Here is a 71,983-nt window from a genome sequence, read left to right as displayed (position 1 = left end):
TGGTCATCCTAGAAAGGTGTTTATTGCCTTGCTTGTTCCTTGAGGAGGAGGGGTCAGCCTTAGACCCCAAGGCACTCACAGCAGGCAGATTTTGGGGCCATGAAGCTGCTTCCTAGCCAAGAAAATTCATTTCTGAACTCATCAGAACAACCCCAAGAAGCACAGGATTGGACCTTAGTTCCACCAACTACACAGTACTGACTCCAGAAATGGGAGTTCAAACCCTGCCTACAGGAATTTTTGGGCCCTTGCCTCCAGAGACCTGGGGATTACTTTTAGGCTGAAGCAGCATTATTATAAAAGTATTACAGATCTATTCAGGTGTTATAGATGATGATTATGTGGGAGAAATTAAAACTATGGCTGCTTCCCCCCATGGCATTATAACTGTACCTGCTAACAAAAGAATTGCTCAACTTGTTTTAGTTGCCTTGCATCTGCTACCTTCCAAGTTTGTTAAGAGTAAGAGAGGACAAGGTGGCTTTGGTTCCTCTGATGTGTACTGGGTTTAAATCTATTACTAATAAGAGATCTAACCTTAAATTACTAATTGAAGAAAAAAGGCTTTGAAGGATTAATAGACACTGGAGCTGATGTACTCACTCATCTCCAAGGGATTGGTTATTCCATTAATCCAAAACAAACTTCCAAACTTAAGATTTATGAAAGGTCAATGAAAGTAGGAACTTGGGGGGGGGGTGGGCATTACATCCTGGCTTGCCTACTCCAGCTGCCATTCCAAGAAATGCATATAGAATTATTATGGATTTGGAGGATTGTTTTTATACTATTCCTTTGCATCTTGATGGTTGTAAAATGTTTACATTTAGTGTGTTTGCTTGTAGTTTTGAAGAGCTCATGATATCATGGTACCTTCTCCAAAATTGACCACATAATTGGTCACAAAACAGGCCTCAACAGATACAAAAATATTGAAATTGTCCCATGCATCCTATCAGATCACCATGGACTAAGGCTGATCTTCAATAACAAAATAAATAATAGAAAGCCAACCTTCACGTGGAAACTGAACAACACTCTTCTCAATGATACCTTGGTCAAGGAAGGAATAAAGAAAGAAATTAAGGACTTTTTAGAGTTCAATGAAAATGAAGCCACAACATACCCAAACTTATGGGACGCAATGAAAGCATTTCTAAGAGGAAAACTCATAGCTCTGAGTGCCTCCAAAAGGAAACTAGAGAGAGCACACATTAGCAGCTTGACAACACACCTAAAAGCACTAGAACAAAAGGAAGCAAATTCACCCAAGAGGAGTAGATGGCAGGAAATAATCAAACTCAGGGGTGAAATCAACCAAGTGGAAACAAGAAAAACTATTCAAAGAATCAACCAATCAAGGAGCTGGTTCTTTGAGAAAATCAACAAGATAGATAAACCCTTAGCCAGACTCACTAGAGGGCACAGGGAAAGCATCCTAATTAACAAAATCAGAAATGAAAAAGGAGACATAACAACAGATCCTGAAGACATCCAAAACACCATCAGATCCTTCTACCAAAGGCTATACTCAACAAAACTGGAGAACCTGGATGAAATGGAGAAGTTCCTAGACAGATACCAGGTACCAAAGTTGAATCAAGATCAGGTTAATGATCTAAACAGCCCTATATCCCCCAAAGAAATAGAAGCAGTCATTAATAGTCTCCCAACTAAAAAAAGCCCAGGACCAGATGGGTTTAGTGCAGAGTTCTATCAGACCTTCAAAGAAGATCTAATCCCAGTTCTTCACAAACTATTCCACAAAATAGAAACAGAAGGTACTCTACCCAACTCATTCTATGAAGCCACAATTACTCTGATACCTAAACCACAAAAAGACCCAACAAAGATAGAAAACTTCAGACCAATATCCCTTATGAATATTGATGCAAAAATCCTCAATAAAGTTCTTGCTAACCGAATCCAAGAACACATCAAAACAATCATCCATCCTGACCAAGTAGGTTTCATCCCAGGGATGCAGGGATGGTTCAATATACGGAAATCCATCAACGTAATCCAGTATATAAACAAACTCAAAGACAAAAACCACATGGTCATCTCCTTAGATGCGGAAAAAGCATTTGACAAGATCCAACACCCATTCATGATAAAAGTCTTGGAAAGATCAGGAATTCAAGGCCCATACCTGAACATGATAAAAGCAATCTACAGCAAACCAGTAGCCAACGTCAAAGTAAATGGTGAGAAGCTTGAAGCAATCCCTCTAAAATCAGGGACTAGACAAGGCTGTCCACTTTCTCCATACCTATTCAACATTGTACTTGAAGTCCTAGCCAGAGCAATTCGACAACAAAAGGAGATCAAAGGGATACAAATTGGAAAAGATGAAGTCAAAATATCACTCTTTGCAGATGATATGATAGTATATATAAGTGACCCTAAAAATTCCACCAGAGAACTCCTAAGCCTGATAAACAGCTTCGGTGAAGTAGCTGGATATAAAATTAACTCAAACAAATCAATGGCCTTTCTCTACACAAAGAATAAACAGGCTGAGAAAGAAATTAGGGAAACAACACCCTTCTCAATAGTCACAAATAATATAAAATATCTTGGCGTGACTCTAACTAAGGAAGTGAAAGATCTGTATAATAAAAACTTCAATTCTCTGAAGAAAGAAATTATAGAAGATCTCAGAAGATGGAAAGATCTCCCATGCTCATGGATTGGCAGGATCAACATTGTAAAAATGGCTATCTTGCCAAAAGCAATCTACAGATTCAATGCAATCCCCATCAAAATTCCAAATCAATTCTTCAACGAATTAGAAAGTGCAATCTGCAAATTCATCTGGAATAACAAAAAACCTAGGATAGCAAAAACTCTTCTCAAGGATAAAAGAACCTCTGGTGGAATCACCATGCCGGACCTAAAGCTCTACTACAGAGCAATTGTGATAAAAACTGCATGGTACTGGTATAGTGACAGACAAATAGACCAATGGAATAGAATTGAAGACCCAGAAATGAACCCACACACCTATGGTCACTTGATCTTCGACAAGGGAGCTAAAAACATCCAGTGGAAGAAAGACAGCATTTTCAACAAATGGTGCTGGCACAACTGGTTGTTAACATGTAGAAGAATGCGAATCGATCCATTCCTATCTCCTTGTACTAAGGTCAAGTCTAAGTGGATCAAGGAACTTCACATAAAACCAGAGACACTGAAACTTATAGAGGAGAAAGTGGGGAAAAGCCTTGAAGATATGGGCACAGGGGAAAAATTCCTGAATAGAACAGTAATGGCTTGTGCTGTAAGATCGAGAATTGACAAGTGGGACCTCATGAAACTACAAAGCTTCTGCAAGGCTAAAGACACCATCAATAAGACAAAAAAACCACCAACAGATTGGGAAAGGATCTTCACCTATCCTAAATCAGATAAGGGACTAATATCCAATATATATAAAGAACTCAAGAAGGTGGACTCCAGAAAGTCAAATAACCCCATTAAAAAATGGGCCTCAGAACTGAACAAAGAATTCTCACCTGAGGAATACCGAATGGCAGAGAAGCATCTGAAAAAATGTTCAACATCCTTAATCATCAGGGAAATGCAAATCAAAACAACCCTGAGATTCCACCTCACACCAGTCAGAATGGCTAAGATCAAAAATTCAGGTGACAGCAGATGCTGGCGAGGATGTGGAGAAAGAGGAACACTCCTCCATTGTTGGTGGGATTGCAAGCTTGTACAACCACTCTGGAAATCAGTCTGGCGGTTCCTCAGAAAATTGGACATAGTACTACCGGAGGATCCAGCAATACCTCTCCTGGGCATATATCCAGAAGATGTCCCAACCGGTAAAAAGGACACATGCTCCACTATGTTCATAGCAGCCCTATTTATAATAGCCAGAAGCTGGAAAGAACCCAGATGTCCCTCAACAGAGGAATGGATACAGAAAATGTGGTACATTTACACAATGGAGTACTACTCAGCTATTAAAAAGAATGAATTTATGAAATTCCTAGCCAAATGGATGGACCTGGAGGGCATCATCTTGAGTGAAGTAACACAATCACAAAAGAACTCACACAATATGTATTCATTGATAAGTGGATATTAGCCCAAAACTTAGGATACCCAAGATATAAGATACAATTTGATAAACGCATGAAACTCAAGAAGAATGAAGACCAAAGTGTGGACACTGTGCACCTTCTTAGAATTGGGAACAAAACACCCAGGGAAGGAGTTACAGAGACAAAGTTTGTAGCTGTGATGAAAGGATGGACCATTTAGAGACTGCTGTATCCAGGGATCCGTCCCATAATCAGCTTCTAAACGCTGACACCATTGCATGCACTAGCAAGATTTTGCTGAAAGGACCCAAATATAGCTGTCTCTTGTGAGACGATGCTGGGGCCTAGCAAACACAGGAGTGGATGTTCACAGTCAGCTATTGGATGTATCACAGGGCTCCCAATGGAGAAGCTAGAGAAAGTACCCAAGGAGCTAAAGGGATCTGCAACCCTATTGTTGGAACAACATGATGTACTAACCAGAACCCTGGAGCTCTTGTCTCTAGCTGCATATGTATCGAAAGATGGCCTAGTCGGCCATCAATGGAAAGAGAGGCCCATTGAAGTCCAAACTTTATATGCAAACTTTATATGCCCCAATATAGGGGAATGCCAGGGCCAAAAGAATGGGAATGGGTGGGTAGGGAAGTGGGGGGCGCTATGGGGGACTTTTGGGATAGTATTGGAAATGTAATTGAGGAAAATATGTAATAAAAATAATAAAAAAAAATAATATACACTGAAAGATTCAAAGTCCTAACTTCTTGTATTGAAGCAAAAACAAATTTTTGACATAATTTACAGCTATTGGCCACTCCTTGAGACAAAACTTTCCAATCCGGCCGGATGAGGCCTGTGGCCCTACTCAGGCCGGTTTCTGCTTCCCTAACTAATGCAGTCTCAGGTCCCGCGCAATTGGATTGGAGCAGAAGCTGTGTTCCACTCACCAGCAGTCCCAAAATCCTGCGGCGGGGGTCGTGGGTAGCTGGCGGGTGTCAGGCAACCCTGCGCTCCTGCTACCCCGGCGCTGATCCAGCTGGATGAGGCCTGTGGTCCAGTGTATATTATTCATTATATGAACGGTATTTTATTAGCTGATTCCAGGATGGCTTTTTTTTTTTTTTTCAAGCCTTAGCTCTTCTTACAGAAGCTTTAAAATTTTGGAGTAGTTGAATCAGACAAGATTCAAAGGCAATTTATCTTTTTCAATATTTGGGACATCAGTTATATCCTAAACAAAGTGTGGCACAGAAAATTCAAGTAAGAAAAGATAATTTACTTACTTTAAATGATTTTCAAAAGTTGTTAGGAGAAATTAATTGGCTAAAACCTCATGTTAAGGTTACCACAGGAAAACTTAAATCTCTGTTTTATATTCTAAAGGGGGATGCAAATCCTACCTCCTCTGGACAATTAGCTGATTAGCGATGAATAACTTTGCAGAAAATAGAAGAAGCTATTGGCCAACAACAGGTACATTATATAGACTATGATCAATTGTTGGCTGTTCCACAGCACTCCTTTCATCTTTCTTCATCTCCTAGTAAAGTTTGAACACCCTATTATGAAGCTGTTGTTGTGTTAATACAGAATTGTAGGAGAGAATCATGAAAGTATTCCGGGAAGAATAACTTAAGAACCTGATGAAATGTTTATTTCTTATTCCAAAAAGCAATTAAGTTGGTTATTGCAGAATACTGATATTTGGCCTATTTCATGGCAAACATTTTAGGCAAATTTGATAATCATTATCCAAAAGACAAGTTGTTAGAACTTGCCTCTATACATACTTAATATTTCCTGTAAATTTATACATGCAACCCATAGAAAATGTTCTTACTGTATTTATGGATGACTCATCTAATGGGAAGGCAATATATGCAATTGGAGCACATATTCATTCTCTTGAGTTTCCCCCTACTTCAGCACAAATAATTAAATTATCTGTTGTAGCCACTGTTTTTGATATGTTGAAAAATAAAGCTTTTAATTTGTATACGGATAGCCAATGGTTTACAATTAATTTGTATACAGATAGCCAATGGTTTACAATTGCTTGAAATTGTTTCTTTTTTAAATATTGCTAATTCTCAAATTTTACAGTTATATAGAAATGCATTTTAATTTAAAAAACATGAACTGTTCTTTACTTTATAGGACATTTAAGAGCTCATATGGGATTAGCTGGACCCCTGGGCAATGCTACAGCAGATTTGTATACCAGAAAGATTATAGGCCTTACAGGAACAATTAGCCAAACAATCTCATTCTTTACTTCATCATAATAGTAATAGTTTGAGACAACAATTTGGTATTTCTAGAAAATATGCACACAAAATTGTAAAGACTTGTTCTCAGTGTACTCAATTTCTTCATGTACCACATAATAGTGTTAGTCCTCAAGGATTCGTACCTAATCAATTATGGCAAATAGATGCTACTCATATTTCCTTACTATCCTAAAGGGCAAGGTATTGTGGAGCAGGCCCATGGAACTTTAAAACAATATCTTCATAAAAACCAAAAAAGTGGGAATTATATCCCCGTACACCACATTATTTAAATCATGCTTTTTATTTTAAATTTAAAATTTTGATGCCAAGGAAGTCTCTGAGTGTGGGAGGAGCAGCTACTGGTGCTTCTGCCATGGTTTTGCATGGAAAAAACTTATGAGCTCCTTAGAATGGCAATAGAAACAGATATAGAAAATATAGAAACCTCTTTTTCCCATTTACAAAAATCTTTAACATCCTTGTCTGAGGTAGTCCTTTAAAACAGGAGAGGACTTGATCTTTTATTTCTTCAACAGGGAGGACTACGTACAGCCCTCCATGAAGAATGTTACTTTTACATTGATCATTCAGGAATAGTAAAGGACTCTATCGCTAAAGTTCGAGAAGACTAGTCAAAAGGAAAAGAGAAAAAGGACAGAATCAGGGATGGTTTGAATCCTGGTTCTCAACTTCCCTATGGCTTACAAGTTTAATTTCTACACTGCTTGAACCATTAATTATAATCTTGTTGCTTTTAACTTTTGGACCTTGTATCTTAAACAGATCGGTTGCCTTCACATAGGATCGCTTCAGCAAGCTCAGCTATTCACCATGGCAGTTATCCATCACTATGAAGAAATTCATTGAGTGCATATTCATATGCCCTTTGTAGCTTTGGTCTGAATGGGAAAGGGTATGCTATAGAAAGCTTGTAGTCAGAGACAGGTAAGAGTACTCTTGAGCTTCTATTGACCTAAGACAGAGACATACCTCAATGCTATGTTTGTCCTCCCTGACAGGTAAGAAGGAACAATAGAGATACCAACCTAAGACAGGCACAACTATCTGGTGACTCTATTCCCTAGACATGATTATGGAAAACAAGTAAATCTTGTGCCCCCATCCAGCTACTGGTACTGCTCATCTTTAAAAAGCAAAAAAGGAGGAATTGTGCCCCTTTCCAGCTTTGAACAGGCTGAACAGACCTTGAGTGCTTGCCACCATGGACTTAACTACCTAGGTGAAGTCATCTGTCTTGGTTACATTTGCAACTTCCTATAGGGACTTAGAAGAATAGACTGCCCACTGAGCTTGCTTTGCAAAAGAATCCAACTGGAACAAAGGATGGGTCTGTGGGATTGCAGTGCTGAATATTAAATTTGGAGTCTTGATCAAGACATTGACTTGGCTTCATCGGTCTCTTGCACCCTCTCCTTTTCATTTCCAGTCTACCTTTCAGGTAAACCCAGTTCACCCATGGCTGCTGGATGGCTACACAAACTATCAGACCAGAAGTGTGCTACCAGTTATGATGTCTAGTATATGTTTACAACCAATTCTTCTAGTTCCTCCCTGTGGATCAATATTGATTTCTTCTCTACTCACTTGGCTTATTAGTAGTTCCCTTCATTATTATTCCTTATTGCAGGATAGAAACAAGAAGACATACAATAAATGTCAATATACTGTTAAAATTTCCCATTGCTCCTCTTAAGATGAGCAATATATTCATTGTTTTCTCTTTGTTAGCCCATCCTCTCCACTCCTACCCTGTGCACCTATATATTTTAATTCATTTTTATCTCCATGATGAGTTTGTTTAGAATGTATTTTTTTGTGTGTGTAAAACATGCCAGTGCTATAAATTTTCTGCTCATTTATATTTAATTCAGAAATATTCTATTTTAGCTACTTGCTTGGATTCTGTTCTTAAGAATGAGCAATACTGCTATATGGAGCTTGGTGTTTCCAACTTAGAAAAGGGATCAATGGGAGATCATGATTTATCTACTTGTTCTCCGAAGACTATACTATAGATCATTCCTAACTTCCTTATAACACACAATGAGACTCTCTTATTGCACAATAAGAGAATGATTGCTCAAGAAACAGGATATGAGGGTATTGTTAGATTATTTAGTTTAACATTCTTTCAAAGTGTAATTCTATCAGGGTTCTCAAATTATCCAGAACTCATTAGCCTTTGCTATTATTTGGCAAAAGGATAATTTAATATTTTAGCATACAATTTTTCTGATTTCTTGAAGCACATTGCACATGTGCTGTAGTTCCTAGTCTATGCTAGGTATGTTTTGGGTTTTTTGTCACAAAAAAAATTTCTCTCAATATAACAACTGTTATAGTGTCCTTTGTTAAACAAAAACCTTGAACTTAAGTCAGGTGGAGGCAGAAGCAGGAATCAGGAAGGCACAAGATGAGAGGTTGATGTTAGCCATGAACAGCTAGAGCTTTCATAGGGTGGAAGAATTGGTTTGATGTATTTTGAAAATCCCTTTCTACCTACTGGGATATAGTTGTTCATTTTGCAGTGTCTTTCATTAACTTTATGGATCTGCAGAAGGTATTTTGCATGTGCTGTTGAGTAAGAGCCTGGTTATATTTTTATCTAACCATAAATCCCTTCTCTCAAACACATCTCTCAAGGATTTCTTCTTTTCTTCATGGTGTCTGTATCAGGCAAGATCCTCCAGAGGGTCGGAACCAACAGAATGCATCCATATTACAAAAGAAGAAAATGTAGCTAGATTGTTTTACATGATAGAGGCTGGACAGTGGTTTGTCTGCCTGCCTGAGATGCCCTGGAGCCTATCATTGGCTAGGCTATAAGACTGGATGCTTCAATTTGCCTAATCTGACATTAGAGGAGGAGGGCAGCTGCAGTAATGAAGGACAGGTGCCCTCACCTTGGAGAAGCAAAGGCACCTGCACTGCCCCCACCCCATCCAAGGTGCTTGTCATCTGGGGGTGGACCTTTATGAAATTATGGAATTTCTCTCAAGTGACTTCAGGATTAATCAGTGTAGTATCAGCTGACACCTTTATTTATTTTTAAAAGATACTAAGGCTCCCTTGTATATATTCCAATTCATGACACTAATTTTGAAAAGTAAGCTTTACAAAAATATATGAAACATTAGAAAGCTAGTAGTTTATTTAACAGAAATGCAAAACTGTATTCATCGCATTACAAAAGAATTCATTTTTTAAAATGACAAACTAGTGCAAATTTTCTAAAAGTGCACAAATCTTATATAGCCTCATTTTAGTTTTATAGTTGCCAAAGGATGTTTTCCCTTGCTGTCGAGACAGGGCTAAAGATTTGAAGTGGTGAGTGAGTTAGTGCTTTGACTGGTCAAAGTGCCTCCTTCAGATGCATACTAGAAAGGCAGGGAAGAGTCACAAGAATGAGATGCGGCCTGGATGTAAGTGATAGGGCAGAGATGGGGCAGGAACGGTGTGGAGAAGAAGGATGCCCATCATAGCAGACACAGAAGGAAGTGAGGAACATTTAAAGCATTTACTCAGAGGACATGGTGCACCGTACCATGTGATCCCTGTGACAACTCTAGGCAGTGGATAGTTGTGTTGTAGTTACCATCAGGTTTGCTGCCTACTTCTGCCTCTGACAGACCTAAGCAGTGCACTTCAATCTTGTTCTGTCTTCCTCCTTAGATTTGTGTCACACTAGCTCCACTGTCATTCTGCATCAGGGACACACCTTCATAGGTTGAGTCCTCCTGAAAGCCACATTCATCCACCAGTTTTTCTTTCCTAGACTCTGGCAATCACCAGGGTTAGAGGTGTGGATCTACAGATGACTCTGTGTGTATCTGTGTAAGTGGGGGTTTTCTTTGTTTGCTTGTTTACCTCAGCATGTTTAGTTTCTGGCTTCTGAAACTATAAGAATGTGAAGCTATTGGGTAGATTTGGCTCCAAGAGTTCAAGGTCAACATTGTTCCTGTCTTTATGGAGCTTTGGTTTTGATTCTCTATGATATCTATGTAACTGACTTCTGCCTCAGCTGTTTCTTAGTAAGTCTTTCAGGATCAGTATAGCAGTTTAGATTTAGATGAAGGAGGTACCATAGGCAGCAGCCAGTGGTCTGGATTACTTATCAGTTGTGAGTCCAGATGCCTGAGGAGTTCTCAAAGCAAGGCAGGATGCACAGGAAGCTGATCTTTACTTTTGGTGTTAGAGTAATAAAGAGCTAGCTTCTGTCTCAGAGTTCTGTTCACAGACAAATGATAGTCTCTAAGGAGCCACATCGATCGATCTACACTTGTCATACTTTCATGGTAGGATGTTTCAAAACTGGTTCAAGGAGAAACTTACAGTGGCCAGCTAGTCTAATCCTTTAAGGCAGAACATGTACTTAGAATATGTAACTTTTATCTAAACCCTTGAGCAAATTTTCACAAAGAAACAAATATAAGTTGTCATTTGAAAGCTTCATTTATCTGAGATGAATTGGCATATCGCTTTCTTTTCCTTAATGAGGAAGAGCGTGAGCCATTCTGAAGGTATTGGAAGCAAGAGTTTGGCAATGCCCTGTTGTCATGAGGTGTGATGCTGAAACCAGCTGGCTTCTGTATTCTCTGGAAAGCTTGGAGCTGGACAGTGTGTTGTCATCACCAATGAGTTGATAGACATTTACGAAATCATCACTGGGCAAACATGAATGAGTATTAGGAAGTAAGAAAACAAAAACATGACAGTCAGACTCATGACCCAGGCTTATTTTACTAGCAAAGGATGCTAATTTTATGGCCGTGGAGACAATAGAACACCTACATTAATAGAAACCATCAGGTCAGGCATTTAGCATTAAGAACATGTGGTTGCTATTACCACCATTCTCGGTCTATTCAGAGGGGAAAACATTTTGATAATTGAAATGGTATTGAGTGCTGTGGTCAGCTCTTCAAACTTGTTTTCTGCAACTATCTTTAAACCAGGCCACAGGGAAGATTGTCTTTCTGGTGAAACTTCTATGGTGTCTTTGAAAAGAGGTGCAGGAGGTGAGTCAGAAGGCACAGTGAGTGCTTTCTGAAGAGTGTGAAGCTCTCAGCCTTAATCTTCCTGGTTAAGTGCTGCAATAACTCATGAGCTTTAGTGCTGTCAAGTCAGAGTGTGATTCTCCTGTTCTTTTTCACTTTTCACCATGAATTCTAGTCCTGATAACAGCACAGAGAAAACTAGTTGGTACCAGGATATCCAGGGCTCTATGTGGGATATGCTCAGAGAAAAATCAAAAAGATAACATAGTGGAAACCAGAGGGCCCACATTTAGTCAATCGGAGGCCTCAGTTGATTTTTTTTTTTTTTGTAGTAACTTTGGTTTATTCTTTCCTTCCTTTCTTCCCTCCTTCCCCTTCGCTCCCTCAGTCCCTCCCTAGATCTCTCTCCTTCCCTGTCTTTCTCTCCTTTCTTTCCTTTTCTCCCTAAATTATAGAACCAGTGTCACTGTCAATCTATTTTCTGAACCTTGAGACCTTTTAGGATGGACCTCCTGTTAGAACCTTATTTACATGTCTGTGGGACTTTGATTTACACAATAGCATGTCCCTTTAGTCCACTTCTTATCAGGCTAGCTTCAGGCAGCTGTAACTCAGCCAGGGCAGTTGTGGGTTTGGGAGTTAACCCCCAGGTAACTCCACCGGCAGTGGGCAGTGCTCTGGGCGGGGCCAGGGCCAGAGCTCCCGGTGAATCTTAGTACAGTCAGGGCTTCTGCTGGGCAGGGCCAGCTGTTAATCCTGCTAGACCGCCATCTGGGGCGGGGTGAGGGGGGTTGGGGGGTGACAAGGGACATATAGGTGGCGGCTGCTGGTGAGAAATACCTAGTATAGGTGAAAGGGTGGCGGCCAGAGGGAGTTCCCGCCGGTTGAATTCTTAAAGTCATGAAGACTCAAGAAAAATAACAAGGAGTGGCCGATTCGAGTCTTTTGGACTTGCCCAGAGCTCCACCCTCGGCCAGAGGAAAAGCCCCTGGGGACCCAGGCGGGAGCATCAGACAAGCGCGAGAAAAGCGTCTGTGCGCGCGCTCCACCTCTGCGCAGCGGGTGCGGGGCGGTGACCTGTCCCTTGAGCTGGCCATGGCGGCTGTGGGATCTACGCGCTCCGGGAGCCCTGCCTTTGGCTTGGGACACCTGTTGACCCTTACGGTGAGCTCCGGGGACCATCTCAGGGACGGGGAGAGGAACATGTGGCCGGGGCGGCTGGCCCAGGTGGGGTCAACGGGCCTCAGGACACCTTAAACTGAGCAGTTGTTGGCGGTGAGGGAGGGCGGCAGGAAGCCGAGCGACCGGGACTCCAAAGTCCCGCAGGGGAGGGAGTGTGGCTGAGAGCTGTAATAGGCGCGCGATCGGATGGAGACGGGGGCGGATCGCGGACGCCCAGCCAAAACCCTGGCCTCGGGGTTCTCTGGGTAGAGCGGGGTGCGCCAGGGTTGTGCCCGGGCCTGGAGCATGGTCACCGGAGCCCTGGGTGCAGGCCACCTCTAGTTGAAGCTGCCTGGCAGAGGACACCAAAGGCCAGTGTGGTGTCCTTGGTGGAAAAAAAAAAAAAAAAAAAAAGACTTCTTGTTGCTTTTGAGGATTCCTTGCTTGGGGATGGGATGAGATTCTAGAAGTGCATTGGAATGAAGGAGAGAGTCTGGACTTTCTTCCAGAGTTAGATGAATGGACACGAGGTGGCCACCGAGCCCCTAAATCTCTGGGAAATGAACATTCTAGCCTGAGATCTTGTCCTAGAAGGAGCTTGGATTTTTCTTCTCAACTCCTGCTCAGATTCTTTCTTGCTTTAAGAAGTACAACAGCCAGGACCTTCAGCCCTCTCAGAGGTGTGAGTCAAAATTTATGGTTTTATTGAGGACAGGACTGGATCTCCCTAGGGAACCAGAACTCAAGAATTCACCCCTGGGAGTGACTATGCCATTGAGGAGTGCGGAAAAAGAATGCCCCACGTTAGTTTTATCAGGGTCCCTTGTACAAGGAAAACGTTCACTATTCTAGTGGCAAAATAGCAACCACTTAGGTACTGCCCTTCCGCTTTTAGCCTGCAGCAGTGGCTCAAGATGGCTTTGAAGGAAGCCTGGAGGAACCCAGGGGACCAAAGTGTGTGGAGGTGAGGGCTTCCAAAGGTCACAGCATCTCCTCAAGGAATTCCTGCGTTTTTAATTACTGAAAGTGTGATTGGTTACTGGAAGTTCTGGGGAATGGATGGTCTAAACTTTAGATCAGAATTCCCAGAGGCTATTCATAAACACTGGTTGGGACCAGTGCCTTGCAGTCAGGATTTTATAGCTAAAGAAACTGAGCCTAGGGCAAATAATCGCCATAAAATATTCTGCTGATGATAAAGAGTGGACTTTGGTTGATACCGAATGAGGAACAAAGCTACTTCCTTTTATATCATAGGCCTTATTCTTTGAAAGAAAAGGCATGCTTAGTCTTCCTGATATAGCACTGCCCTGTGCAAACCCATACTCCAAGATCTTTTAATAGAAACACATGCTGCGGGTGAGTAAGTAGAGACCTCGTTTCTTGAGTCTAGGAATGGAGGTGGAGGTGTTCTGGCTACTCCCCTTATTCTGCTTTCAAGCAGGAAAGTGTAATGTGAGTCCCCTCAGTTTGCTGTAAACTCCAAGGACCATGTGAACAAAGCTTTTCAACCTCAGATGGGTGTGAGAAAAGCAGAGAGAAAGTATGCACAATGTCTACTGATGTCTTCTTAGGGGGTGCGGCTCCCTCTGTGTCTCCTCTTTCTCATACACTCAGTTAATCCCTTGACTTTCCACCAGTCAGCTTCTCTCCATTTCCTAGTACTGCCCCACCCCACAGTGTCTTAAGCACCTGAGCTGTCTTCCTGAAAGCCGAAAGGTGCTTTGTTCTCTACAGCCTTATAACATCTCTTGACAAGTTCAAGAGATGTGTTCTACTCTACCTAGAACTCTACCCCATGATTCATTCTTTATTCTGGAAATGAACACCTTAGAAAAACTTTCTGGCCCTCAGAATCTGACTCCTTACCATGTTTCTTTATCCACCCCCTTTTTTCTGTGTAAGATTTAAAGATGTAACATGAGATCTTCCCTTTTGACAGGTTCTTAAATGTACAGTAATAAAATTAACTACAAGCAGATACCTTGCAACAACTATCTGAATGAGTGTGTCTTACACACCTGTTCTTGTTAGGCAGCCTACCATCTTCCTATGCCCCACGCCCTGGTCACTGCCTTCTGTTATCACTTCTGTCTGCTTGACCACTGTTTTTCTTACTTGTAAATGCTAATTTTCTGTGGAGCCTTGTTCTAAGTCTTGTTTCTTAGAATGTATATTCTACCCTCAGTGAATTTTTTCTACTTTATTCTTTAAAACATCTCATCATACTAAATTAATATCTCTCTTTCAGACATCACCTTTAAACAAGCCTGTATATGTCTACATAGTAAACTATAGCATACCATTTATTATCTTTCCAAATACTGTTTTCCTTTTGGTCTCAGAGATTTCAATATATAGAACTTCTATATTCCTCGATCCTCATGGAAAAGTCTAGACTTTTTTCTCCTTATTACTCCCCTTAATCCTTTTTTGTTTCAATAAGTTCATCTTCAGAGATTTTGCATGGGCCTGTTCACTGGTATCTATCTCTTTTGTTACTGGCTTTTGCTCTCACTAGTAATGTCATAGTGTATAAACTTGGCTGTATGTTATTCATATGTGTATGAACAGGCATAGATGGTTGGGAGAACCTGAATTGGAGATAACGGATGCAAAGCCAATGACTATGATTTTGGGGATGTTATTCTCTCCAAACAGATTGCATATGGCTAGACAGGAAGCTGTTTTATGTTTGATGTCATGTTACAGCAGTGGTTTTCAACCTGTGGGTCGAGACCATTTTAGGGTTGAATGACCCTTTTCACAAGTGTTGCCTAAGACAATTAGAAAACACAGGTATTTATATTTTGATTATATTATGATTATATTAAATTATGATAAATAGCAGCAAGATTACAGCTATGAAGTAGCGACTAATATAATTTTGTGGTTTGGGGTCACTATGATGTGACAAACTAGATTAATGGGTCGCAACATTAGGAAGGAACTATTTCACATCTTTAAGGATTGCATCAGTATAAGAATTATCGAGATTGACTTTGAGGTTACTTGAACAAGTCAGAAGTTTAGGAAAAGATAAAATTGAACCCAAACTTTTTGCAGAACTCAATAGAAAACTCCAAGTAGATGAACTATTAAAGTGCATGATGGGTTATAGGAAAAACGTGATGAATTCCTATGGATTTTCAGTTAAGCCTATCTAGGACCTGAATTTCAACTTCTTCTAGTATGAACAAAGACAATATATATTCTAGAAATAGAAAAATCTTTAGAATACAAAAATAAAAAGTGAATTAAAAGCAATATTTCATAATTAACTGTTTTTAACAACATGCTGTGTAGGCAAGAGTGTGACAAATAGAAAACTCTCACAAATTGTTAGTGACAAAAGTTGTGTATGTCCTCTGTGGGGTGCAGACAGGCATGGCATTTGTCTTTATAAATCATATAACTAATATGTTCTACCCACATACTGATACATAGCCTTGCTTTTATTTAGCAGAACTTCATATGCTCTTTTAACGTCTACATATCCCTTTGATGCTCTTCTTTTTCATAATTTTTCTATAATCCTTGAATCGGCTTGTTTATCTCCAGGAAATACTCTGTTGAGATTTTTATAGGGATCATCAAGTTGTAATTTAACTTAAGATTAATGTATGTATGTTGCCCACTTTCCTTACTGCAGCTTGGATCTGCCTTTCTCTCTGTGTACATCCACCTATGTGTTTTGTGTTTGGGCTTTTCTCAAGTAGCCACGTCTTTAGTGGGAACATCATGGGAGGACAGCAAGGTGTTTGGTGCCGACAGTCAGGAAGCAGATGGCCTGGTACTGGCATGTAGCCTTCCAGGGTTCTACTACATTTACTCCCTGGCATTCCCACACATGTCATTGCTTTAGAAAACGACTTCTTTTATAGTATGGTACTGGTTTTATTTATGGGCACAGAGTAGTGATAACTGTATTTAGCAGTTGCTTCTCTCATGGTATTTATTGTTTGGTTTGCTTGAATTTTGTAGGTAAAGACAAAGCAAATTCAAATAGAGAAAATTTCCCCTCTTTGCAAGCCCTCACTCCCGTCCAAGATTTCTTCAATGTGACATGAAACAGCAATTGTGACTTCGGTGACCTTGGAAAACCTATTATACTCCCAGGTTTAGTGATGAGATCATCTGTTTTTCTTGTTGCTCTGAACAAATACGGGAGAAGAAATGAGGGTTTATTTTGGCTACAGTTTGAGGCTAAGGACACTCTTGCTGGGACCTCACAACTGGTGTGGCATCTGGTTCCATTGTATCCACAGGCAGGAGGCAGAGAGCATGGATCACTCAGTCCTACATCCCTGCCCACATTCAGGGTGGGTCTTCTCTCTTCATTTAAACCTTTCAGAAATATCCTCATAGTCACACAGAGGTGTGTTTCCATTAAATCAACTGAAGAGTAAACCATGACCATGGGGTTGTTTCTAATGCTTTCCCTGTGGTGCTTTTCTTATGATACCTAAGAGACTTCAGACCCAAACCATGGATTTGAATGTGGATCCTAAACCCATGCAAAGGCCAAATCGGCTGTGGCTCTCCCTCATATTGAACATGTAATGGAAAGCAGCTGCCTGTACACAGCAGGACACACAGTGTCCCATGTTTTCACTTCACTCGATCTCTGTTGAGTCCAAGAAACCAGAGACAAGCTTGGCAGGTCAGAAGGTATCTCTGGATTCTTTCCTACTTTCTATGTTTCAGTTTCACATGCAGACCCAGCCCATCAATTCTTTGTTCTTTTTCTTAGTTCTTCAATGCTGTAGGATGTTTCGAAATCATGTTATTCATAATAACTTGTTACTTTTCTCACAACGTGCCCCAAGTTTTCTTACATGTCTTCATTAAAATGAAAGTTTTTCTCCCGATCTATTTTTCCACAGTGTTCAGACTTACCACTCTGCAATATAAACCTGCTTAGGTAATTTATTTTCTTGAGACAAATCTTTGCTTTCTGTATTGGTCAGTTTTCTTCACTGTTCTGAGATAGACCCAAGAAAAAGATGTGAAAGGAGAGAAGTTATATTCTGGCTGTCTCACAGTTTTAAAAGTTTTCATTCATGGTTAACTGACACCACTGCTTTCAGGCTCTTGCAAGATAAGCAGAAACATCATGGATGAAAGTCACAGTCGGGGAAAACTATTTATCTCATGGAAGACCTTAACCAAAAGGGAGGAACAGAAAGGAGGCAGGATAGGACTCACCTCCAGTGACCTCCTTGTGTAGTTCAGGAGCCAACACAAACTTTCCACCGCCTCCTAACAATGCCTTCAAATGAAGCATTCATATATAGCCATTCATTAAGTTAAATTCACACAACACAGTTACCTCCCAGTGAAGCATCCCTTTGGGTCCCACCTTATTTGTAAACCACAGTAGCTCCTTATCAAGTGTAAGAGGAAGAATCCTCGGGGGTTGTTGACACTATTTGGAAGTTGCTCCACACTTACACTTCTGAATCACTTTAGCTTTTCTTTTTCTCCTTAGATTGTATACATCAGCCACTAGAGCAGTGGTTGTCAATCTTCCTAGTGTTGTCTAGAGATCCTTTAGAACTGTTCCTCATGTTATAGTGAGCCCCAACCTTTGCTACTTTATAACGAATTTTACTTCTGTGTTTCGGATGGCCTTAGGCTACCCCCATGAAAGGGTTGTTTGATCCCCAAATGGGTTATGACCCACAGGTTGAGAACCACCACACTACAGATTTTTATTTAGTTCTCTGTCATCTGTCATTCTGTACTTTTGCAGTTTCAAACCTGCTTTCTCCTATCATGATTGACTCATGGCCACTCCTTAGTTGATCTCATCTAGTTCCTAGGTGAGGCTGGCTTCCCCTGCTCTCCTATACCAGTCTGAACTTCCCTGCCGTGACATTTCCATACTTTACTGAGTCTACAACTATGTCTTATGCTGGGGTTGAGGTCTCATTATGTTTGCTATTAGGATCTACTAAAAAAGTATATATTTAATTAAATTCATTTAATATATGAATAAATGGGTGTCAGGAACACTGTTTCCAAAAGCAATTGTCTTAACTGGGCCATTCACTTATACCACTAAGACTTCCATGTACGTCCCATGTCCCTTCCTTAGAATAGTGCTATGCCCTTGCAGTTGTTATCCTGACTTCCATTTGTATGTGTCTGTAATCTTGTTGCCATGCAACCAGATGACTGACTGCTGGTGAATGCCAGATAAAACCATTCTGCAGCCTTATGTCTCTCATTGCTGCTTTCCTTTGCACTCTGAACAAAGCAGTCCATGTTCTAGACTATTCCTTAGTGGAGCTGGTTTGCTCCCTCAGTTCACAGCAGCTCCAGACTTCTCTACCATATTCCTCTGCTCTTTTCCTCCAGGAACTGTTATCTGTCTTAGCCAGTCCTTGTTGGGATGTGACATTGTGCACTTGTCTATCTTCTTTGGTGCCATGCAATGTGATTCACTCAGGGCAAGGTCCTTGCTTTGCTCACGGCTGGAGCTGATGACCGAGCTTAGCACCTCCTTATCCCTGAGTGTTGGTTGAATGAGTAAGTGTTGGTTGAGTGAATGAGTAGATGTTCTTTGTCAGTCACCCTGAGCCACAGTCTTCAAAACATCTGTCTGTACTCCTGCACTCTCGGCTAGGAATCCTGTGAAAGTCCCCCGCCCCACCACCCTTTTTTTTTTTTTTTTAACTTTCAATTTGAAAGTCTTTGTGGGAGGGGCAGTGATCTATTTCTATTTTGCAAATAAAATATCATCTCTACCTTTTTGAATCCCTTCTATATAATTTAAATTGGATAATTATAAGTGCTTTAAGACAGATTGGAAATGAAATTTTCATCCAAATCTAGCTGATTTTAGCAGCATAGCTGATGGTTGGATTCCTTGCTTTTGGCTAAGAACTTTGGTAATCTGAAGAAAATAGAGTGTGTATCTTTCAGAAACATTCACAGAAAAAGCTCACAACAGAATTAAATTTGAGTCGTCAAATGCACAATCAATTGGAATTGGCTCATTGTAGATCACTAAATTGTTTAAAACATTTTAAGTAAAATGTTTTCTAAAATGGCCTTAACCATCAATGAGGAGAAAGTGTGTCCTCAGAATAAGGTCCCATGTTGTGTGGACTCAGATCTAGATTGTGCCAACCTTCCCATAGCAGTCACAGTGCCCCTCAGCAAGGGCACCATGGTTTGGTTTAGCAGGCTATTGCTTTGGCTCTGTAGCTCCTGGGATGTTCAACATTTATGGAAACTGTTTAATGGTTCTGTGAACTTATTTATTTCTCTTTCCTGTGTGTGTTTGGTACTGTCTCACACATGTTGCTGTTGGATCTTCACGTGGCCATCCCAGTCAGTGAAGTTACTAGTAAATTCACTTTACAGAATAACATAAAAACAGTCCTAAGAAAGAATGTGGTTCCCTGAGTAGGAAGTGTGTGCATTGGAAAGAAAGAGTCTTGGGAGTGCTTGGCCTTTTCTCATCTCCTTCCTCTACTCCAGATTTCTTACTCTAGTACACATTTCTCATTTTATTTTGTTAATTTAAACTAAATAAATTGTGTGTGTAGGCATACACTTAAGTAATTAATGCTTCTTTTATGCAATTAAATGGATGTTACTATGTAACTGAGACTCAGATAAACTCTATAATCATTAGAGAGATCTTGTGAGTGTCTGACACTTACCTGTTTGTTTTAGATCCTTGCACTTGCCTCTGATGCCTGTAAAGAAGTCGTCCTCCAGGTCCCCTCTGAACTACCTGCCGAGAAATTTGTTGGCAGAGGTAAAGAGCGGCTACAGTGTGTGGTAAACCCTGATGCGGTATGCTCTCTACAAGTCCCTGTGACCTGTAGGACCAGGAGGATCTTGTGATTAATAGCTAAAAGCAAACAGTGTGATCATTTTAATACATGTTATATCATAGCATGAAATAATTATTTATTGAAAAATATGATTATCCAAAGAAGATAAAAAGATGAAGTTCAAATAATAACATAATTTTTGATATTTATATTCCATGGATATATTATGTATGCTAAATATGCTTCTAAGCATTTGAAAAATAATATTCAAATTATTTCTTGAGTTTGAAGGTGTTCTTGGATTTTCATCACTAAACATTTTGATATTTTACTGAATTTTACTTCCACTTCTTTTTTTAGGTGTCCATTGTTTTAAAGTGTGCTGGGTATCAAAGCCAGGGCACTGCATTGCTGAGCAATATACCCTGAGATATGTCTTAAGCTCTGTATATTTTTTTTATATATAAATCAATTCTTTATTTTGCTTAACTACTAAAATAAGTGTGTGCTTCCTCCCAACTCCCTTATATACATATCACTGGCCGATCAATTCCTTATGTGATTTAGTTGTAGAAGGAAAAAAAATTAACTAAATATGAAAATATGTTAATTATTTTACATTTGGTGTAGACTTCAGTAGTATTTTGATCTAGTAACTCTTTACTTTAATTCAAGTAGTGTGTCGTCTCTAATAGCTGATTTTGGATAAGAAATAAAATCCATTGTGTCAAATATTCAAATACTGAAGTTCACATATTTATTTCAGGACACATATCTCTTTAAACACATGTAAAACCAAGTGTTAGAAGAAATAATAGTGTATTTTGGGAGGACTTTAACCATATAATCTCCCACATGATTGAAAAATACTTTGGTCTCTTGAACATGCATACTATAAATAACTTTTGAACTCTATGTTGCTAAATTGACTGCTATGTGTATTTTCTGCAGTGAACCTGATGGACTGCCTTAAATCAGCAGACATAGTTCATCTGAGTGATCCTGACTTCCAAGTCTTAGAAGATGGTTCTGTGTACACAACCAATTCTGTTGTTTTGTCCTCGGGGCAAAGAAGCTTTACTATATGGCTTTTCAGCACAGACAGCCAAGAAGAAAGGGAGATATCTGTCCATTTAGAGGGCCCCTTAGAGGTAAGGGAGATGTTATGCATGGAGTGTAATTGGTGTTTCTTTAGGGCTAACTGACACTGACAAGGAAGATGTGGACCCAGAGAAGACTTGGGATGGTTTGGTTAGGAGGGGAGTGAGAGCCAGGGTCAACGGTGCTTTAGAGAAGGAGGCTTGGTTGGGAAACCTGTCATTACAAGTTGTCATCCCTTTCCTTTGGGATAAGCTTCATATGAGACCAGGAGACAGGACACAAAGAAACACTTTGATTTGGGGGATGCACTGCCAAAAACAAGTTTGGAAACTCTACCTCTTGAAAAGCCCACAAAAGGAGTTGGGGCCAAAGACATAGATAGTTTAAACAGGTGTTTACTTAGCCAAGTCAAGCCAAGAAAAAAAAAAAAAAAACACTCTAGAGATTCAATTGTGTTGCTTCAGGGCAGTGATCAGCCAGTGAATTCTGTGTTGTGGATCTTATAAAAAAGTTTTATGAATATTCATGAGGTGTGTACTATATTCTTGGGAAAAGGTGATCCTTTTTTGGTATCAAGTTATGATGGAACACATCTCACTTTTTAAAATTTTAAACAATTTTTATTAGATATTTTCTTCATTTACATTTCAAATGCTATCTCGAAAGTCCCCTATACCCTCCCCCTTCCCCCCCCTCCCGGGCCCTGTTCCTCAATCCACCCACTCCTGCTTCACTTCTAACTTTTACAGACTTTTTCCCCCATGGTCCTCTAGAAAAGCCCACAAAATAAGTAGGGGTATGGTAGGGGTGGCATATAGGGACACAAAGCCACAGTGCAAGTGATAAAATGATGACATCAGGCCTTGGGGGATGCAGAACCTTTGTTAGGGGACGTGTGAGGGAGAATGCCCTGTTTCCTTAGTTTCCAATGTATTGGGAACAGGCTAACTGCGGTTCACTATGCTCACCCTCACAGGGGTTCCGAGTGTCTGGAAACTCTGCTACCTGGACACAGCTGCAACTTCCTTCTTTACCTCACATTTAACTCCTTGCATACCCTCTGTCTTTAGCATGGCTAATAGTCTTAGAAGACAGATAACAATGTCAAGGTTTCGACTACTGTGTGTGCCTATTGATTCTGACACCAAAGGTCAAGAGATCCTCTAGTAGTCCCTGGCTGTCCTTCACTGAGTCGGTCTGAGTGCTGTCACCGTATTTCTCTCTTCATTCTGACAGATCTCTCTTGGTCCCTGGGCTCTGGCTAGTTGCTGGTGAGTGGAATGTGCTTCTGGTAAATCTGGAAGTGAAGCCATCCAAGTCATTCTCATTCCATCTCCTTCTCCTGGGCTCTTGCATGGCAACGTGGCAACAAACATTTGATTTTCAGCATGACAGCTACTCTTCTGGTCCATCTGTCTCTCTCTTCTGTATTTCACCAACTTATTTTCTCAAGAGAATGGCTGGCATCACAATAACCAGTCTTATTCTTCATCAGTAGTGTTATTATTTCTGCAGTATTGGTTTAGTTTGGTTTGGAAGTACTACCATGGGTTTACATGTCCCTAGCCAATCCTTATGAGAGGAGACAAATGTATCAGTTTGAATGTCTGGGGATGAAGTACTTATCAACTTTAACTTTTTTTGCCTTCTAAATCAAGGTACTAAATAAAAGACCACATACAGAGAAGGTTCTCAGCCGTGCCAAGAGAAGATGGGCTCCTATCCCTTGTTCCATGCTAGAGAATTCATTGGGTCCCTTCCCACTTTTCCTTCAACAGGTATAGTTTACTTTTGCTGTGGAAGTCTGTCATTTCCACTTTCAAAAATAATCAGTAACTATTAAAAAAAATAATTGTGTGAGGACTGGAAATGTGTCTCAGGGATAGAATGCTTGCCTGTTATGCTTAAGACTTTGAGTGAATCCTTACTAATTAAAACACGAAAGTATATAAAGTAGTGACATGTAAATATAAGGATGGAAGGTTTAGGTACCATGCTTCAACATAGGTATGTAAATATTTCTTAATAGTTGTGTACACATTTTGCAGTTTTAGTCATGCAAATGTAATCTATAAGAACTGTAAAACCATCCTGTATTCTAAAGCAGTATCAGTACTGTTCATTTTATATACTATTATAAAGATAGCTGCTTTCAAGTGTATCATATATTTTGACCAAATTCACTCCTACCTACTCACTTCTTTCTCCCTCCCTCTTCCCACCACCCTCATTCCTTCCTCTACTCCCCCTTCTGCTTTCACATCATCTAGAAATAGGTTTATACATGTCTATATGGTCTAGATACCTGAATGGGTGAAAATATGGTGTTTTTCTTCCAGAGCTTGGCTTATCTACATAGACAATGTCTTGTCTCTCAGCCTCAGGCTGGCCTTACCTCCTAGTTCTCCATCTCTCTTTCCTAGTACTGGGACTACAGGCAGATGCCACCACACCTGGTGAAAACCAGCCTTTAAAATACTCGGCCAAATACAATAAAACCTCAGGCCTTAAATTGAGTGGCAACAGATAATCACTCAGTATCCTCTTGCTTTAGTTTTCAGTACGGAGAAGTCCTAAGTGTGTGGTTCATGTATGTAGTGTTTAGTTTACAAAGGATTTTTTTGATTTGCTTCTATGGGATTTTGCATGTATCTTGATTTTGCAAAATTTTCATTGTAATTTCTTATTATATTGCTGCATTTTTCTGAAAACTGAACGCAGCAGGGGATAATTGTTTATTTTAGTAACTGGCAGTGAGATTGAATAAAAATACATGTACAAGTTCTGCTGAAATAAACGTATGTCTCATGTTTATACTATCTGCTCTCTAGATCCAGTCTGACACAGATCAAAACTATACCATATACTACTCCATCAGAGGCCCAGGAGTTGATAAAGAGCCTCTAAACTTATTTTATGTGGAAAGAGATACTGGAAACCTGTATTGCACTGGTCGTGTAGATCGTGAGCAGTATGAGTCCTTTGAGGTAACGTCTGAAGATCATGTGTTGTATTAAAAGAAAGCTGGGGAGGAAAGGGTTTATTTGGGTTATGCTCCGCATCACTGTTCATCACTGAAAGAAATTAGGTCAGGATCTTGACCCAGGATGGGAACTTTTAGGCAGGAGGTGATGAAGAAGCCATGGAAGGGTGCTGCCTGCTGACTTGCTCATCATGGCTTGCTCAGCCTGCTTTTTAAATAAAACTCAGGACCACCAGCCCAGGGATTGTTCCACTTACAATGGACTAGGAGGACCTTCCCATCAATCATTATTAAGAAAATGCCCTACAGGCTTGCTTACAGCCCAGTCTTATATAGGAATTTTTTCGACTGGTGATCCCTGTTTTCAGAGGACTCTAGTCCCTGTCAAGTTGACATAAAATTAGGCTACATAGCAGTTATTAACTTCAGTCACTATATCACTTACTCCCTTACCCCCCAAAATCAAAAGGAATAAAAAAATCATTAGGTTATTTCTGGCTTTATGATTTTTTTTTTCTGTTTTATTTTTCTAAAGGAGAAAACATCTGGCTATGCATTTGTTTGTCAGAGGGTTTAGCTCTGAGAAAAGAGCATGCTTGACCCATGTGAGAAACTGAATTCCATCCCCAGCACCACAAAAGAAAACAGGATTATTTTTACTTACTATTTTCCATGATTTTCCTCTATTCACAGCTGACCGCATTCGCAACAACTCCAGATGGGTATACGCCAGAGTACCCACTGCCGCTTCTCATTAAAATAGAAGACGAGAATGATAATTACCCGATCTTTACACAGAAACTGTACAGCTTCACAGTTCAGGAAAATAGTCGCATTGGTAAGTAGCTCCACCACTGATACAGGGCAGCTTGAGTGGGCTTTAGTTCATAAACTGAGCCTCTCTGTGGCCACAGGAAAGCAGCCTCCTGTGGTGGCAAGAACAGGACATTTTCTTCTGTCTTTTACCGGTTTCTTGGTTTGACAACCTGTGGTTTCTTAGTTTCTTATCCAGTCAATGGGTTATCTGTAGACAAGAATATCAAAAAGACTGCATGCATTCTGGTACCCTCCAAATAAGTTACTTTACATATCTATGAGAGGGAAATGAAATGGTTTTAGGTGAGGAACCTTTAAAGGAAGTCATTCCGCACGTGAGGCTATCTACTGCACTCCAGCGGTGAGCGAATGGGTAGGAACAGTCTGAGCATGATCAAGAGTCACTGAGAACCTTTGGGGACCTACCCTAGGAAGACCTGACTGAACCAATTACTGTTTAGAAAGAAGTGCCTCAAATGGTTAATGTAAGCACAGGCATGCAAATGGAAAAAGAACTCAAGAGTAATCAGGAAAAAAAAAAAACTGTTATTTTATGTAGGCATCTATTAAATTATAAAGGTTGTGATCCTGCTCTGTCAAAAGTCCTCCAGAAGAATTCCAAAGTAGCTGAAAAGAGTGAATTAAGAGACATAGAGCACATGCTTGGGTTTGGAAACTAGACTGGAGCTTTCCTCTGCAGGGTCTACTGTGGGGGAGGTCTGTGCAACCGACCTGGATGAGCCGGACACAATGCACACTCGCCTGAGGTACTCCATCCTGGAGCAGTCGCCTTCTCCACCCATGTTATTTACTATGCATCCCAGTACTGGTGTGATCACTACCACGTCGGCTCAGCTGGACAGAGAGGTAACAAATGTCAGCAGAGAATGCTGGATTAGAGCCTAGCTTTTAAGAGCACACTGTCTCAGCTGGACAGAGGGGTCACAAAAATCTGGAGAGATGGCTCATTGGTTAAGAGTGGATACATAAACATGTTGTGCTGGGAACCTAACCCATATCAACTGCTCATAGCACCAACCCCAGGGGATTGACACTCTTTTTGACTCTCTGACCATCCACCCTCACACAAGCACCCACATATACACATGATGATAAATAATGATGATGAATCTCAATTGAATATTGATGATAAAGTCGGTACCAAACACTGGACACATGAAGGAGTTTACTACAGTGCTTGGCAATAAACTTTTAAACTCTGGATTCCAGGGTGCGCACATAGCTTCAGGCCTTTTTAAATAGTGGAGCTTCTCTTTTGTCTGCAGATAACACAAATCTGTATTTTAGGATAGTAAAAAGGAATTTCTTTGCTTTCTCAGTCAACTGACTATTTTCAATAATCTCAGTGTACTTTGCTGCAAAGGGCACATGCATCTCTTCTGAGAGATGGCAATGTGAGGTTCATATGGGTAGGGAGGCCAAAAAGTTGGGAGTCATTCAGGCCTGCTTACAAAAGAGGTTGTGAGGGAGACAAGGGCTTCAGAAGGTGCCTGTGAGTAACATAAACATTAGCACTTCAGTTTTACTTTAGTTAGTTAATGGGTGAAGGCAGGAAGGATTAGCAGGAGCTGAAATTATGGTAAGAAGATGGCTGAAATGAATGAATGACAAGCAGACATTTTAGTTTTGAATATAAACATGTACTTTGGACAGGACATAAAACATCTGCATTGCTGTGGAAACTAACGTATGTGCCCATGACTACAGTGTTTCTCTTCCTTTTGAAAGTTCTTAAAGCTAACTGATTATATATTGAGTTGAAAGCACTTTCCCTTTGAGAAATGACTCAGTTTTCATATATTGATCATATATGATTAGAGTGATATATTTTTCTAGATGTAAATGCTGTGAAATAGAACAATGTTCTTCTAAATTATTAGTGCAAGACAAGTTACAGAGTAGAAGTCAAGATTCCATTTATAACGATGCTCTTTTATCTAATAGTTACATTTCTGTTGCTTTCAGTTAATTGACAAGTACCAGTTGCTAATAAAAGTCCAGGATATGGATGGCCAGTATTTTGGTTTGCACACAACAGCAAAGTGCATCATTACTATTGAAGATGTGAATGACAACCTGCCCACATTCACTCGCACTACAGTAAGTGTGTGCTGTTTACTAGAGAGAAATGCTTGACTTGGTGTTAGTTTTAAAGCGTGTGTATCCCTTTCTGTGCCTCATGGATTAGCACAAAATGATCACAATGACCTGCAGGTTTAAACATGAGAACATGGTACTTTGAAAATTACAAGAATGAGGCTTACTTCACATTGGTAATTTATTTTGTGAGGCTCAGTTAATGAAGCTTTCTTCTTCTTCCTTCTTCTAGTATGTGACATCAGTAGAAGAAAATACAGTTAATGTGGAAATCTTGCGACTTACTGTTCAGGATAAAGATTTAGTTAACTCACCTAATTGGAGAGCTAATTACACCATTTTTAAGGGCAATGAATATGGAAATTTTAAAATCGTAACAGATCCTAAAACCAATGAAGGCATTCTGTGTGTGATTAAGGTAAGAATTCATTATTAGATTGGATGTTTGTAACATATAATAGCAGGCAAAGATTTAATGGGGAGAAAGATATTATGGTAAATGGAAACATAAAATATATAATTTAGGTAATTATAAATACTATTTCATTTATACATATTAAATGAAATGAACATATTCATTTTGAGTAACTGTTAGTTTGCTTTCTATAGCTGTGATAAAGCACCATGAGCAAAAGTATCTTGGGGAGAAAACGTTCTTATTCATATTTGCTTGTACTTCCATATCACAGTTCAAAGAAAGGATAGGAACTCAAGGCAGGAACTGAAACAGAGGTCACAGAAAGACACTGTTTATTGATTTGCTCTCTTTGCTTGCTTAGTCTTGTTTCTTGGATACCTTAACAGCTTCTTAGGGGTGGCACCACCCACAATGTGCTGGGTCCTCCCACATCAATCATTAATCAAAAATATGACCTCACAGCTGTCCCACCCTAACCTAACCAGCCTTTATCCCTGGATCATTTTTTGTCAACTGTCCTTATCACCCCCCTAACCAGGCATAATAAAGCATACTTTCCATCGACCATGGATGAAGAGATTTATAAAATGAACAAATAGTGTCTTTAAGCTTTCTATATCCTTGTTCCTCCAGTGTTGTGTTCAAATCCAAAGACTTATACTCAGTTCAATTTTAGATTAACTGAATTTATTCTTTGAGCTAGCAGAAGGGCAACATCTTTAAACAGCATCATGCCCTGCCAAAGGAAGTAAAGGTAGGGCTTATAAAGGTGGACATGGCAGGGATCTATGGAATCCCACAGCTTTAAGAGTTTATAGAAGAGAAAAGCTGGGGAGCAAAATGCAAGAGGCCAAGACTTGGGGAGTTTACAAAAGCAAAAATCAAGCAGTTAAGTACCTCACAGCAGGAATACCATTATCCTACCCTTATCTCACTGCAGGCCACTGGGATCTCACAAGCATTCCAGGGCAAAGGTCAATGGCCCTTAAGGAGTACCTGGTTCTTTAACCATCACAGGGCTAAATTATTTGCAAATTATTATGCTAGTCTGAGCACTCCCAGAGAAGTATTTAATGATTGGGATAGAGCAGTTTCTTTCTGAGCAGGTAATAACCCAGTGCCGCTCACCCTGTAGGGTTGGCTGTCACATCCCCATACTACTAAACGTTTTATAGGCCTGGAGCTACAGCAGCATGCTGGTCTAGCACACACAAGGTCCTTGATTCAAGTTCTAAACCAATTTAAAGTGGGCATGGTGCTACACAGCTGTCAAACCCAGCCATTGGGAAGTGGAGTCAAGAGGGAGAGAAATAAATGTCATCTTTGGCCAATCTTGGACACATAAGACTTCAAAACAAAACAAAACAAAACAAAACAAAAACTTAACAATTTGACCTAGTTTTTGACTTCCAAATCCAGAGCAAGTAACTATCCTTCCTAGACTCTAAGACAAGCTGATTTAAAGTAACTAGTGTAAAATAACTGTTACAATCCAGACCTGAAATTGGAGTTTACATTGAACATATAAGTGATTGAGTCTTATCTAGAGCCTTATCTGGGATACCTTTCATTTTCAGTTTTCTTTTGAGGGAAATTTGTTGTTTGTTGCCAGCTGCATCCAAACACTGGATTTATTGAAAGCTCCCCCACAGTGCAGGCCTGTGTTAAATGTTCTCATGACTCTTCCCAATCTGATCCTTAGTATTTTCACATCAGCAAGTCCTTTATGTAATGCACTTCACACCTGATCATCTACGCATTTCTTGTAGCCTCTGGACTATGAAGAACGGCAACAGGTGACCCTGCAAATTGGCGTAGTTAATGAAGCTCCATACACTAGAGAGGCTAGCTCAAAGTCACCCATGAGCACAGCCACAGTGACTGTCACCGTGACAAATCAGGATGAGGGTCCCGAGTGTATCCCTCCAATGCAAACTGTGAGGATTCGAGAAAATGTACTAGTTGGGACTAGAAATGATGGATATAAGGCATATGACCCAGAGACCAGAAGCAGCAATGGCATAAGGTATTTGTTGTGTTCTTGTTCTTTTAGCATTGACAATGCTAGAAAAGTCCATAACTCTTGTTATTGGCTTTATGATTTGACTCATGATACTTCTTGTTGTGTTCCTTCACTGTGGTTAACAGGTACAGGAAGTTAAGTGACCCAAGAGGGTGGGTCACTGTTAATGAAGATTCAGGATCGATCACCATTTTCCGAGCATTGGATCGAGAGGCTGAGACCGTCAGAAATGGCATCTACAATATTACAGTCCTTGCATTAGATGCAGGTAAGAAATTTGCTTTTAAGATAGCTACCTCCATTTTCGATTGTATGCTTCCTCAGTTTTAAAGTAAATTACATATTTTTAATGTCATTGTGCCTGGGATCAGGCCTTTCAGATATAACACAAAACACCCTGCTAACAAGCCCTGCTACCAGCCCAACAACATACCTGTTCATCTTTTGAGACAAGAACTCACTGTGCAGTCCTGGCCAGTTGGGACCTCTTTGTGTAGAACATATTGGACTTGAATTCATAGAGATCTGACTTCATCTGTCTCCAAGTGCTGAGACTAAAGACCTTTGCCGTCATGTCCAGCCTACCAAACATACAGTTTTAAAACTGGCTTCATATACTGTTAATTTATTTTCCCTCAGCATAACATATAATTAGAAGTGTGCTGTCATTTATTAACCCATCAGCTACAGACTCTTTAGTATTAGATGCAACTATAAGATAACATCATCTAAGATAGGGCCAATGAGATGGCTCAGCTGGTTAAGGTCCTTGCTACCAAACCTGAAGACCTGAGCTTGATTCTCAGACACAAGGAGAGAATGGACTTCTGCAAGTTGTCTTTTGACCTCCATTGTTGCTAGTAATAGTTAAACACATTCCATAAAAATTAAAAGAAAAACCAATTTTGTATAAGAAACAGTTATAATATATTAATGATAGTCCTTAGAAAGTGGGAAATCTTCTTTAGAAAGATGTATTAATTTATCTTGTAACATTCAGGAATGTTCATAAGGAGGAGGTGTTTAGTAACATAATACACTTAGAAAACATAACATTTTACAGGAAACTAACAGTATACTTGGGGTCTAGATTTAAGCACATTGTATAAAAGGCATCAGTCACAGTTAATTGTGTGTAAAATGGGAGAGGGCAAATGTCAGTTCACATAGCCCACTTTGGTGTCTGTTGCTATGATGAAATGTCCTTATGGAAAGCAACATGGAAGAGAAAGGGACTTTTTTAAATTCACGAGTCCAGGTTGTGGTCCATCATTCCAGGCAAGTGAGGGCAGACACTTGAAGCAGGTAGTCACCTCCACAGTGAAGAGTGGCTTGAGTGAAAGCATGTGTATCTAGTGCTCAGTGACCTCTCTCTACTCTACAGCCCAGGGCTCAACATCCAGGGCTGATGCCATTACTAAGTGGCTGGGTGTACTCACCTCAGTTAAGGCAATCAGAACCACCCCACAAACCCCCTCTGCACAGACATACCCACAGGCCAATGGGATTCCACTCCTGACAAGCTGACAGGTAAACTAACCCCACACCATATAAGAACCTAAAATATAAAATTATATTTTGTGCAGCTTAAAAATTCAGAAAAACATGAGCACAGTGATTGTGCATATAAGACCTATTTAGTGTGTGAAGTATAATTTTGTTATAAGATATATTTGTTTGGGTGTGGTGTATCCTGGCAATTACAGTACTTGGATATTGGAGGCAAGAGAATCAACTCAAGGGCAACCTCAATTACACAGTAGGTTTGAGGCTAAACTGGGCTACCTGAGATTCTTTCAAAAAGAACTTGAAAAACACAAGGTATAATTGAATTTAGTACATTTGCACTAAATTTAACTATGCAGTTATAAGAAACATAACTCATTATGCTCTAACCAGCAAAATTAAATAAATAGGTGATACTGGAAGATGATTTAGATGTTACAACTCTTTCTAAGTTAACTCAAACAGTCTCAGAAGTGAATCTTCTCAAATATTGTTTCTTTGCTGATTGATCCTTCCTCTTCTAGAATATGTATTAGATGAATTTTTGCTGTTTGATTTTTTTTTAACCAGGATTTGAGGTGTGATCTAATTTCTGTTTAACAAATCACCTTTTTGTGTCCTTGAAGATCTTACATGTGCTTGTTTCAAAGCTCTGATGTAGGGTAAATGCATCTTCCAACTGGCGATCCTGTTGTTTCTGTTAACACTAATCATTAGGACCTATCCTAGCATTAATAGGGGGTATCTGATAGACTCCGCCTTTGGAGTCTCCCCTCCTACCTTACTCTATTTTAACTGGAAGGCAGTTTTGTAGTGACCTGCACATACATGTCTGGTCTGTGAACCAGACCAGTTCTTAGCCTGGCTGCCTGGTGTGTGTAGCCTGTGATGGCTCTAGAATGACCAAGACCCAGCCCCTGTGACAGAGGGGCCTTAGCTAAAGTTTTGGTTCCCAGGCAAGCTTAGTTTCCATTTGCTTAGGGTGGCAACTGCATATAAGACATGCCGTCAAGCTCTGGTGGTGAGGTTTTTGTTTTTCTTTTTCCTCCATCTGTAGTGTCCAAATCCTCCTTAATATGTGGAAAGAACAAATGGTTTAAACAGGACTCCTTGTTTCATGCTTGGCTTTAAACTTCATAACCTCCTTCCCCCGTGATTACTTCATCTTTGTATGCCCCAGACTTCCTGATGCAGTGCGCTGTTTAGAGTTATCAGAAGGATTTACATATATGAATGACACGTTAATTACAGAAGTTACACCCACAGTCCTAAGTTCCGTTTATTTAGTCTATAGATGACGGGCTATTTATGAGGCTACACCCATAACGATAACGTCTACATTTGGAAATGTCTCAATACCCTTGAACCATTTGTGGTTAAATTTTCTAAATACATATCTTCTACTACTCAACTTCCTTCTTCCAAAACCTAAGTATGTATGCCAAAGTCTAGTCTAGTTCTCTAGTCTAGCATTCATAAGTTCTCTAGTCTAGCCTTCAAGGGTTCTTAGCTCTTGCCTGTGTCAGCTTCCACCTCCTGCCTTCTCCGTTTTCTCCACATCACTGGTATGTGTGACATGCTGCCCACACTTAGTATAAGGACCCCTTCTATACATTGTTTTTGTCTCTTCAAAATCAGCTAAAACTTCTCTGTCAACATTTTTCATGCCTAGTGAACATGATCTAGTGAACAGATGAAAATATCTAAGTAGCAGTTATTATATGTATAGTCAAGCCACTTGGAAGCAATAAGATTTTTCTTTTAGTGTTCCCAGCGTTGTTGCTCATGACTGTATTTGTTGCAGTAACCTATGCATTATAAGTGATTAGTAAATATAGATATTAATTTTCATTGTAGGATTTCCTAGCAAAAAATAAAAGAAAGAAAAAAAATGTGTGTTCTTACTGCTTTATGTCTAGATGGGAGAAGCTGTACTGGAACTCTGGGAATCATACTTGAAGATGTGAATGATAATGGCCCATTCATACCCAAGCAGACAGTGGTGATATGCAAGGCTACCACGTCCTCTGCTGAAATTGTTGCAGTTGATCTCGATGAGCCAGTGAATGGCCCACCATTTGATTTCAGTTTGGAGAGCTCTGATTCGGAAGTTCAGAGGATGTGGAGGCTAACAAGAATCAATGGTATGCGCTTTCAAATATTGCCTTTCCTTTTCAATATCAGTATTCTCTCTCTCTCTCTCTCTCTCTCTCTCTCTCTCTCTCTGTGTGTGTGTGTGCGTGTGTGTGTGTATTTTGGAAAATAAGAGAAAAAATCATTGTAAGAGAACCATTTAAGAAGGTACAAATTTTGGTATAATGGGCAGTGAGCCCCTCCAGTGTTGGCTGTTGATGATATCAAGGACCCCTGAAATAGTCCTTAAATTTGCATTCACATACAAGCACTCACCTGCGTGGATGTTTGGAACTGTGGCCTGCCAAGCAGCTGGGGCAGTAAGTCCTTGTGGGGGTATCTGTATCTTTCAGAGAGCCCATCATCCCACAGCTTCTCTCTGACAACATGCTGGTGTCCCAATGTTTTGTGTCTCCTGTGTTCCCCTTGGGAATCTTACTCACTTTGGTTTCTAGTTGACTGTAGCCCAGAAGGGACCTATTGTGACAAGAATGGCTGAACGTAAAGTGGCTTTTCTCCATTGCCACACTGCATCACACTGACACCAGCACTTAATTGTAGTCTCCTGTATACACTGTAGTGGACTGGGAGGTCATGGCCTCATAGCTCCTAACTCAAGAAGAACACTCACCTTTGGGTGACTTGAAACATCACCGTTTTAAACCCCATGCTTTCAGTGACAGTGCCTCAGTTTCCTGCCATAAAAGTGCAAGCTAAGGCACCCTGTCTTAAACCATGATGATCTATGCTAACAGGATACACAGATTTTAAAACAACACTCTCTTGTGTGTTTTGGGGAGGAGGAAAGAGATTTTTATTTGTTCTTTCTTAAGAAAAGATAATTTTATTTTAATATTTTGTCGTTCCTATTTGTTTAAGGTCATAGTATTTCAGTTTAAATGCCATTAACAGAAAATGTAGGATTTTGAATAATTCTCTTTAGCCAAATAATATTTGCCTGTACCGTTGTAGTCAGAAGGCTTGTAAATCATTTTGTCTCTGTGGTATAAGAATTGAACCCAAGGTCTTGTACATGCTGGCCATGTGTTCTTTAACTGAGATGTAACCTAGTTCTAAATTTTCTTATTTTAAAAATACCAGTCCTTGAACACATGTGGAAGCTTAATAAATTCCAGGGTAAGAAGAATGTATCAACAGAAGTCTTGAAGTGACATGGATTTCATGTCGAGATCTGGATATACCAGTTGTTACATAAGTCTGACAATGGTATTTATTCTCTTGGCGCATTGGTTTATCCATGTGTAAAATTGGATTATTTCTAGAAATCAACAAGATAGTGAAAGACATAGAATATGACTCACTCCTAGTTTTGTTTTTGGACTCATGATTATGTCTTACACAATTCATTGAATTGGTAACTGTGGTTTCTATTGAAATACCAGCTCTGTGATTTTTTTTTTTTTTTTTTTTTTTTTTTTGGTCCTAGGAAGCCAATTTCACATTGGGAACTTCAAATACTACATAGAAAATGAGCACACCTCATTGGGAAATTAAGTAACACAGTGATTAGTCTATGGCCTGTGGCCATCTACAGTGAGCGTCACCTTACATCTTTTGCTCTGAGTCTTAGATCCTATCAGCATTTGATCTGTATATTTTCTAGTTTTGATCTAAAAAAAAAAAATACGTCAGAACAGCAACAAGAAAATTTAGTTGGTCCAAGTGTCTTATAGGACCATAAGATCAAGTTCCTTTGGTGTGCTTATGACCTGCCTGTTAAGTAAATGTGTTCCAAGTTGTCAGAACCAGTTCTTGTTGGTAAACCACAAGTATTCACGTCCATTTGCCACTTTTTTTTGTTTTGTTTTTTTGTTTTTGAGACAGGGTTTCTCTGTACAGCTCTGGCTGTCCTGGAACTCACTTTGTAGACCAGGCTGGCCTCGAACTCAGAAATCCTCCTGCCTCTGCCTCCCAAGTGCTGGGATTAAAGGCATGCACTACCACGCCAGGCCATTTGGCATATTTTATGAAAGAGAAAAAAAAAAAAAACCTTAACATACCCAAATTTCAGATGGCTGACTCCGTGATGAGTCACACACGAAGGGGAATCTAGAGTGATGGGTTTAAGTGACTAGATTAAAGATAGGACAAAGACTAACCTCTTACCAAGTTTATTAGTTATGGTAGCAAGGATTTGTTTAGGAACTGATAAAAATACTTTATTACAAGAACCAAAGGTCTTTAATAAAGAGGCAGGGCTCGGCGAGAAAGGCATTGCCGCTGGAGCCTGAGGCAGCTGCTCACATTCCATCCCTAGTCAGGAGTCAGGAGCCATTAATGCTGATGTTCAGCTCCAGCCCACGGGACACTGCTTTCAGTGTGGGTCTTCCCTCCCCATTTAAATCTCTCTTATAAAGCCCCAAAGACACATGACTATAGGTGACTTTAAAATCTGTTCAGGTTGGCTGTGGGTAGAGGCTTTCAGTTCAGCTACAGCTTCAGGAAGGATCCCAGCATTTATGATAGTCCATGAGTGTCCATTTGTAGGGAAGTGGATATCTGTTTGATAACTAGCCGGGTTTGTTCAAGAAGCTTTTGTATGTAACACCTGCTTTTATTGATTTATTCAGACACAGCAGCTCGTCTTTCCTATCAGAATGACCCTTCATTTGGATCCTATGCAGTTCCCATTCGAGTTACAGACAGACTTGGTCTGTCCTCACTAACCACATTGAATGTCATTGTATGTGACTGCATTACTGAAAGTGACTGCACCCTCCGCTCTGGAGAAAGGACTGGCTATGCTGAAGTGAGACTTGGACCATGGGCTATCCTTGCTATACTGTTGGGCATAGCCTTGCTATTTTGTAAGTTCTTTCTTGAGCTTAACTCAAACTCTTATAAGCAATTTAAAATTATTCTTATAATGAATGTTAATACTTATAGGTAGTGGTCTGAAAAGTGATACATTTCCATTTAACACAATATATTTAACATATACCCTTTAAACTTTCTATATATACCTATTTTATTTTGGTGGTAGTGTTCCCTGTGTGAAGGTCAGAGAACAATTTTCAGGAGTCTCTTCTTTCCTTCCATTATGTGGGACTGGGGGAGGGAAGATAGGCCTTCCATGTTGGTGGCAAGCACATTTGTCTCCTGAACCATCACACCAGGTCATGTATTTAATACATACTTATGTGTAACTCTCCTGTCTTGTCAGCAGAGTTTACATTTCCATGTAGAAATATACTATGTGGTATGTGTTTGTTGCATAACTGCTCTGGGCACACTCTTCTATATATGCTTTGACATTGGCAAACATATGTTCTTGAAAGGTGTTTAGGGTGGACCCTTTAGTGAACAATTTATCCAAGCCAGACACTATCAACTCAGTTTTACATTATTTGATGAGACACTTAAAGGAGCCTCTTTCTTTCTGTCTCCAGGTATCCTGTTTACATTAGTCTGTAGTGTTTCCCGGGCATCAAAACAACAGAAAATTCTTCCCGATGACTTAGCTCAACAGAACCTAATTGTATCAAACACCGAGGCTCCTGGAGATGACAAAGTCGTGAGTCACCTGTGTTTTTTAAGCCAAATAGAGGATGATTCAGCCTATAGTATTTCTTCTAACCAATGTTTTTCCTCAGCAAACTTCTTTTGGTGTCTGATAACTTAGAAGCAAATGCCATCCATCCAGGGAGTGAATAAAATGCATCTAGTTCCCATGGATGTGTGGTATCTCAGTTTGGACATGCTGTGCTACTTGATATTAAAACAATCCTCTAGCGCACATGCACACTTTTTTGTTTGTTTGTTTGTTTCATATGTTTTGCGGCTTCAGTGTTAGGCCTCTATTTTTAAAAGCATCTATCTAAGCTGCTGTTTATGTTTTCAAGTGTTTCACTTAATTACTCGCAGATCACCAGCATAATTTTTTTTTTTTAAACCTGGCTCCAGCAATAAATCTCTACAGACTTTGATCATGGTGGGAAAAAGTTTATTGGCCTCTTCCTGACTATAATATGGGTTAGAGCTGAGCCTGAGGCGGACAGTCTAAAGTGGTACACCAGGGAGAGGCACCTGCTCAGTGGCTCTGAGGGTTTTAACCCAGTCTGGGAAGGAAGAACAAGTAGACATCTTCCAAATGCATGACTGCTGGCTGGAGCAGGAAAGATGGAGACTGCACAAACAAACGACAAAACCAAACCAAATGACATAACCATACCTGAGAAAAAGACCAAGGTGGGAAAACCTTAATTACATGTCAGGATCTAAACACGCAACCAAGAAGAGGGGTGGCTAATGTGCTATTGTTTCTGGTATTTTCCTGCCTGGTTTACTGTTCAATTTATGTAGACTACAAGGAATACAGGATTATAGTAATTTTTTTTTCTGTGTATTTGAGTTGGAAGGAATGATGTTCAATGTTGAATGAGAAAGCTTGCTATTATTTCTGTTTCTTCTCTTGCCTGATAAGAGAATGAGTTTAGCTGAGAAAGCAAATACCTGTGGTGTGCACAGCATTGCTGCTTTTGAGGTGCTCGAAGGCAGGACAGAGCACGTGCAGTATGTTAAGGAGTCTTTAAAGGTGGAATCTACATGAAGCTTTTTGATTTGCACCGGCAATTTGTTTCTTATGTTAGATACATGTAGGTCAGTGTTGAAAAGACAGAGAGAGCAGGTCCAGTCCATGTCTTTGGAAGGATTACCTTGTGATGCTTACATCAAGTCCAGACAGTGTGTGCACTGTCTTTTCTTTCACTGCATGTTTAACTGATGCATGTCATTACCTTTTTAGTATTCCACAAACGGCTTGACAACTCAAACTATGGGAGCTTCTGGGCAGACAGGTTTCACCACCATGGGAACTGGAGTCAAAAGTGGAGGGCAAGAGACCATTGAGATGGTAAAAGGAGGACAGCAGACTTTGGACTCACGCAGAGGGGCTGGCTATCATCACCATACCCTGGATACTTGCAGGGGAGGACATGTGGAGGTGGACAACTACAGACACACTTACTCAGAGTGGTACAATTTCATTCAGCCCCGACTTGGTGATGTAAGTTTCTGAGTGATTCCCCAAACTATATTGATGTAATTTAAGTTTTAAAAATGGTTCCAACTTAAGAGTTTGTGCAAACTCCTCTTCTTAGTTAATGATGAGTCTATTTATTGGAAAGTTACTATTCTCAATTAATTTGGGTTTAATTATGTCCTAATTTATGTGGTCATTTAGTTTCCTGCATTTTCATTTGGCTTTTATTATTTTTTAAGGGAATCATTTTGTGTTAATGATTTTGCATCTGAAAAATTTTGTTTTAAGCAACCCAATATCTAGCACAAGGCAATATCAACACATATGACCACTTTGCCTGTTCCGAAAGAATGGAGCTCCCATCAATTTGGGTTCAATTTATCTGGGTGTGTTTTTCCTTTTACCATCATTTTGAAAGACAGAAGCAATGGCTGCATAAAACGAGTACTTGGGTGCTCGGTGACATGCAGGACTTTTAGAAGCATGCTAATACTGACTTTACAGTGTGATTTTATGATACAGACCAATCATGTGCATTTTCTACACATAGGAAACCATTAGAGGACACACTCTGATTAAAAATTAAACAATGAAAGGTAAATCAAAGCAATTCTTTTTCTGTTAGTACACTTTGGTGCTTAAAATAATAAAAATAAAATATTTTGTGCTTCTCCCCACCAGAAGGTACAGTTTTGCCATTCGGATGACAACCAGAAGCTTGCTCAAGACTACGTCCTCACATACAACTATGAGGGAAAAGGCTCAGCCGCTGGCTCTGTGGGTTGCTGTAGTGACCTACAGGAAGAAGACGGGCTTGAGTTTTTGGACCATCTGGAGCCCAAATTTAGGACATTAGCAGAAGTATGTGCAAAGAGGTGAACGACTTCTAATAGGAAAACGAAAACTAATAGATTCACTGCCTTGCCCTCCCTGCTTTTCACTGTAAACCAGGAGTTTTCAAAAAACAGAAGATGTTATATTGGGGGCTCCCTCCCCCATCTCGGTCTGCAGAATCTCCATGAAAATGCACATTTACAGAGAAACTTTGTAATTAGTACTTGAAAACCATTATGCATGGATTTCAATTACTTCTTTTTTACCAGATGACATCTTAGGTGGAAACTTGAGAAAATATGCATTGTTTACATTGGGTATAATGACAGCAGCCAACTTATAGTGCAATAAAGTTGAATGGATTTGAGACTATTTATAGACTATTGACTATAACCCAATTGGAGACTGTAGACACAATTATCTCCAGTTAATGGATTAACTGGTTGTTCATATGGTGCTTGGAAACAGTTGCTTTCCTAAACATTCTAAACTGTATATGCTGTGCCTTGCTTTAGTTATATTCTTGTAATATGGCCTGGCTTCATAGTACAAAGGTAGATTGCCAGGCAGCATTTGAGTGTGCTTGAAATTCTAATCCAGTGGGTGTTAGCTTCTGTTCTGTGTAAAATCCTGCACTGAATCACAATCTCTTTTGTACCAACTTTGTCAGTTAAATTTAGATTTCAAAACTTCTTTATAATGTGTTCTGTTTTTCTAAATGTTTTTGTCTGTGAACACCAAATGCTCTAAACTCCTATCCTCTCTATTTTAATTTTTTTTTTCATTTTCTCTCCTGTTTGACTTTGAAAGGTCTACTTCCAAGATATCCCTAAAAGTTATCTTTTCTCATAAAATAGTTGGTGTGTATGCATATCATTGTTGGTTTTCTTAAGCTCAATGTAATAGCAACATTATTGTTTTGGATTTTTTGGTAATTATTGCTTCATTTTTGTCCTTAGTAAAGAACTTTTAATTTTCCCAGTGAAACTATGGGACTCTTTCATGATCTTTTTGAAGCAATGTTCTTTGTGACAGAAGCAATAGTGTATGTAGAAGTAGGTTGTGGCAATCTAATATAGAATAGCATAGTTACAATTTCCATCTTTAATTCAAGGACACTGGAAGTGGGAAGTAGTGATAGAGTTTAGACTCAGCGTCTCAGCATAATAATCTCAAACAATCTCTAGGATAATGCCTTCTCCAGTGTTTTAGATGATATAGCTAGTTATAATTACATGGTTGTAAAATTAGTTTTAGAAACAGTTTGTAATTATAGTTATTTTATGAAATATAGGAAATGAGCCAAGCAATTTAAATTTTTTTAGAAATTTACACACAAGTAAACTTCATAGCTAGCCAAGTTCCAGATCACAGGACACACTCCCTTCAGTCAGTGAGCTCAGCACTTACCCTCGATGGATGCATATTCTAGGTTGGATATTCTTGGTGCAATATGGATATATGTGATTGTTCACTGTGTGTCTGTCTTGAATTTATCAAGTTGGCTTATAACAATTGTTTTCAGAACAAACATTGGGAAAAATTTTAAACATGAACTATGTATGCAGTGAGGTCATTGTTATTTAGTGAAAAATATTTCTCAGAGTTATTTTTAATAAATTATATATAAAATGGTTGTGTGCAGGTGGTGAAGATAATACGAACTAAGCTACTTTAAGCAACTGGTGTGGGTTGGTTACTTGGGTCTGATGTGTGTGAAAGTGGTTTTAATGGGGAGAGCCAGCTTCCTTTTCCCAGCTTCTGTTCAGGGATTATGGATTATCTGGATCCACAGACATACATGCAGCATTATTATCAGTACACTGGGTATTATTCCTGTGTTGTGGGCATTAGCGATTTTGCATTTTCTCTATTGTTATCATCTTAAGGTAGAATATAACTTTAGCATTCTTATCCTATATGTTTAAAAGACACTTGAATTAAAACAAAATAATGTGTGTGGTGGTGTCTTAGTTAGGGTTACTCTTGCTGTGATGAAGCACCATGATCAAAACTAACTTGGGAACAAAACAGTTTATTTGGTTTCCATAGATGAGATTTTAAGAAGAGAGGCAGGTTTACGACTGAAAGTGATACAAAATGTTCTACTTAAAATTACCACTAATAATAATGATTTTAAATACACCATACATACAGCCCCTTTAGTGCCAATAATAATCAATTAAGAAAATGACACAATGGAATCTATTTTGAGTTGTCTTTTGCCATTTGAGGCTGTATCCCTTCCTAGTGATCAGCTAATGACTGAATCTAATATGTGCAGTTGTTCACACACTTCCCAAAGGTTTCTGAAACATCTGCAGAAGACTGCCAAGTTTGTTATGCTATGGACAGACCAGGTTACAGCAGATGGGAAGTAGAACATCTTTTTTTATGACTATTCTGAAGCCCTCTGAATTACATTTGTATCTAGAAGTCCCTTCTTCAGCTTTGCTCTTACCTGTGTCCTGCCAGGCATAAGCAATGGATTGCTTCAAGGTTGAAGTTCCTTTTAGTTAACATGGCAGTCTACAACTCACAGACTCCAGAATGGATTTCCTGATGCACATCACATTGCTAAGCTACCCTTACTATGTATACACTTTGAGTTGCCATTTAAATGGTCTAGGTCTAGTTCCCTGCCTTGTGTCAAGAAGGGAGAAAATGACTCCATAGGACTGCTGTCAATGATGAATTAATTCACGAAGACATTCTGTGGAATTTGCAGTCCCCATTCTGCTGCCATGCCCCTCCCATCTATCCCAGAAACCTGAGCAGCACTTTACCTGCATGGACTCTGGGACTTTGTAGTTCACAATAGTTTCGACATCTCATTCTCACAGTTTCAAAGGCTCTCTTGTACTCATCTGTAGTCCAGAAATCAGAGTGAGATGTCTCAAGATGCCTAAAAAGGACGGGAGGCTTCCTAGTCAGCAGTCATTGCTGCAGGAAGCAGAAAGTAGGCATTTCCGCAGAGCAATGGATGTGATGGCATCTTCACTAGAACAAAACCAAGAGCTTCTGTTGTCAGAGAGTTCAATGATTTCTTTTTGTCTTTTAAGACAGGATCTTATTATAGAGCCCAGGCTTGCCTCAAACTCATGACCCTTCTGTCTCAGCCTTCTAGGAAAGTTCCGTGAAGGTTTATTTGGTGTTTGTCTGTAACCATTTTCTATTCCTGTGGTTTTCCTGTTTAAATTTCTCATTTTTTAGCATGAGTTTTTTTAACATAATTTTTTTTTCAATTTTTGTGATTTATATTATAATTAAATTATTTTTCCTTTTTTTTTTCTCCCACCAAATTCCCATATAGCCCTTCTTTCTCTCTTTCAAAGTCATGGTCATTTTTTATTAATTGTTATCATGTGTATACATATATGTAATATTTGTATATACATGTAAATATATATTTGTATATACATATATACTCCTAATATAGCTTACTCAGTCTATATAATGTATAAGGTTATTTGTATGTACTTTTTGAAGGCCTGACCAATTGCTGTGCTCTTCCATGGGGAAGACTCTCTCTCACACTCAGCGTTCTTCACTTGCCTGTAGTTCTTTGTGCAGGCTTGAGACCGTCAGGACCCCTCCACTGCCCACCCACTTTAACATGTATATTGTCATTCTTCAGCTCATGTTTGGGAAGTCATGGTGGTGAGACTTTATGGGTGTAACTGTCTCACAGTAAATTCCCTGATCCTCTGGCTTCTATAATCTTTCTATTCTCTCTTGTAATATTCCTTGAGCCTTTGGTTCAGGAGTTATTTTGTAGAGGGATCCACTTGAGACTGTGCTTCACAACTCTGCCTTTTGATTGGTTCTGGCTTTCTGTTGCCAAGAGACGTTTTGTTGATAAGAAGAACCCTGTGTTTATGGGTAGAACACACAGGTTTAGCTTGTCGGCTGGGATTAAGCTGGTTTAGTAGAGTGATAGATATAGGTTGTTCTCTAAGATCCGTGACTTGGCTAGCTCTTCATATTCAGCTAGGTTTCCAGTACCAGGCATATTTTCTTTCTGGTTTAGTGGGACCGGAGTCTGATTAGATAGCATTTCATTACCACTAAGGTATGTGTGCCACTACTCAATCCTTAGGTTAAGGGGCCGTCCTGGCCACTGATGTGATTTATAGGCATCATGACTAGATAGGACTGTTGGTTGCTTTTCTCCTTTGTAAGATTGTATGGTACCTTCTGGTACAGTAAAAATTACTCCTCAGGGAGTCAGGTCTGTGACCTCCAGGCCCTTTCTGAAGCTCACGGTGTGTTCAGCTATACAGACTTGCCCTCCTTTTCTGGGGGAGAACCAAAAACAATAGTAATAGTTTGAAATGATTTGGGAGTCTCTTGGACAGCCCTGACCAGCAACTCAAAAGAGGGCTTCTCATTCCTGGTGCTGAGGTTTTTGTTAGATGATCTTTGGCTCTTGGAGGGAGCACTGTTAGTGCAGAAGAGAAAATTTTATTTCAACTACATATGCATATTTTTTACTCAGGTTCTGATATATTGTAGGTTTTTAAAGGTAAACAGTTAATAGTATTATTTCTTATGACTTTTTCAGATACTTTTACTATTATATTGCCCTCCTCCCGCCTTTGTATTTATTTCCCACCCCTCCCTAGTTAGAGCCCCCCTTTTCTCCATTCCTTGATCAGATCAGTTGCATCCTGCTCTTTTTCTCTCTTACTCCCCCACCCCCACCCCAGCAACAGTTCCTTTTTACTTTCCTGATTTCTCCAGTTACTCCAAGATTTGACATAAGTGTTTAATCTTGGGTCCTGATCATCTCATATAAAATCTGACTTTGACCATACTCCTCCTCATGAGTCTCTGTTTCCACCCCTTTTTCTTGGCTCCAGATTAAAAAAAAAATCCCCCCCCCCTTTTTTTTTCTTTTCCATTGTGGGGTCTTGAACTTAGGACACCACTGATCTACAAGCTGATATCTTGGCACCTGACTTTATTCTGGCCAGCCATGCTTGTAGCATCCTGGAATAAAATACTTTTCCTTCTGTGCCCTTCAAAACTCCTTAAACAACAAATCACTAAGAGAAGACTTGGTGTATAGGTTGTGCTTAGTTCTGAGAAAACCCCAATGACTCTCTAATACTCTTCATTGTTTAAAAAAGAGTAACATTTTGCTACCCTATCAGATGGGACCCTCCCAGGTCCCTTATTTCTGTGGTGTCCTTCCAGTTACTTAGGCTTGAAATCAAGAACGTTTGATCCAGCACATTTGTTGATCACATTGTCAGACTTCCTGAAAATTTTTAAAACAGCCTTATTCATGAAACAATAATCCAGGAGCCACATGACACCTTCCTTATGCAGTCACCCATGGCCTTCTAAAATGTGCACTCAAGGACTGCAGCCCATGAAAAGAGACAGGATGAATCAGCATCTCAACCCTCCCACATCCTCTCCTGCAGGTCAGGACATGCAGGGTGTGGATAACGTATCCACTAAAGCCTGTAAGATGCATTTGACGCCTGGAATATGGTAAACACTCAACCTGTGTGAATAAACCCCAAATGGTACAAACAAATGGGTGGTGTAGTCAGGAAGGTTCTCTATCACCAATCAATATACATACATATATACATACATTCATACATATATACATAGTGTGTGTGTGTCTGTCTGAATGTGCATGCAAAGTATGTGTGAGTATAGGAGTCTTTGAAGGCAAGACAGGGGAAGAGCTTCAGAATCCCAGGAGCTGTACTTATGGGCCAATAAACACTTCAGTATAGAGGTCCTAGAATCTGAACTGTGGTCATCCTCAAGAGGAATGCTCACTCTTAGCAGCTGAGCTGTCCCTCTACATCTCCACCCAAAACAGTCTTTTCACCAATACCTGCTCATTCAAGCCCTCAGCATGTCAACGTGTGCCTCTCAACCTCTCTAGCCTTCTTCCAACTGCCACTGAAGACCAGGGAAGATCATGGCATGAAGAAACTGACTTTCATGCATCAGAGACATATAATCACATTTTTCTACTGTTCTCTGTGCTCTACATGATCCCTGCTGTGCGGATGGTTGCAAGTATGCTTGTGCAGTTATTCCAGATGGGAGGTATTAAGCAACTCTAGATCATTATGTGCAGACAGCACTGCCTCAAACCCTTCTTGCTAATGGCCAGTCTATTGCAACTGGCTCACTGTCCATTTTTTCCTTCATATGAAATAGGGCTCTTTTTGATGATATGTAGTTCAAATATCATTTTCCCCAAAAGAGAAGACATTTACACATCCAGTGCACAGTGCTGTCTATAGCTTTCACTCATAGGTTTGCACATACATATGCATATGTGTTTCTTCTAGTAAGAAATTCATGAAGAACAGACTGGTGTGCACATCTGCATGTCTTTAGAGTGCTGCTATGAGCACATTTTCATGAGGTCAAATTGTATCATCTATGTTACAAACAGCAAACACATTAAATGTGTAAATTTAATTAATTTATAAATTAAATTAAATTAAACTAATGTGTAAATTAAAATTACACAGTAGAGGTTTGGTTTGCTCACTTCTTTCTCTTGGCATAGATTTTTTTTTTTTTACACAGATATAATACATGCACTACTCTGCCCTGAATTATTTTCTTACATAGGGACATTTGTCATTCAGGACAGGAAAGAGAATCACTAAAGTTCTGTATTCCCATATGCTCCTGTGCTGTGTGGTGTAGGTGGCCAGGAGCAAGAGTTCTAAGCCATAACTCTTGAGTATGTGGCTTTTAGTTATCTCCACTCCTATCACCATTAATCAGAAATTTTGTGACCCACAGGGATTTTCCCCATCTTCTTCACTGTTCTCCAGCACTTAAACAGTAGACAGTGTTGATGGGTGAAAGATTAGTGAAGGAGTCCATAGGGTAAACCAGGTACCTCACCGAGACTGGACTGTGATTCTTTAAGTTTTTGTCTCCTTTACTGTGAAACCCATTTACCAACATGAAAATTACATCCGAGAATATTTCTTTATTGTCACACATTCCAACATGGTAGTGATTTTTTCTTCAGATTATCCTGTTTATTCTATTTTTAATATTTTAATTAATTAAGAATTACTTTACATCTCAACTGCAGTATTTCCTCCCTTTCTTCTTCCTAGTCCTCAGTCACCCCTCCCCCCTTTCTTGTCAGAAAAGGAGGACTGACTTACAAGTGAATATTAGCCAAAAGATAGTCATTTTTTTTTTAACCTGAAGGAATTTAACTTCTGAAAAAATTCAACTAGGGACTCCTCATGTTGAAGAACTCAAGATAGGATTTCCTGCAATTTTGTCACAATCACTTTATTTACAAACTGCTGTAAGTCAGACCTCAACTCAAGAAATGTCAAGAAACTGGAAGGCAGGGTTGGTGTCACAGGCCCCTCACTGCCTCCGGTGAGACAGGAAAAACACTGTGCACTGCACTGTAGTGCTCATATACATGTGGCAATGAAACCCTTCATGGGAGGATTCAAGATATGGAAAAGAAATAGATGCTCACAAGCCTCCAAGGGATTACATTCTTTCCAAGGTCTTATTTATTTGTTTTTATGTGTTGCATGTGTAATGCACTGAAGTGGGAATTTCTGGTTTCACTGGAGATTCAATTTTGCGATGTGATGTTTTTCTGGAAACTGTCTTATAAGAGGATGTTTTGCTGAAACAGACGTGATGTTTTTCTGGAAGTTGCGTGATGAAAGGGTATGTGATGTTTTGCTGGAGCAGACTCTTGAGAGGTATGTGATGTTTGGAAAGAGTATAGACATAACCCAATAGACAGGATGATGTTCTTGCATTGGTTTGCCTTGTAACCCTTTGCAAGTCGTCACTGGGCTTCACTGACACTGGGCTTCACTGACGATGCTCTGGCACTGATTCATCTTCCTTCTTTTCACTGATCTTCACTTGTCATGACTTCATAGAGAGAAACACACCAAAAATCTTCTGGCAGTATTCCAGATGTTTCTTGCTGCTTCTACAGATTGCTGATTAGCAGAGCCTTGTGGTTTCTTCTGAAACAAGCTTCTGCTATTTGTGTTTGATGTTTTGCTAGTGGACTGGACTGCTAACAATGAAGATTGGAATCGCCCCAAAGACCATGTCCACAACCCCCATTTCCTATTAATCTTTTTTCCCCTCTACCATAATTAAAGTAGGTTTTGAAAAATCTAAGCCTACAATGACTAAATATGAGTATAGGTGTGTGCATGCAGGTGTTTATGTGACTATTACTCTCTATCCATTCATTTGGAGACAGACTAATCTCTCTGATCCTAGTGATCACTTCTTAGTTAGGCTCACAGCCAGCAAACACTGTTGTTTCTCCTGTCTTCACCTATTTCAGAGCTGGAGTCACAGGCATACACAGGATACCTTAAATGTTGCATGGAAGCTGGGATTCAGATTCTGGAGGTCTCTTCCAAGCACATTTTATTGCTAAGTCATCTCTTTAGCCTCCACCTGGGTCGTGAAAGCTTAAATATTAGTGGTTGTGATGTAACTATTGCTTTATGTGTTATTTGAGGTTTGTAAAACAAGTACCTTGCACAATATAAGATAGATACATTGTATTCCCAATTCTTACATGGTTAAGACAAAGGATTATCCAAGAAAATACATACATGAATAAAATAATTCAATGAAAAATTTCAAGAGTCTTATTTATGTAAGGTACCTTAATAATTTCTAATAATACAGAAATTGAAGCATAGTGGTCAGCAAAATGCTCGTTTCAGTAAATTAAATATCTTAGAAGATAAGCTCATTTTTCATGGTTCCTACACATGGCATGGATGTGGACTTGTGGCAGAGTAGTATGATTGGAAGGAACATTGACAAGAGTCATAGCAAGCACTCAACAAAAGGAAGTGATTATCCCATGTCTGCCAATAAGCAGTAGGATGTGCACACATTAGATTGAATGTATCTGAAAGACAAAGTGGGTGCCAGGTCTTCAGAGATAAGTAACACCTCATGGAAGAGATCACTGTCCAGGAAGTAGCAACTATTTGGTAGCACTGTGTTAATATGCTGCACTGGGAAGGTGGCAGATAATCCTTATTGGATGATCATGTTGTCTCAGACATACACAAGGGTCCATAAAACATGAATGGGGGCATGAGCACAGCAACAACTTAGTAACGTAAAATCCCTACAAGAAGGGGGTAAATTAGAAATTTCTAGGAACCAAGGACTTGAAGTAAAGCTTTAGAGAAAGAGAAACTGAGCAAGCCAAAGCCAAAAGGATCTGAAATCACCATCAATACTTAGTTCTGAGCTCAAATGGGAAGTCTGCATAGGTAAAGAGACTTATATGAAGAAGTAAAAAATGAATAGAAATAGTCTTCTCACTAAGTGTCTCTGAGGCAGTAAACATACAGTAAGCAGCTAGGCTAAATGCCCTGTGCTAGTAAAAGTAAATGGTATTATGTAATTGTGAGACGGTAACCATAATGGGGCAACCGATATAAAGATCAGGGCCACTAACTCTCATCAGAAAGACAGATTCAAATTACAGCATTGTCAAGTTCATAAGGTTCCATTTTCTTATATATAAAAAGTGAAGAGAAAATAGCAACAAATGAGGATCCACTTAAACATCTATCTTAGCTTTTAGTTCCCCAGTGCACTGAGAAATATTGGCTTTTATTATTGGAATAATGTTGGTGATGGAGAATCATGTGATGGTTTCAATTTGAAGAGAATTAAATGGAGAAATTCATAAACACTACCAGTGGGAAGAGGAAAGGACTGGGGCTAGAGCTAAGCAACAGAGTGCTAGCTAGCTTAGCATGGACAAGGCCCTGGACCCAATCTCTAGCACTAAAGGGACAAAAGAAAGAAATAAAAGATTCCAGATCAATATAATTCTAGCTGAGAGAAGGAGGCTATTTTAAGTGAAATATGGAATAATAAAAGGTCATGGGCTTTAAGAATATTCAAGTTTGGAGCTGAAAAGATGGTCAAGGCACTTGCCACAAAAGCAAGCATAAAGCCCACAATTTATATTCTCTCCTGGTGGGGTGTGGAGACCCACCTATAATTACAATATTCGAGGGCAGAGACAGGATCTCCAGAACTGGATACCCAGAGTAGCCATATCAGACAGCTCTTGGTTCAACTGGGAGATGTTGCCTCCATGATTAAGGCAGAGGGTGATATAAGAAGATACCGGACACCAGCTTCAGGTGTGCACACATGAACACAGATGTATTCCCACAGGTTTCCAAACACAGTGCACAAATACATGCATGTCCATGTCCCCGCCCCCAGCCTCTCTGCCCTGCACTTCTCAGGTCTGATTTTTCTGCTTCCCTGGCATGGCTGTAAATCCTTTCTCTTTTCTGGGTTCCCTTGCCCTGGAAATCTAAAGTCCTGCCTCTGTCTTCCTGCCCAGCCATTCACTACCAGCAACTTTACCAATTAGAGTCAATTGGGGGTGGGGACCTGTGGCATCTTACATGCAGGTGTGCAAATTACCATGTATTTTGAGAACCCAGTTAACATAATATAAACCTTAAACAAAATCCACTACAGTTACCTTTAATCTTTTCTAATGTATGACTCTGTACCCAATGATCAGAAGGGCTCAGTGTGGAAAAGCTTTTCTATGTATTCAAACTCAAGTGACTCATTAAAACCCCTCTATGCATGGAACTTCCTGAGGAAACCAGGAAGCAGAGGTGGCATTTCTCATCTGGGGACATATAGACAGGAAAGAGCTCAACACTGCGGGAAAATAGAATGTTAGCTAAGCAGCTGACTCAGAGAAAGTGAAGTATGACTCAGCAAGCTACTAGGAACATTCTAGAATACATAGGTAGTTTGGGAAAGCACTGCAGTCTTCTTTCATGTGACGGGTGGTGCTCAGTCCACTTCATTCAGTGTCAGTTACAGAGGAATTATCACACGTGGGCAGCTGGGAGGGGTCCTGCTGGGTCTTTTCTCTTGGATATCACTATCCTGGTCACCACAACAGTAATCCTGAAGGGCATGGAACTGGCTGGTAGTTTTCCACATGATTACTTTCCCTTTCTATAAAAGGCATCTCCATAGTGTAGTTGGTGATTTCAGGGTTGCTGATTTAACTTTAACACAATACCAATACCTTAGTGGAACCCAAGTCAGCTCAAGAGCCAACCTGAATTTGGCGATGATATGTAAAAGAATCATAAATATAAACCCATGATGCTTACTTTTAATTGATGACCCAGAAGCACCTGGAAAGAGGGTCTTAGTAAGGCATTGTCTATATTGGGTTGTCCTGTGGGGAGAGGCCTGAATTAATTTAACTGTTGTGGGAAGAACCCAGTGTGAGCAACACCAATCCTTAGGCAGGGCATCCTGAAGTGTGTAAGAAGAGAGAAATTAAGCTAAGCACAAGCAAACAAATGTTCATGTGTGCCTTTCTCTCTGCTCCTTTCTCTCCTGATGTGACTGGCAGTTTAAAGTGTCTGTCTTGACTTCCTCACAGTGATGCACTGTGATCTGTACTGTGAGCTGAAACAAACCACTTTCTCTCCTAAGTTGCCTTTGTCCGAGCATTTTGATCACACTAACAGAAACTAAACTAGAAAAAAAAACCCACAAAACTCTTATAAACATGATGTAGTCATTAGATTTCAGACTTCTCTAGTGAGGAATTGAGAGTATGAAGATTTTATTGCAAAGCCTCCTGGTGACAAATCTGCATCCTATCAACACAAGGAAATCCTGCTCTTGCAGGTGGAGAGAGGATTAGAGCTACAACCAGAGGCCAAAGGGTTGGTGGGTACTAAAACCACAAAAGATAATGCTGACTATTTCTTACTATAACCACATTTTATATTTTTCTGCCTCAACTGTTCTTTTTTGAGTTAAAGAATATGAGCTATGACCATTATTTCTGAGACTAAGTCTCATTATATGGCTAGCCTTGACATGATCTTCACACTCTAGGTGCCTGAGTGCTAGGATGACAGGCTTACACTGCCATGTTTGCTTGGCTGAGCAATCATTTCTAACTATGTTGATCTATCTCTTGTCTTTAAACTCTTTGTTGCATAACACACTATACACAAACTTTGTGGGAGTATAGATCACAATACTAATGCATCTGTGTAATACAAATATTGCTAAAACTCTTTGTGTAGCTCAGTGATTTCTCATAAGCCTTCAAAAGAACAAATTATAAGGACAGTAAAAAAAAAAATCTGGATAATTTCCTAAAGACAAGAGCAAGATTTGACTTGCAAGTATTGTTTCATTTTATACTGTTATAATTAGGTGTCCTGTTTCTCCCAAGAATGACAGTAATTTAAACTTTGCCAAGACCTTTCTAAAGAACAAATGAAGAAAATAATAATATCACTTTAGTTTTCATTGAAGGACTTATTTATATTTAAAAACTTATTTAAGAGAGTGAAATAGAAATAAAATTGTTTATTTCACCTTACCATCTTTCTTTCTCCACTTGTCTCTTCCTCCTTTTCTTCCTCCTTCCCTTCCTTCCATTTATTATTATTATTATTATTATTATTATTATTATTATTATTATTATTTGTTTTTTTTTAGACAAGGTTTCTCTGTGTAGCCCTGGCTGTCCTGGAACTCACTCTGTAGACCAGGGCGGCCTTGAACTCAGAAATTCGCCTGCCTCTGCCTCCCAAGTGCTGGGATTAAAGGCATGCACCGCCATGATCAGCTTCATTTTTTTTTTTTTAAACAAAGACTCATATAGCCCAGTCTGACCTTGGACTCCCTATGTAATTAATGATGACCTTGAATTTCTGTTCATCTGCCTCTGTCTCTTGAACACTGTACCACCACAGTTGCATAACTGCATGCTAAGAATTGAACACAAGAACTCATGGTGTGACTCTTAGCCTTATAAATGAGCTGCAACCCAGTTCAATTTTGTCCTCCTTAGAAATTTGGGGTGTGTTTTAGGTAAATCACATAACCTTCTTTGGGCATATATTTCTTCAGTATAGTAAAGATTTAAGGCTAGCAAGATGGCTTTCAGGATAAAGGCCCTTGCCACAAAGCCTGATGTACTGAATTGTATGGTGAAAGGAGAGAACCAATTTCCTTGAGTTGTCCTTTTATCTTCAATCTGTGCTGTGGTATGAGCAGCACTATTACACACACACACACACACACATTTATATAAAATAAATAAAGATGTAATTAAATTTTTAAATAAGGATTTAGATCAGACTGAAAAGAAGGTTACTTTTAAGTGTTATTTTCTATAAGGGCATGATAAATAAATATGAAAGAAATAGCATTTAAATATTGTAGCGATAGAATATTGATTTTCTATCTTCCTCCTAGTGAGAGATACTATACTTCAGACATCTGTGGTGTGAGTGGTTGTATGTCCAGTGTGGGTCAGGGTTTCTGAGTTACTTTACTGTTAGTGTCACACCTAAAGGAAGGTGACAAGAAGCTCTGGGAATAGCTAAATAACAAGTCACAAGCCTTGGGCTTTTACTCGGGGCTCTTCTGACTTCTGGATCACATCATTTGTCTAGCTAGTCTCCCAAGCTAAGTTACTTAGTAAGTCCACCTTTATGTTCACAGGAAGTTACGAAATAATTTTTATTTTTTTTAAAGCATTATTTTAATCTCTTATGGTTAGGGCAAAATTTCTTCCTTGACTCTCAGTGTTCTCATTGTAAATTTTAAATTTTTATAAATTTTAATAGGATATTTACTTATTTTTTGTAGAGAGATTGAGAGAAATGAAGATAAATAAGCTTCCCTACCGTAAAGAGGGAGCGGTTGCATATTGAAACTCAGTGCTTCAGGACATGCGACAGGAATCGGACATTTACACATCTGCATGCAAAGATGCTCAGCATTACAACATCACATTTCAGCTCCTCCTAAGATTTTGAGTATTTGAAGCACAAATTTATCCTGGTACATCTAATGCTCTATGCATGCTGGCATGATGCTAGGATTACATTTGACAGTATAGACAAATGTTCATGCTCGATTTTATCCAACAAGGAGACATATGTAATTCTAAAACTAAAAGCAAGTTCCTTTACCCAAATATCTAGGAATGGTTACAGTTAATTAGATTTTCTGTTTTCCTGATTGATTGCTTTATCACTTTTCATTATTTCATTGGCACGTCTTTCAATTGTTTATCGATACTCCTCTATTGTGTTCATATCAACAAACAAAAAGAAACATCTAGAACTGTAACATGTCTATGAAATTCTATTTTACATAAAACAAATCATTGCTCAGGCTGCTTGTATTCAGGATAGGACAGTCATGCAAAGGTGCCACCGAGCCAGAGGCAGGAGAGAGGACCAAGGAGAGGTTTTGAGGGGAAACACGCTGATATTTCTCCCACAACTTTAGCATTATTTTTTTGCAATTTCTGGAAGGAAAAGAGGGTATACAGTTCACAGATGCTTTAGAAACTAATCCAGAGTAGAAAGCTCTGCTGGGTGAAACTCAGTGCTAGGCCTGAGCTCCACATGGGTGAGGCCCAGGGTTCTATCTCAAGTAAATAACTTATGAGGCTGGAAGTAGAACACATTGCCCTATGACCCTCAGAATTGCTCATCTTTTTATTATTTGCACCATCAGCATCTAAACTTCCTAGTGCTCCATCACCTCTAAGACTTCTATCTATCAACCAGAGTGACTGTCACATGCACACTCATTATATTTTTTAATAAAAAGAGGAGTTATTAATCTTAAATGGATGCCCTGCGATGACATTAACAAGCCATCATTATCCAGGACTAACTAAAAGATAAATGTTTTCTCCTGTTACCTGTCAAATACTTCCATTCTGCACTCTGGAACTTTCAGACTAACAAACAAGACACTTATAAAATTCACTGCCACTTTTACTTTTAGGTTAAAAAAGTTTTCCTTAGTTCTCTCTAGTGAGGACTTATCTCCCCCACACTCCTGCTGTTAGAGTTAACACCATTGTCACTGGCCACACACAACTCTCCCTCCTCCTAATCTCACACTACTCAAGGTGCTGTGACAGACTTCATCATTCATCACATCTTGTTTCAAACATGTATCCATATTGAGGCATTTCTCATCAATTAGACAATGAATATATATATATATATATATATATATATATATATATATATATAATTTTTATTAAGTGTATCAATAGCTGCGTTTTTACATAGGCTATCTATTTGCTTCAATAGGTGGTCAGAGTCCTTCAAAATCTTTTGGTAGCTCAATTTCTAAGATCTTTTGTATCATCCATTTTCTATCCATTCTGTGACTCTACTTTTTAATGACATCATCAAAAATTTAAATTTCAGGTGTAATTGTGAATACATCCTCCCAGCTGTCCAATTCTCTTACTCCAGTCTTCCCAGCACTGACAAAATACTAGAAAACAATACTACTTCACCCTAGTCTTATTTTCTCTTTATTTTATTTATTTCTTTGATTAAATTTATTCATTCTTTGCTTATTCTGTTGTTCGACACCCTTCAACTCCCTTTTTCAATCTCTGTTCCTTCCAAATCACCTAGCAAAGCCTTGGTATTGAGCAAACTTTGTTATTCACATCCTGACTTTTAATTGAGGCCTGGGACAGAAGCTCCTGAGAGCTGTAACTTTGTATGCCTGGTTGTTTGTTTGTTTGGTTGGTTGGTTGGTTGGTTTTTTTTTTTTTTCCAGACTGGGTTGCTCTGTATAACCCTGGCTATCCTGGAACTTGCTCTGCAGACCAGGATGTCCTTGAACTCAGAGATCTACCTGTGTCTGCCTCTCTAGTGCTGGGATTAAAGGCCTGTGCCACAACCACCCAGAGTTGTAACTGTGTTAGTCACCTAAATTCAATGGTCTTATAAATAATGAGGGATAAACCTTGGGTGTGCATTATCAATGATCAATGTGGTAGAAAAATGAAGAGGAATAGTGTACTAGAAAGGTATAGTAACCATTGTTCTTGAAGCTTTTGTTCTGGATTATAAACATTTCGTACACAGTATACAACAATCGAATATTTTTTCTCATGTATCTTTTATTTGTAATATTAAGGACCAAGCCTAGTGCCTCATGTATTGAAGAGAAATGTTCTATGATTGAGTCTCATACCCATCCTGGAAATATTGTTTTAAAGCAGATTAAAGTCAACAATTCAAAAGACTGACCTTGTGAATCATTTGCTCAACATGTAGTCTGTCTTTGGATCTGTATCTCACCTTCTTCAGGTCATATTTAACTGCAATTATGAACCCAGAACAGACAAGAAAGCCTCCATATTCCCATTGCTATCTACATAGCACCTCTATGTACACTGACTAGAAATTCTTATAATAAAGGATCTGCGTCCTTTGAGACAGTGCATCTGTTACTACACTGGTTTTCCTTGGCCTTTGCCTCCTTAAGAACTCTGTTCCTCAGAGTTCTGCCTTTTACACTGCCATGTATTCACTCTTGCCTCTATGGTCTGTAACAATAAACAAGTTATTAGTAAAGAAGTACATCTCTAGTATGGAAGCTAACTTGCTCCACATCCTGTTATAGAATTGCTATGCCATGCCTGTTGATTCTCTTTGTCCCCCACTGGATAAGGAATTACTATTCCCATGTTTTCTTGTTTGTTTCATTTTTGGTTTTTGTGTTTTGTTTTGTTTTGTTTTGTTTTGTTTTGTTTTGTTTTGTTTTCTGCCAAATCTCTTAGGTAAGGCTGGAGGTGCATTCTTTCCTGTTTGATCCTCTAGAAGAAACTCAGCCTCAATAGCAACTTGCTAATGCAGATGATCTCATGAATTCAGATATAGACTTAGACATGAAACAGTGGATATTTTAGGTATGTGTCATTTTTAATCCTGTGAGCTCAGAGGCACACACACACACACACACACACACACATATATATTTTAGAGACCAGCATTTCTGAAGCACATTCCAAGTGTTTCTCAGAGAATTTATTATTTACTTTCCTCAATGCTGTGACTCAATACTTGAGAAAAAGCAATTCAAGGAAGTCAAGATTTACTTTGGCTTATAATTTTGCAGTACATTTCATCATGGTAACAGCAGGGTAAATCTGATGCCTCTTTTAGGCAGTTGAGACAAAGGGAAATTCCAGAACTCAACTGGCTTTATATTCAGTCCAAGACCTAGAGAAGAAGACATACATTTAAAAATAATTTATTAAAGATTGCTGCAATAAAAAGGTAATAAAGTAGTAATTTATAAATGTGATAACTTGAAGCTAGGCCTTAGTAATACCCATTTATAGATTAGAGATGGGGTATGAAAGACAGAGAAGTCACAAGGATGCTCCCAGTGGGCTTTGGACTAAGTGAGACTTTGGGGACAATGAAGAAATGGTGACATTAGGGAAAGAAAGTTGTTTCTATTAAAGTATCAAGGACACTTAAAGAACTGTGAAATTCGAGGTGTCTATCATATGTTCAAGTAAACCTGTATTATTTAAAACTTTGAGAGCAAAAAAGAATGTCTAAGGAATGACCAAAGAAAAAACCCACCTCCTAGAGTCTGGGGAGAAATAGGCAATGATTTGTTCTAGACTAAGACCTAGGTAAACTGCCTCCAAATGTGTGTCCCATAAGCCAGGGAGGACAGATTGTCAAGCAAAAAGAAGTGATTAACTATTGGAATGGCATTTGAGAAGTCAAGCAAGATTAGAGTTGGGGAGCAGGGCAAGGGGGAGGGTATAAGGGGCTTTGGGAATAGCATTTGAAATGTAAATAAAGAAAATATCTAATTCAGAAATGCCTTAATTATATATATATATATATATATATATATATATATATATATATATATATATATGATTAACTATTGGTTTGGGCATAAATAAATCATTGGGGATGAGAAAATCAGATTCATTGGTCTGGTAATGGTGAAAACTAACAGCAGTGTATCAGAGACAGACCCAAAGAGGCAATCAGGTCACTGATTCCCATTGGTTCTCCTGAATGATCAAGCAGAAACATAGATGTAGGTGAAACTAGTCTGACTAGAGGTAAAGCCTGAGGCAGAAGCAGAGGCAGAGAAAATGTAGATGTGAACAAAGGGTGTGTTCCTGAGGTGATCAGTACAGTGGGATTAACCTTCAGAGTTCCCTTACTTCTCAATGGTTAATTTTGATGACCAACTTCATTGGAAGAAAGAACATCTAATGAGGGGGTAATTGATGAAGCATGACATTGGGTGTGTCTAAAAGGGATTTCTAGAGAGGATTAGTTGAAGGAAGAGGCACACTCTGAAGGTGTTGGCTTCCTCTAGTACTGGAGATGGAGGAGGCTCCAGGGAGTCTACAAGGGTGACTCCAGCTAAAACTCCTAGCAATGGGGGATATGGAACTGAAAGTGGCCACTTTCTGTAGCAAGGCAGGACTCCCAATGGAGGGATAAGAACATCAACCCACACACAAAACCTACCAAACTTTGTTCTGACTACAAGATTTGCAGGGACAAAGATGTCTCAGGGCCTGAGGGAATGGCCAACAAATGACTGGCCCAACTTAAAAGCCATCCCATTGGCAAGCACTAATCCCTGACACTATTAATGATACTCTGTTATGCTTACAAACAGAAGCCTAGCATAACTGTCCTCTGAGAGGCTCCACCCAGCAGCTGACTGAAACAGATGCAGAGACTCACAAACATTAGACATAGCTCAAGAAGTCTTGGGGAAGAGTTAGGGGAAGTATTGAGGGACCCAGATAGGAACTGCAGAAGAAGACCAATAGAGCCAACCAACCTAGACTCTTGAAGGAGAGAGTGAAGCACCAACAAAAGAGCACACAATGGCTGGACATAAGCCCCCTGCACATATGTAGCAGGTGTGCCACTTGGTCTTCATGTGGATTCCTCCACAACTGGAGCAGGGGCTTGCCCTGACTCTGTTGACTGCCTGTGACCCTGATCCCCTAACTGGACTGAGTTGTCTGGCCTCAGTGGGAGAAAATTACTTAGTCCTATAGTGACTTGAGGTGCCAGGGTGGGTTTGTACCTGAGGGGGACCTTCCCCTTCTTAGAGGTGAAGGAGAGGGGGAATGGTGGGAGAATCTTGGGGGAGTGGTAGGAAGAGATGAGGAGGCTGCAATCAGGATGTCAAGTGAATAAATGAATTAATTAATGGGAAAAATCTAAATCCAATCATGTCCCATGTATTAAAATAAGTCTTCTTCAGTAGCTTTCTGTAGGTGGAGCTAAAGCCTGCACCCTTTGGCATGTGCTGTGAGACCATGTGTAAGTCATATCTCCTTTCTTTAAGTCCTCCAAGTCTTTTACCTCTTGTTACCACTACATCCCCATACCTATTCATTCCTCTCTGTGCTCTAAGCAAATCAAGCTTGTCCTGATTCAGGACCTCAACATCCATAGCTCTCTCAGACTGAAATGGTTTTCTTCCCGGGTCACTTCTGGAATCTGAGTGCTGAGCTAAAGTTCACATTTCAATCCTGTGGGGGGGACCTCTCTAAAATACCACCCTTCTCTTCTATTTAAACCAGTCCTAAAGGACATGGCAGAAAGGTGTGATTTCCAGAACCATGTTGCCATTACTGTCAGAGGTCTGTCGCCTAGTGCTCTTACGATTTCAATTCAGAGCTAGAGAGTGAGGTGAAAGGTAGGAAGAAGAAAGATAAATGGAGAGATTATAACAAAACTCATGCTCTGTGGGTGGAGATGAAAGAGCTATTTCAAAGAGAAGCAGGATTTACTTTCAGAACTGTCCTAAGCCCTTGATTAGTAAAGTACTGTACTTTAGTAGTTAGTGTGAGATAGTGGAACCATATGACTTTGTCCTGTATTTACTTATCTCCAGATGCTAAAAGCATTACAGAGGCTTTAGCTAGCCAAGAAGGAATATAATGCTGATATAATGTGGGAACTCTTTTTAACAGCTTCAGACATCAAAGTGAACCATAAGCATCATGTATATTGTTAGTAGAGGGAATGTTAAAAGGAATCATATAAAACTGTGAGCCCTGGGAGTTAAAAATAGATATTTTCCCCTGGGCATAGGAAATAGAACCCCTGGGGGCTTTGCAGTGGTGGGTATTTCTTCAAGGATAAGAAACATCTGGATTTGAATGATGATAAGAAAGAAATCCTTCCTAAATACCATTGTGTATTGGAGTTTCTGCAAATCATAGACTCTGAAAGTAAGAGAGTACAGGTGAAAGAAGGGCAAAAATGATAGCATGCTCAGTCTCATTCACCGAGAAAGGGCTTTGCAAAAAAAAAAAAAAAATAGATTTTTTTTTTTTTATAAAAACACATATTAGATGGATAGTAAAGGTTCTGTAGAGAACTAAGGCTTGAGAAATGGAGACACTACCTTAAACTCAAAATAAAACTGATTTTACAAAATAGCTGTTGGAGAACCAACTCATCCAATTCCATATAGTTCATGGGGGCAATAAAATCAGCAAACCATTCCAGATATGTCTGATCACTTCCTGAGTTTAGTACTGCCATCATAATGTTTCTAGGTAAGCGAAGGGGTCTCATCTTTCAACGGATATTACTGAGTGAGGAGTCTTCGTTTGAGGACTGTGTACCTAAACCAAGAATCATATCCTCCACCTGCACAGTAGAACATTCTTGGAACTCTGACAAATAGCACAAAGCAATACAAGATTCAATCCTTTCTTCAAGATGTTCATGTAATTGGACTGCGGTAGGGTTCCAGGTGGAGCAGGTGCTGGTGTTTGTGACAGTTTCCCATGAGATATGTAAACATAGTGAGTCCCCAGAACTACTTTTCTTGGTGATGGTCCCCTACACTTAGAGCTTGACTTGTGGGAGAAACAGACTTTTGTCTTGCCTTAGCTGCAGCCCAAATTCCCATATATTCTAGTCATGTTCAGACCTGAGTTCCTTTTGTGATGATTTATTTCATCTAGGTGGATAAAAGAGTTTTAAACTTTTTATTTGCAGAGCTGGAGAGATGGCTTAGCAGTTAAGAGTATTTACTACTCTTCCAGAGATATTGAGTTCAATTCTCAACAACCACATGATGTCTCACAACTATCTGTAATGGGACCCAATACCCTCTTCTGGTATGTCTGAAGACATCTACAGTGTACTCATATTAAATAAATAAATAAATAAATAAATAAATAAATAAATAAATAAATAATAAATCAATCTTAAACATTTTATTTGCATTTTTGCTGAATTATTCTGAAGCTTGTTTTTATCATCCCAGGATCATCTTCTTCTGTCCAGCTTCCTCTTCTGTTGAAGGAGTTGTTAGCCTCCCCAGGATTACCTTAGTACAGCATTAGTAAGTAACATATGCATTAATTTACCCATGATTTCTATGAGTCTTGTGACACGTCTTGTGTTGTTTTTTTTTTTTTTTTTCTCACATCTTTCAACGGCCAGAGAATGTACGGCAAAGCCATTAAGTTCTTCATGAATCTCTCCATTTTCAAGCAGAAATAACAAGAACTCAGCACTTTCTTTTTTGACCTATCAACTCTGGTCTTCATGCTTTCACAACAAGCCAAATGGGATATATCCCCAGCCTCCATCTAAAAAGAAACGTTAGAATAGCCTTTTGGTCCCGAGTTGTTTTGCTAATATCTTCCTACCATAGAACAACAACAAAATCAGTTCTTATTGAAAGAATTGGGCTAGATTTACAACAAATAAAATCGAACACTAGTTGAAAGTGTACAAAATTTTAATTTTTAACTAAATAATATTTAAATATTTGATATTATTATTATATGTTGTACATAATTACATGTCAGGTAATATTTGGCAAATATTAACATTATAAAACATCATACTGAAAAGCAAGCCTATTGAACTTAAAATTGATAAACAATCATATAAAAATTGCTCAACACTGTTAGTTATTACTGCAATACAAGCACAAAGAAATAGACTTCGTCAGAGGAATGTAATTGAAATCACACTATGCTCATGGCTGACACTCTCAGTCCAGGAGAACAATGTTGAGACAGATAGAGAATGATTAGATTCCCTGAGGTTGATAAGGACTGGTTTATTTCTAGTGAAGTCGATTGTAGCATCTGTCCTGTGCCTAGGTAATTCTGATCATGGAGACATAAAAATAAAGAACAGAAATAAGGTTTATGCACACGAAAAGAATGTGCATAATGTTCATGGCTCAATACAACATGAAAAGAAAATGTTTAGCATCTTTTAACAAATTAATACAATGTAATTCTGTAGGACATGGAAAAGAGTGAGCTGCTGACACACTTGACTATAGACAATAAGTCTCAAACATGTTGTCTGAGCATGATGATGCCTCTAATGCCAGCACTTAGGAAGCAGAAGCAGGAAAATGAGTTTGAGACCAGCTTCAACTACTTAGGGAGTCCCTGTCTCAAACAAAGAAACAAACACAAAGTCCATTTGGTCTCCAACTGGTGATCATTAGGAACCTGAGGCCTGCCAGCAGACACACTATTAAGCTTCAAGTCAGGATTACATTGAACCTTGAAATAATAGCATCTCCAGCTAAACACTGACTAAATCCTTGGTGGCAGTCCCCAGGTAAGGACAGATAATTAAGCCACACACTGGTTTCCTAGGATCTATGGGAAGAGAAGCCCTTGTTTAAGACACTCAATGATATACAAGTGACTTCCAACAGATGAAGAGAGAGACATTAATAGATCACAGCTACAGTGTAGGGTTCCCTTTATGAGAAACTCTAGGGAACTCAGAATGAATGTAGATGAAGGAAGAAGATTGTTACCCCAGGCTAGGGTTGGTGTTGATGAGAAGACAGAAACTGGCCTATTTATCATTGTGAGTGGCGACCCAAGCACATACATTTGTCAAAATGGACGGAACCCTACATTTAGGGTTGGAATTTTATTATATTCATTACAACTCATAAAGAAAAATGAATGGCCAGGAGTTTCATTCTTTGATCAACTGACTGAGATAACTTTGAATCTAATTTGGGCATATTGATGGCAATAATTGCATCGAATGGTAAAGAAAAAAAATCTTTCCCAGAGTTCTTTGTTCTTGTAAAATAAAGCATCCAGGGTTTTGAAAAAAAAATAGAGCCTAGCTTAAGGCAACTGTGCCAAATGAGGTAACAGATGATTTAAATCTTCATTAAAGTAGCTAAGCAGATGGGGCTTGGAAAGCCTCACAATCCAGAAACCTAATATTCGTAGTATTGGAAAAGCATCTTCACTTTTTAGTACCCTGTGACTGCCAAAAAAGCACCTTTAATTTTGTTCTAACAATAATCAAATACACAAAGGTATTGAGAATTAAAGAATGTTGTCCCCATTTGTTCAAAATTAGAAGTCATCTACAGAAGGAATAGGCAAGAAAAAACTTGGTACCCATCTGGTTAACTGCCTTAACACAATTCTTTCTCTTGTGAATAGAAGTGTTTGAGAAGTTGCCGGTGGGTCAGTCAGAGGGATGCTCTCATAGGATGACATTCTAAGAAATTATCTATATTATAAGAAGGAAATGTAAAGGGGGAAAGGTACATTAAACTTGCCTGAGTACTAAGATCATAGTGTCTCAAAAATCCTCTCAAAAAATCCTTCAGGAGAGAGAGAGAAAGCCCAAGTAAGAAAGAATGACATAGGAGGAGCTGAGACTGGATGCTAGTTATCTTCAGAATGCATAAAGGCAGGTCACCATAAAAGATAAAAGAGGATATGGTCATAGCCAGAGCACTTAGTCACCTAGTCTATTTGAAGGCAGTTAGGACAGGTGACTGGAGCCATGTGAATGAGAAGAAAGCACTCTGCCATTGAGCCTCAGTCCCAGCACTGTCCACCATTCTAGCACTTGGGAGAGGGGCAGATGCAGGCAGAGCATAGCATAGACGTGAGATATCCATCATCAGACTATTGAGAATCTGTTCAGATACCATCTGATCAAAGCATAAGTCTGTTCAGAGCTGAAAGTGATGCAGCTCTGGCTGATGTCAGTTTCTGAGTTTGGGATCACTTATTCAGAGTAATTTTAAATTATTATTCAAACAGTAGAGGGCATAAATTAGTAAACTAAATACTACTTCCTGATTAGAGACTCTTAATTTAAAACTGAAGCATTAAGTATGAAGGTTTTTTTCTGATAATCAACCATAGAGAAGTTGGAAATAGAAACAGCCAATTTTGTAGAATATATCAAGGTCACTGAATTTTTACTGGAAAGTGTGGATAAATATCTTCTCTGATAAATTCCTACACAACTACTAGGAAGATTGATATCTCATTTCCAGTATTTTGAAAAATATTATATATAGTTATTTTATGTATATGAGTGATTGTCATGTTTACCAAGTTTGTACCTGATGCCCACAGAAGTCAGAAAAAGAGTTGAATTTGAATCTGGAGTTACAGACAGTTGTAGATGCTGAGAAATAAAGCCCTATCGTTTACAAGAACAGAAAATACTTTTAACCACTAAGTCATCATCTCTCTAGTGCCTTCCCTCTTAAATGTTCATAAAGGACCAGTGAGTTGAATTTATGAAAGAGTGGGACTCTGGATGTATTCTTACATAGATGAAGTTGGGAACAGGATAATTGGAGAGGAAGAGTGGGATGCAGATATGACCTAAGTACATTGTATTCATCGATGAGATTTTCAGACCATATTAAAAAGATTTTAAAATCTCAGCCAGTCTTGGTGGTACACACTTGAAATTCCAGTATTTGTAAGGCTAAGGGAAGAGAATCAGTGTGAGTTCAGTCATGAGATACACAGTGAGTTCCAGACCATCCTGAGCTGCCTAATAGGACTCTACTCAGAAAAAAAAAAAAAAAGCCAAAATCCCAGAACAAATAGCACATCAAAAAAGAACACAAACAAACAAAAAGATTTTACAATAAGCCAATGCACAATTTTTAATAAACTTGTACACAACTCATTTTAAATAAAACATAGGCACAATTATTGCTAAAGTAAAGAATGAAGGAAAGGTTGTTAAATAAAGGCATGGACTTCACATAGGGAGTTGCTAGGAAGCTCCTTTTGTACTCCTGATCTAGGTGACAAGCCTCTGAACCGGGGACTGTGTTAGTTGCCTAGGCAGATGTTGAAGGATGGTCCTCAGATTCTGGGAAACTAGAGGTTGATGGGGCAGTGATTCAAGCATGACGCTAGGATAATGACACATGAGATCTGGAAGTCAGCCCACTCACATCTTAAAGTTCATGCCTGGACAATACCCTACATGCAGGCAGAAGCTTACAGTGAGCTCCAAAGAACACTGGAAGGTCCAGAAAAAACTGAAGTCTCATCCAGTAAAGAGATTCTTTCCTCTGAAAGAATTATAGTTGGGATTTTAAATTCATTACATGAGATGGAAAGATGGCCCTACCAGTAAAAGCACTTGTGCAAACATGAGGATTTGAGCTCAACTCATATAGATATATGTGTGTATATTTGTTTATATGTGTGTGTGTGTTTGTATGTGTGTGTATATATGTATGTGCGTGTATGTGTGTGTTTATGTGTGTGTGTGTATGTATGTGTGTATGTGTGTGTATGTGTATGTGTGTTTGTGTGTATATGTGTGTGTATGTGTGTGTATGTGCATGTGTGTGTATGTGTGTGTGTATGTGTATGTGCATGTGTGTGTGTATGTGTATGTGTGTGTGTGTGTGTGTGTGTGTGTGTGTGTGTGTGTATGTGTGTGTGTGTGTTTGCACTGGTGGTGGGGGTAGCCTAACTCCAGGTTCAGTGAGAGATTCTGTCTGTAGGGAATAAGGAAGAGAATGTGATAGAGTAGGACTTCCAACATCTGCCTCCTTCTGATCTTCATCATGCACAGCAGTACATACATTTATATACAACACACACACACACACACACACACAATCAATTCCTCTGACTATGAGCTTTTGTTCATGGCTGCAAGACACCATTATTGACACAATGGGCTTTTGTTTTCTTAGTGGAAATTATCCTTCCTACCAGACTAGTGGGAAGTCGTAGGGCCACTGCCCTGCCTCCTTAAAAGGACTGCTTGCTGAACAAACTAATTGTAAAGAGCTTCTAGACTCCAGTGGAAGAAGAGAAAGACCTTGGAAGAGTTCTTGACTCACATGTTAGTAAAGGGAGACTGACAGACTTCCAAGCTTGGCACACCCTACATGAATTCATGAATCGGCCTTACTGTCATCATTCCTGAGACTGCGTGGTGATGAATCTGGGAAATGAATAAGTGTAAAACTTGTGTGATGGTTGCTAATGCTATACTGGAAGGCCAGTACTCTCAATGGAAGTGTTTTCTGTGGACAACACTGGATAATCCTACTATTAATCACTTGGTGAAGAAACAAACCCTAGGATGAGAAGTGAGACTTGAAGGGACCAGTAGCAGAGCCGGATGAAGAAGAAGCACCTTATTCTTGGGAGATATGGACATTTGGGTCTATATCTGAGGTTCCCTGGGCTGCTTGGAAAGTTTCTGTGGGGCAGAATAAAAGCTTAAGATTTAGAAATGGAGCCAGACAAGGATTTCTGGATGGCTCTTACATTGGGCAGAAATTCTTGAATGAAGGTTTCATTTGGTTCCAGCTTCTAACAGCCTTTTGAGTGAACCCCCAAGTCAAGTTTGTTGTTTATTTAGTATCCTGGGAGATTTGCAGATGCCCTCTAGCGATGTTGTAGCTTGCTATCCCAAAAAGTGGCTGTAAGGTAAAATTCCATGGCAGAATTAGTTTATTTTGTGTCACTGAAATAATTATTCAAGGCCATTGTCTGCCTGTTCTTCACCAAAACTGTGTTTCAATTTCTTGTTGACAGGTTTCTTTCAGGCATCCTGCTGCACTGGCACAATATTACAGAAGTGTTTGAGGTGACCCACACTTGCTACATCCCTGACCACAGACACAGAGGTTGAGTGGGTGTGCTAGACCGGTTGGTACTAGGTTGCACAAGCTAGGCCAGATCAGTGGATCAGGGGTCAGCCTTTACCTCCTAAGATTAGTAACCCCTTGGGATTGCAAGAGACTCTTCCAAGGTCCAGACACATTACCCACTGATTCTTCACACTCCTTTTTGTGCTCTTGGCTTGAGATGCTAAGCAGCCTACTTGGGACCAGAATTTATTGCACAACCGTGGTAGTCTCAACGTCACAGTATTCCGGTTACCACCTCTGCATGCTGAGAATCTAGACAAAGTCACAGCATTCAGTTCAGAAACTCCTAGGATTGTTTCAGGTTTGCTTTCTGTGCACTGTACTCTAATCCACCTCGACTAACACAACTTTGCATGCTCACCTCAAACCTCTTCCTATTATTGATTTTTCTTTACTATTTTTTTTATCTTTTAAAACTAATACCAGAATGGGTGGGGGTAGTAAATTCATTTCACACCTGGCTCATTACGCTTTTAGCAATGATTCCCAAGTGACTTCCTATTGTGAAGGTCAGAATAGTGAGACATGTTAGAACAGGGCTCTTTGCTTCCTCATGTCTCATGACAATTTAAAGTTGATTTTTATTACAGATAATACCCAATTCTAACTGCATTCAAGCCAAAACTCATATTTTAAACAGGCATTCCAAATATGTTTTAAAATAGAATTCATGTGAAAATATATGCAACTGAATGTATCTCCAGGGTGTTCTGTTACCATTATAAGTGACAGAAGGATGTTTCCCTAAATTACAAATGCACATTGTCTTTGGGTAGGAATTAAAAGTAATGTCTGGGCAGAATGGGGACTTCCAAGCCAGCTACTAATGCTACACTTCACCATCATAATGCACTTAATATGTTGCATGTGAACTTTTATAATGTAGGCTGGATGTATTGCTCACATGCTTTCTTAGCGTGTATGAAGTGGACTTGCATCAGTGTTATATTTTAGGAGGAAACTATAAGTAACTGTCCTGTCAGTAGATTTACTAATACTGTGTACCAGACAGCCCAACAGTCAACGGACAACTTTGCTGAACTTTTAGCCATTTGGGAGACAGCCATAGGGGGTAAGACTCTAGATAATGTAAGATCTAGTTGAGGTCATTAAAAATAAAGGAACATTTACAATAGAGTAGAATGCATAAAAATATCTATTTACGTGTGTTTATGCATACAGACACACATATTTCATAATGATTAAGGAAGAATCGTATAAAAGAATAGTTTCATAGATAATGGACCTGAAAGCTCCATTACAAGCCTTTAAGTGTTCAATTTCATATGTGCTGAAATTGAATATATTGTCATTTCTTCTAGGACAAGCTCTAGCTCCTCTGTATGGCTTGCCATGAGACAGTCATCCTAGCCCAACTCTCAGCCCATCCAGCTGTTCTGAAGCAATAGCCTTTCCTGCCTCCACCATGTGAGAAGCTAAGTCTCTCCAGGGCTTCTCACACTCTGGCCTTGCTGCCTTTGCTCTTACCGGAACACTCCTAACCGTCTGCCTTTCTCTGTTCTTATCTCACGCATCTTTGCTTTCTCATAGGATGAAAAACCCTGCTCTAAAGTTTCTTCCCTCTTCAGCCCTTCAGCCCTTCAGCCAGAGGGAGAATCCTGAATGGGACAACTCAGTGCTGGCCTGTCCTTCCTCCTGTACAGCAGAAAAGCCAGTTCCACTCTGAATCCCAAACTGATTGAGTTTGGGGAAGACACAGCTTTCCCTGCGGTTTCTCTGAGTAAAGGAGGTTTGAGAATAGGAGCTGTAATTCTCCAGAGAGGATAGATTTTAAGTGCTGTCTCTGAGACCAGAAAAGCCTTCCACACAGACTTCTGCTGATGGTGTTTTACACAGATCAGGAAGAAGACCATGAAGCTAAATCTAGGCATGTCTGAATCTTGAGAGCTCAGGGAAGCCTCACACTTTGAGGGAGCACGTGGCTTAGATACAGAAGCTCTCAGAAGTAATCAGGGGAGGGAGAATGAAGGCAGTCACATAATTACCACATTACTGTGCACTGATCCATGGGTCTGACCAAGAATTTTGAATGCATTTTGAAGATCAGCAATACATCTGACAAGGATTTCTTCATGAATTCTGCCAGCAGAGCTCCAAAGGCCCTTATTGTGACAAACCAGTGCCCAAGGGTCTTCCCACCTAAACTTCGAGTCACTTTGGAAAAAAACTGGGTCTGTGTAAATGCTTTCTCCAGCCCTTGGACAATTGTAAATGTCTGTTGAATGATGAAGAAACCCCATTTTACTGAGCACTTTGCTTGGGAGATTTTCCTGTAACCACATTCGAAACTTTATTATGTTAGTACAATCACATTGAAAAGAAAAAAAGGAAAAAGAAAAAGGAAAACCCATTTGACCAATTAGTGAACATGCAAAAAACAAATCTCTCTGACCCCTCTCCCTCTCTTCCTCCCTCCCTCCCTCCCTCCCTCCCTCCCTCCCTCCCTCCCTCCCTCCCTCCCTCCCTCCCTCCTTCTCTCCCTCTCCCCTCTCTCTGCCACAAATATTGTGAGTAATTAAAGCACAAAGTGTTTTGTTTTTTTTTTAGGTTTGGGTGCGGATAAACGGTCAGGTAAGCACTTCTTTTCTCTGATTTTAATATCTGGCACAGAAAATCCATGGCATTCGGGACAATTTTCCTTCAGTGGTTTATTTAAAAATGTTAATGAGGTTTGGAGAGACTACCTGGGTTTTGTTTCAACGTGTGAAGAGGTTGCCCAGATTTTGCACAGCAATGGGCTGGATGGGAGGATCCTATGATCAGATCAGGTGTTCCTGGCATCCAGAGTAGAGTCAGAGCAGGCGGCTCCAGGTTCCGTAGTGGGGATGCTCAGCACAGTATCAGCGAAAGGGACGCGGGTAAGGTTGGGCGGCAACCCCGCGGGGCAGAAAAGGGGTGTGGGAGAGTTGGCAAAGGGTGGACCCGGACCGCTTTCCTGGGAGTGAGCTCCCTGGCGGCCGCGGGGAGCTCAGGGCAGGCTCAGGCATCTCCAAGGCGGCCCTGGAGGTGATAAAACTTGAGAAATAACTAGGAGGGGCCACCCAGCGTCTCCTCGGTCCAATCCAGTTTCAGGCGAGAACACCGCTCCTGGGCGAAGAAGCTTGAGAGAGGCCAGGACGACTTCTCGGCAAGCTGCTGCCGAAACCCTCCTGTGCCCAGGCTTAGAGTCCTTGCTTGGCGCCCGCCTGCGTCCTCCTGAGGGTGCACTGTGCGATGGCGGTTCCTGAGTTCCGGAGCCCACAGTGCAGGGCACTATGCACGACGCTGCTGCTGACCCTCTGGGTGAGTCACTCATGGGTGCAATAGAATGGGGACCCAGATGGGAAAGGAGAAAAGGTCCTTTCTGGTCTCTGCGGGGACTCAAAAGGACAAGCAATGAGTTGAGTGTCTGTTATTTCTTGAGTGGTTCAAGTTGGTTGTGGAGGAATGATAGGCGAAAAGTTATTTGAGGAGATTTTATTTGAGGAGATTTCTGATTTAGAGCTTGTCCTCTAGCTTCTGGGCACGCTGGTGTCTTGGTCACAGTGGGCAGTAAATATGTGAGTCAAAAGCAACGAAGACAGGTGTGTATATTTGTGTGTGTGTGTGTGTGTGTGTGTGTGTGTGTGTGTGGTGTGCTTTGGGGAGGGTATTTAGGATCATCGACTTAGCAAAAGGCTGATGTGGTGAAACTCCAGGGACTTCTTCTCCCTAGATGTGTATTGAGCCCAGCAACCTAGTACAGGCCCAGTGCTGTGTCCCTGAATGCTGTCCTGGGCCTGTCTCTGAGAAATGGTGATTTCAGCTATGCCTCCCTTAAAAGATTACTCAAAAGGCTGGCGGAGCTGCCATTCCCACGCCTGCTTGCTCACCTGTGTGCCAGAGATCCAGGTGTGGGAAGGCTGCTGAAGGGTTGTACTGGAGTTCATGGGCAGACAATGGGACTAGAGTTGCAGCTGGGTCCCGTGAAGGCATTGTTCCTATGTAGAACATATCATTTTATCTCCTGTGTCATCCAAACCCAGAGTTGAGCTTGTCATCTTCCTGGAAAAGAAGTTATTGACAGTTTTCTAGAGCTAGGGAGACTAGATGTGGAAAATGAGGAGTTCTGACCACATGGTAACCTGTAAAACTTCAGTCCTGTCCCAGCTCGTTTGAGTGACATACATAAAGTGACTGAGGACATTACCACTTCGATGCTCCAAAGACAGGCAAGTTCAGAGGGCCCGAGGACTCTATCTGACGAGGGAGTTGGTCCATTGTGCTATTCAGAACCTTGTTTGCTTGAGAGCAGCTCGGGCTGGCCTTGAACTAGCTATGTAGCTAAGGATGGCCTTGATTTCCAGATCTGATGGCCTCCACCTTCTCTATGCTGGCATTACAGACATGAACCACTTTAACTGACTCTTGGCTAATTCTGGCAGGAGGGCCCAAGTTTATCCCTTTTAAAACAGGAAGTTGCAGACATCAGACTAATACTCATGATCTGAAATTCATGAGCCAGAAAAATCATAAATAGAGCCACTCATCTGCCGCTGAAACACTAAGAGTTGGGGTTTTGACTGACTGTAAATAAGCCCTCCTCAAATGCCATGTTCTTCTGGGATAGATATGCTCAGATGAATTTCCAACATTTTCGTTTAAAAATATGACTTTGGTATTTTACAGTTTCATTTAGTAAGGAATTAGGAAACAAAAAGAGACTCTGTTTTGTTCTCTGTGTCACGGCATGTTCTCTCACGGTTATTAAAAAGGAATTGCAGTGGGTACAGAGGGGTGACGCTGACTCTTTTGCCTGCTTTGAGAACCCTTTCCTTCTTACCTAGGGTTGCCTCCTTCAGCCTTGATTGAGGTGTGTGCCGAGTCTCATTGTAACTGTTACCTTGTGTTTGGTCGAGATCCCCAGGATCCCTGCTCTTTTCTGAAGATTAACAAGAGTGAATCTAAGGGAGAAGGGAGGTGGGAAGTGGGGACAGAGAGGAGAGGAGGGAGGGGAAACTGTGGTCAGGTTATAATATATGGAAGAAAGAAAGGAAAGAAGAAAAGGAAAGAAGGAAGGAAGGAAGGAAGGACGAAGGAAGGAAAGAAGGAAGGAAGGAAGGAAAGAAAGAAAGAAAGAAAGAAAGAAAGAAAGAAAGAAAGAAAGAAAGAAAGAAAGAAAGAAAGGAAGGAAGGAAGGAAGGAAGGAAGAAGGGAAGGAAGAAAGAAGGGAAGGAAGAAAGGAAGGAAGGAAGAAAGAAACTAACAGGAATTTCCCAGAGTTTAAACACAGACTCTGAAATCAGACATGCACACAGATTGGTAGTTTGTCTCAACAGTAACTTCCAGCTTACAAACTTGTTAAATTTCATGACTGCACTTTTTTTTTTTTTGATTCAGTGGCCTTTGAGCATAATATTAACAGGAGCATTTTAGAAACATCTTTATTCCCTAAAGGGTAGTAATGGAACTTTACCAACAGTGTGGCCTGTTTTGAGGAGGACTTTTCAGAGCAAGTCTATCACAGGTCAAAGACTCTGAACATCTCCAACAGCCAGTCTACCCAGCTACTGGCAAATGGAGAAATCTTTCCAACTGGCAGGTTTCTGCATCTCTTGTCTACCCAGACTCCGAATTGCCACCAAGTACAGCTGGGGGAGAAAGAGTCAAATTAGGAAAACAAACAGGATGAAACCAAACGTCTCACTGTTAATGAAGGTTCTTAAGCATTACTTTTAGAGTGTCCTACCTGTCCAATGCAACAGCAGATTAGCAGGAAACAGTACCAGGTGAACTGTTTTCTGTATGTGGCAGGCAATGGGATCATTAGCATTTATGTTTAGTGCTATTCTCCACACTGAGTCTGTGCTTGAAGCCTCATTAGCTGTTGTAATTGATAAGAGGT

General features: G+C 39.8%; 2 protein-coding genes across 3 annotated transcripts in view; both read left to right on the top strand.

Moving 5' to 3' along the window:
• Window positions 1-12,062: 12,062 nt before the first annotated feature.
• On the top strand, window positions 12,063-40,870 carry LOC110284666 (desmocollin-2). 2 transcript variants are annotated; one of them, XM_021150490.3, is made up of 17 exons: window positions 12,063-12,510; window positions 20,197-20,281; window positions 21,252-21,451; window positions 23,060-23,179; window positions 24,233-24,388; window positions 25,078-25,222; window positions 25,901-26,067; window positions 27,187-27,321; window positions 27,551-27,736; window positions 29,506-29,762; window positions 29,885-30,027; window positions 33,185-33,409; window positions 35,990-36,226; window positions 36,809-36,933; window positions 38,164-38,424; window positions 38,951-38,996; window positions 39,082-40,870. In XM_021150490.3, the coding sequence occupies exons 1-16, from the start codon at window positions 12,442-12,444 to the stop codon at window positions 38,984-38,986; spliced, it is 2,547 nt and encodes an 848-aa protein (XP_021006149.1). In that variant the 5' UTR covers window positions 12,063-12,441; the 3' UTR covers window positions 38,987-38,996; window positions 39,082-40,870. The 2 variants fall into 2 exon arrangements, with proteins under 2 accessions (XP_021006149.1, XP_021006148.1); XM_021150489.3 differs by lacking the exon at window positions 38,951-38,996 and having other exon boundaries at window positions 12,064-12,510.
• A 28,358-nt stretch (window positions 40,871-69,228) lies between these two features.
• The window catches only part of LOC110284858 (desmocollin-3), a 50,655-nt gene continuing 47,900 nt past the window's right edge, over window positions 69,229-71,983 (top strand). Inside the window, exon 1 of the mRNA XM_021150799.2 lies at window positions 69,229-69,402. Coding sequence (XP_021006458.1) covers window positions 69,334-69,402 — 69 coding nt within the window. The 5' untranslated portion in view covers window positions 69,229-69,333. The remainder of the gene's footprint in view (window positions 69,403-71,983) is intronic.

Source organism: Mus caroli, unplaced genomic scaffold, assembly GCF_978045245.1.
Source record: "Mus caroli unplaced genomic scaffold, Mus_caroli_1 scaffold_19, whole genome shotgun sequence".
NCBI lineage: Eukaryota > Metazoa > Chordata > Mammalia > Rodentia > Muridae > Mus > Mus caroli.
The sequence above is the reverse complement of the archived record's forward strand: the minus strand, read 5'-3'. Positions and strand labels throughout refer to the sequence as shown.

Coding starts and splice junctions, on each gene's coding strand:
- LOC110284666 (XM_021150489.3), top strand. CDS start 12,442: ATGGCGGCTGTGGGATCTACGCGCTCCGGGAGCCCTGCCTTTGGCTTG. Junction 23,180..24,232: donor TCCCACTTTTCCTTCAACAG/GTATAGTTTACT, acceptor TCTGCTCTCTAG/ATCCAGTCTGACACAGATCA. Junction 36,934..38,163: donor CTCCTGGAGATGACAAAGTC/GTGAGTCACCTG, acceptor TTACCTTTTTAG/TATTCCACAAACGGCTTGAC.